This window comes from Balaenoptera borealis (assembly GCF_965194805.1).
Source record: "Balaenoptera borealis genome assembly, chromosome: 3".
In the NCBI taxonomy this organism is placed as follows: domain Eukaryota; kingdom Metazoa; phylum Chordata; class Mammalia; order Artiodactyla; family Balaenopteridae; genus Balaenoptera; species Balaenoptera borealis.
In genome coordinates this window covers 3,272,473-3,344,258 of record NC_138866.1, presented here as the reverse complement: position 1 = coordinate 3,344,258, position 71,786 = coordinate 3,272,473, and the positions used below count along the sequence as shown (strand labels likewise).

At 50.9% G+C, this 71,786-nt stretch overlaps 1 long non-coding RNA gene across 1 annotated transcript; it reads left to right on the top strand.

Annotated features, from left to right (window-relative positions):
• The first annotated feature begins 20,141 nt into the window (after positions 1-20,141).
• Positions 20,142-57,160, top strand: LOC309626661. Its single transcript, XR_014243346.1, has 3 exons — positions 20,142-20,249; positions 45,498-45,573; positions 51,227-57,160. It is a non-coding gene; the product is annotated as an uncharacterized lncRNA (long non-coding RNA).
• Positions 57,161-71,786: the final 14,626 nt, after the last annotated feature.

Below are 71,786 nucleotides of genomic sequence, written 5' to 3'. Positions count from 1 at the left end.
AACCTAACCCCTGAGCATCTCTGGCTCTGCCCTTCCTTCATCCCAGTCCCCACGAAGACTTAATTTGACTTTGACCTATTTGTAGCTACGACTTACTGCAAAAGGTCCATGAACTTGACTGGGGAAAAAAAAATAGAATATCTTTATTTTCACTACTCTCTAACAGATATTTATAACACTCCCTTCAACTGTGAACTTAGGCATAATCTCAGTATAACACATCAGCAGTTCCTGTGACTTGGCCATCAACAGCAATCACACATATTTCCTTATCACACCAAACTTGTTGCAAGTATCTCAAACGTCGCTTATACTCATTACTACTCTGAAATTATGGTAGCTGTTCGATTTAGCGGATCTTATTTAAAATATTAATAAAGAAGCACATTTATTGCTACATCTCAAGTTTGGCTTTTAATACATTGTAACTTTATTTCAATAGAATGGGTTCCCTCTGTAAGCCTATATATTTTAATTTATTCATTTAAAAACATTAGTCTGAGAAAGGGTCCATAGGCTGCACCAGACCACCAGATGTGGACACCAAACTGGTCCATGGCACAGGAGAGAACCTCTGATGAATGCCTCTGAATCCCAGGCAGTCTGCAACACTTATTTCTTCTCATTTGCAATCACCTTATTTTTTAATTTTTAAAAATATTTATTTACCTATAGTCTCAAATTACAAAAATAATATAAGCCTATTATAACAAGTAAAACAATGCAAGAAAAGATTATACAAAGGCAGGTACTATAATCACCTCCCAAAGAAACCCACCACACCCTTCTTCTTGCTTCTGTAAACACACGAGAGGGCTGATTTATTGCTTGCCTTTACCAAAATAGATTCATTCTACACACATTATTCTGTAATTTATACTTGCCACTTGGCAACTGACACTGTAACACAGATATTCCTACAAGTCTGTGACTGTATATTTTTCTAGTTTCTTTATGCACATTTATATAAAATTCATGTGAATGAAATCATATCACGCACACTCTGGTTTTTAGTACAGCCTTTTACTTTTTGTCTGCCTTCTCACATCCCTAATTTGTATTAATTATCCATTACTATGTAACAAAGCAACTCAGAACTTAGCAGCTTAATACAATAATAAACGTTTATTATCTTAGAGATTCTGTTGATCAGGAATTTGGAAGCGCTTAGCTGGGTGGTTCTGGGCAGAGGGTCTCTCATATGAGGGTAGTCAAGAGGCTGGGGCTGCCACCATCTGAAGGCTGGACTGAGGCTGGAACCTCTGGTTCCAAGACGGTGCCTCACGTGGCTGGCAGGCTGGTGTGGGTTGTTGGCAGGAGGCCTGTGTCCCTCACCACATGGACCTTTCTATATCGGGCTCCTTGTGTGTCCTCAAAACATGGCAGCTGGCTTCTCCCAGAGCAAAAACTGAGAGAGCATGGTGGAAGCTACAATGCCTTTCATGAGCTAGCCTCAAAGGTCACACCTCTTCATTTTGTCATACCCTACTGGCTACCCAGGTCATCCCTATTCACGGTGGGTAGGGACTACACAAATGCATGAACACCAGGAGGCAAGGTTTCCTGGATGTTGGCTACCACAGCCTTCAACAACCTCAGCCTGCAAGGGCCACCTCTCCCAGATAATCCATGTAAACAACCTGGTGTGTTCCACACTTATATGAGCATAAGCAAGTCAATCTATACAAGAACTTACAGAGACTACAATTGCCTTATGAGTTAGGCATTATTGAAATTAAAATTTTAAATACTTTTAAATAATATAAATCTCTAATGTATAAATAAATTTTAAAATAAATATTTTTCAACATTTAAAAATAAAGAAACTGAAACTCTAGTCCAAGGTCCTGTGGAGCTGCTGGAAGCACTATTCACAATAGCCAAGACGTGGAAACAACCTAAATGTCCATTGACAGATGAATGGATAAAGAAGATGTGGTACTTATATACAATGGAATACTACTCAGCCATAAAAATGAACAAAAGAATGCCATTTGCAGCAACATAGATGCAACTAGATTATCATACTAAGCTAAGTAAGTCAGAAAGAGAAAGACAAATACCATATGATATCACTTATATGTGGAATCTAAAATGTGACAGAAATGAACCTATCTACAAAACAGAAACAGACTCACAGACATAGAGAACAGCCTTGTAGTTGCCAAGGCAGGGGCGGGGGAGGGAGGGATGGATTGGGAGTCTGGGGTTAATAGATGCAAACTGTTACATATACAACAAGGTCTACTGTACAGCACAGGGAACTATATCCAATCTCCTGGGATAAACCATAACGGAAAAGAATATTAAAAAGAATATATTTATGTGTATAACTGAGTCACATTGCTGTATAGCAGAAATTAACACAGTGTTGTAAATCAACTATACTTCAATTTTTTAAAAAAGTGGAGCTTCTGGAATTCAGAGCCAAGACCACCAGACTCCAAAGCCTACACTCTTCCCATGACACTAAGCAACGGACATCACACCATCTCACCAGCCTCCCTCTTGGTGACACCCCTGAGTCTCCGTACAGAGGATGGTCACTCATCCTGATTCCTCACGGAAGTGGAAACTCAAGCCTTCTCTTCCAAGCCCTGTGCTCTCTGCTCGAAGCCCCAGGAGAACATTGGATGCTACCTGCTCAGCCTTGCCAGGTAGCTGAATCTCTGTCTGCTCTGAGCCTCAGTCCATCCCATTATTTCTTTTCCTAATTTTACAATGAAATAAAAATGTTTTATGCTTTTATTCTTGCAAGTGCAAAGAGAGGTAAAGAGTCCTCCAAAGGTACGTGTTTTCCTCTGAGAAAATGGAATGCAGGAAAGAGAGAGCAATTGAACCGGTCTAGCTCTGCATATCTTTCTTTCCATTGTCTCCCCTGCTTCTAACCCTCATCACTGTTAGCAGGTCCAAAGTGCGCCTGGGTCCTTGCATGAGCCACCGTGGGACTAGCTATCAACATACAGTAATCAAACGTTTCCTTCCTTGCAGCAGGCACTTTGGGAACACAAAGATGAGACAGGAAAAGCGTCTGTCCTCAAGGAGCGTTCAGACTGTCCTGAAAGCCGGATACACACATCACAACAGACTGTACAACACCACTGACGTGAATAAAGCACCACAGAGCAAGCACAAAACAAGGACAGACAGGGCACATCATTTGCTAGTGGGCAGTGTTTCTGCTGTGGGTGAACTAAACAGTACTTCTCCTAGGACGCTAGCAGGTGCCCTGTGAAAAGGACTCTGGTCACACCGGATGAGAGAGTGCTGGCTTAAACCAAAGCAAACAGCATTCTCTTAATAGGCTAAAGAGCACCATGAATCTCCAGAGGAGGGGAAATTATATGCAAGGTTTCTGAAACTGACTTGTTCATGAAATCTTTCTCCCCTCCTCCCCAGGAAATATCTTATATTCCGTGGAACATGGTTTGCGAGTTGCTGAAACAGGGTAATCTAAGTTTTGTCCCGACCTCAGCAATGGAAAACATGCAACCAACAAAGGCTGCATCTTTCCTTTTTTTCCTCCTTAGGTCAGTAATGAGATACGAGGTTTCTTTGTCTTGCCAGAATTCTTTATTTACATTAAAAAAGAAAAAAAATATATATATATATAATCACCAACAAAGGTTTCACTCTCCTTTGTGCTAACAGACTTCAGACTCAGCTTTTACCTTGCTGGAGGGAGAACTTAATTACTTACAGGTTTTTCTCGAAGAGTCCTCAGTTCAACCCTACCACAGTTTACACTGCAGCCCACATTACAGAATTCCACTGGCATTTGGCTCCTTGGTGTCCGTCTTTAGAGTGGTAACGCTGTGCTTCCAACGATATACACAGAAAAGTTTAGGAAATACCAGCCGCTTGAGAAGGCATGGATCGAATGATGGGCCCCTCTACCCTGAAATTTACAGAAAGCATTTCACCCCCTGCCCACCCGAGAACGATGTCAGGAGGTAAGATTTCCCACTGGCCACGCAAACAAAGCGTGTGTGTCCTCACTCGGGTATCAGTGGCCAAAAGGTTAACCCCCGTTAAGTGAATTCCTTTGGGAAATGGTGGCCTCCAGAAGGGGGCCCTGGGATGTGAAAGAAACTGGAAAAGACGACAGATTCTCACTCCCATAAGGAAACGTCAGGACACTGAACATTTCTTTCCAAAATTGCTTTTAAATGGTTAGCCAACAAATTCCGGTTTGTTCATGGTCTATAAATGATCTCGCCAAGTTCAGAAAAAGACAGACTTCTCCGGACAACCTTTGCCCACGCACAAATAATCGGTACCTGCAGCCGGCCGCCCACTTCAGAGGCCGGCTCTGCAAGCGCGCATGCGCATTCAAAACGACGATGGTTCCACGGATGACGCTTCTGATGGTAATGCTTAGATAAGATGACACCCGGCTCTGCCTCCACTTGCTCCCTTCCTCCGTGCAGAGTGGCCCTCCAGTCCCAACCACAGCCCCATCGAGGCCAGACCGCGGCCTCAGAGTGGATGATGACCGTCCTTCCCTCGCCTGGATGGGCCTCAAAATCAGCGTTTCCAAAGAACACCAGAAACGGAGGCGCCTCCCCCGCAGTAAAAACACTTTTATGGATGACTAATCAGCAATAATGCTGCAAATGACCCGTCTGCAAAATCTCCATTGCCTGGAGATCTAAATCACTCTCATCTTTCTCCCCAAAAAATTGGGTATAATAGTATAATTTCAAGTAATGCAAGAGCAATTTCTCCCTTCATTGGATATCAAGCTCAAGATGTTACAGGAAAAAGAAATAGCTTTTACCGCTGATATGAGAAATTTAAAAGAGAGACAAGTGTGAGCAAACAAAAGCTGTCACATCAAATACTGTGGGGGAAAAAAAAAATCTAGGGAAAAAATGCCAGAAACGCTCAAGTCTAAATAAAGTCATTTATTTGTTATTTTAACCCCTTCACTGTCAGAGTTACTGGCAGAGGCTAGGTAATTCTCCACAGGTGGGACTGACTGAAGACAGCTCTCTTGCGCTTATAAAAATTGTTGTACTGTGGCATGTTTCTTTTAGTGCTCTCATCTCTTAAAGGGTTTCCAAACACAAACAGAATGCCACTGATGCTCCTCTGTGGGTATCCTTTCTTCAGAGAATTCAATCTTGTCCAATTTCTGCCACGTCAAGCAAAGGTTCTAGACCATGAGAACCCAAAGGGCAGCAGCCACACGCCGTTTGGGTGTTTCTGGTAGATGCTAGGTATTTGGTAGAATGTGGTGGAAACTGTTTCTTGAATTTTGCGTCCTGGGCAGCTAACATGCAACTGAAAGATAAGATGCTTTCCCTACGGGGGGCGGGGGGGGGGGAGGGGAGACGCTCTATGAAGCCCCTCCCCCCCCGTACGGAAGGGAAAGTGGAGAAAACACAGACTGGACAGATCTGGGGGTTCATCCCTTGCTCCTTTTTGGTCAAGTTCATAAGGCTATTTCCTAAGTCAAGATTATATGCTTTCATTAAAATTGAATAAGATAAGGTTGGTGAAAGAGCATTGCTAATGAAGGTCTATGGAAAGAGAGGAGAGTATTTCCAATTAATTGGGGACTCACTTTGTGCACTAGAGTGGACCCTGGGAGGAGTAAGTCACAGCCGCCATCCTCAAAAATCTACCCCCCTCCACGTCCCACTCACTCCTCTGCCCAACACGGTAAGGCTTCTGTCTCCAATAAATTGCTTTGGCAGTGGTTACAGAGCCTCCCAACTGAGAGAATTCCACAGACACGGCTCCCACCACGGTCAGTCCTAACCCCTCAGCGCAGCACACAAAGTCAGTCCCCCAACGCCACCAGGTCCCCCCACCTCTGCAGCCCTGCACCCTTGAGGCCACCCCTTCACCAAACACGATCCTGGTTTCCCACCCCCTCCAGCCCTCAGCCCGCGGCCACTCCACACTCCAGGACTCACCCCTCTCCTGCTCCAGGGTGCCCACCCTCCCTGCATATCCTGTCCTGACCACGATGCACCGGTACTAGCCCAGCCCCTCGTGGTTTATGCATCTGACTGTCCTGCTAGTGATATAAGCACCTTGCAGCAGGAACCCAGCTGCTTTGCCTTGGAAGCCCCAGGGCCCAGTACTGGACGAGAGGCAGGACAGATCCTCAAAATGAGGCTGAGTGAGTGACGCTTAATCTATCTGCTGAAACGAGGTGCTATGATTTTCGGTTTATCACAAACAGGATGAGCGCGCAGAGGCCACCATCCGGAATGACAGACTCCTTGGGCCCATGTGACCATTTCTCCATACTCCCCCCCCACCACCACTCCCAAGCCCTCCCATCGCCCAGCGCCTTTATTTTAGGACTTTCTTGATCGTTCCTTACCTCATGCAGATTTGCCATGAGCGGAAGAGGCGGTGCCTCTGTGGTCCCGGCTGCCTTGTGGTGACCACCTGCTTCTCCGACGTGCTGCATCTTCAGCCCCTCAGCGTCGCGAAGGAGCCGCCCCGAGGGACCCCTCCCGTGTGCGGAGGGACGCTGGCGAAGCCAGGGAAGGGCGGCCACGTGTTCGCGGCGCACACATTCTGATGTGGGTTTCTGCGTGGGAGGCCAAACGATGCACACGCTCTCCGAACGTCTAGAATTTGTGGTTTGTGTTATCTCACAACCTCATATTTGGAAGAGGTATTTTAATTTCGTATGAGTTGTGAATAATTATGTAATTCTGCCACCTTCTTAAAACTAAGACGTTTCAAACTGACTCCTGTCCTGCGGGGCTGACAGCCTTAAGGGGACTTGGCTTTCTTCCCTTGGGTTTTGAGCAAGCGTGTGCCAAACAAATTCTTTAGTCCAGTTAGAAGAGTTCATGAGGGAGAGCCTTCCTACACAAAAGTGTAAAGGAAACTCCCTCTTCCCCCTCAAAATTAATCCTCAAAAATCACTGCTGAAAAACAAACACGGCTCGCACTCACCGCAGAGCCCGCCTTCCGATTTGTTTCCAATCCGCTGCAGTCTTTAGTGCCGCTGAGTTCCTCCAACATTCTATTTCGCTCTTGTTCGTAAATGAGCCGTGTCTTCTTCGAAATTCCTCCGTGGGTCTTCCTGATTCTTCTGCAGTTGTTTAAGAACCTAGGGAAAGGTTCAATACAATTGCATTATCAGATGTCACTGTGACGTTCTCAATGGTCTACTCATGTATTTTAAATCACTGCCTAAACGGCACTTCTCTATCGAGTGCCTCCCATTCTAGATTCATTCCTGTCAATCATTAAGTCACTTGGTCATCAATAGTTCTGAGCATCTACACCATCCCAGACCCTGTTCGGAGCATTGGGAAGCCAGAGTGAGCAGGCAGACGAAGTCACACATCCCCGAGGGACCATATGAAGTTTATACTCCAATAGTGCCCGTAGCTGACTTCATGACACTCACACCAGAAAGCGATCATTTCATTAGGCACAAAGGATTCTTAGTAGTTAGGATGCGCTTATCTTTTTTTCCAGGGCCTAAGTTTTTTTCTCATATGTATTTCATATTCCTAGCTGGAGGAATATCAAAAGAATCTGAATATCACCATCTGGAAGTTATGCCATGGACTCCAGTGGCAGGATTAGAGCTGAGTTTCTCTTCTTCCTCTAAAAGTGTATTTCTTCTGCTTCGAAATGAGCACAAACAGGTCCGATTCCCTAATGAGACCAACCCGGAGCCTAAGTCACTTACCCATCACCTCCCACCCTCCACCGGTCCAGGTTCTTGGGATCCTCCAATGTAGAGGGGCTGTTGGAGGTGAGGGGTTTCTCCAAGGATATTTGATCATCGGTGACTTCACTTAACCATTAAATCAAACGTGCTGAAATACACAAATGCCAGAAATGCAGTGCCCGGTACTCCCCCAAACAGTGTGTTGGTCTGTCCGGGTCTGGATTGTGTAAGGAAGCCCCAGGGAGCCGTTCTGGTCTCAACAGCATGCAGTCGTCAATCAATATTTCATTACATGCTACTGTCCTTTACTAGTATTCCCCAAATTGATGTTTAACTTGTTCCTTTTGAAGCTACTGGTATTCTTAAGAAACGGAGGATTGTTATTTGAAAACGTTCACTTTTTACATCTCCATTATATCACTTGTACATTGATAAGTCTCTTCCTGTCCGTCCAGAAATGTTCTTATTATCTCTTGACTTGGTTCTCTCTCGTGCCAGACCAGCCTGTGAGCTCCTGAAAGAAGACTCTCCCAGCACCTGGCAGGTGAGAGAGCGTGATAAACATAGAATGATTTCTTAGTTAAAATTGTATTTTTAACTCTCCCCTATTAAGTATTTAGCTAACAGTTCTCATGTCTGTAGAGCCTGTATTTATAATATAACATTAGTTCTCCCTTACATTTTCCCAGGACAAATGCAATTTGGAAACATCCTCTAATCGTCAGGCAGTGATTCTGTCCACACTGGGTGAATGTTTCTAAATTGCACAGCTATAACAGGCTGCCTGTCAACAGAAATGTATTTCAAGCAGAAGTTCAAAACACTTGCCATTGTGAAATCTGCCCAGTAGTCCTAATTTACACCCATTCGTAGTTATTATTATAGAGTTGGTAATATGATAAGCTGCCACTGAAAACAAAGAATCCCCAGATTCCTCTTTAATACTGAGAAGCACGCAGGCTCTTGAAGTCTGGCGTCTGGTGTGAATCCCCGCTCAACCGTGGATGAGGCATTTAGCCTCACGGAGCTGCAGTTTCCTCGGCTGTAAAATGGAGATAATAAGAGACCCCATCTCACCAGACGGAGACCGGAAATAAATGAGTCAACAAAGGCAAAGCCCTCAGAACAGCATCAGGCACGGCCATTAAGGCCAGCTCTTATTAAATCCCTTTAGCCTCAAGACAAAGTTAACTGAAGACACTTGTAGAAAGAACTGCAGAAGAGTTTAACGTGAGGTTCTCTTTGAGGGAAAAAATACAAACAGTTTTAATACATCTTATAAAAATGTATCACACAATCCCTCTTCAGAGCTTCAGTCAAAAATGTTGTCTTTTCAGGACCTACTGTATAGCACAGGGATCTATCTCTACTTATTATTCTGTAATAACCTATATGGGAAAAGAACCTGAAAAAGAATGGATATATGTATATGTGTAAGTGAATCACTTTGCTGTACACCTGCAATTAACACAACATTGTAAATCAAGTATACTCCAATATAAAATAAAAATAAAATTTTTTAAAAATGTCTTTTCATACACAAGATTCACATTTAGACTCTGTCTACGCACACAAACTAGCGTTAAATATTACCCAGATGAAATCAAACAGCTGATCATTAACAATGTTTCATACAAATTGGTTTACATCTGTGGATCCAATCCTCAACGTTTTTTACCATATTTAAGTTATCTCAGATATGTCATCTGAAAGGTTTTTAGTGCACAGATTTGAACCTAATTCTATAGCTTGAGAGTAAATTAATAGTATACTGTGTGCGTTTTCTAAAATAGTAGGTATGTAAGATATTTTAATACTGGGCCTATTCTACTGTCCATAGACAAAGTCCCTCAACATTTACAGTATTATCTAGCACAATTATCCAGAATGAACTGGGTAAGAAAGCACCTGGACTTTAAAAAAAAATGTTCAGGCCCTTAATGTGAGAAGTTAGAAGGGCCTTTTGGTGGGGAAGTAATTCATGGTGTGAGTTGGCTTTCTCTTCTCTCCAACACAAAGATAACCGCAAGGTAGGAAAAGCTCTTTTGAAAAATTGCACACTCAGCAAAACAGATCTACAGCAGGCAGGACTGGACAAAGTATGTTACCACTTCTATCAGACATCCAACTGTTTTATCCACCTCCAGCACTTAAAGTAAACTACTTCAGAAAGCAGTTGCCTCTTTTCCAGCTAGGATGTGGTATTATTACACCGAGTGGCATCTATCACCTACCCTGCTTCTAAAGGGGGATGGCAGGTTACTGCAACTAATCTGGGTGACATGAGCTAATCCTCACACAATAGAAGGAATGTGAGGCTCTGGAAGGTTCCAAGGCTGCTCAAGGCCCAGGAGGGGTCAGATCTGTCCAAGGCCATCTGTGGTCCATGTTCCTATCTTCCACCCTGCTCATGCCTCCCTCTGCCAGGAACTAGCTGGCACCAGAACCACTTGCCAGGTGCACCTGGGGCACTGGCCCCTGGGCCCTGGCTGCCCCTTTCCAACAGGAGGAAGAGGAAGGAAGCCCTCCTCTAGGGGTGCCAGAGGGGAACAGCCTCTGAGCCCCCATCTCCCAAGCCCGCCCTCCACAGCACCCTGCACTTCTGCAGCCTACGGAGAGGCACATGCTCACACACAAGGGCTCTCAATGTTGGTGGTGGTGTTTATGGTTCTTTCCAAGCTGACATTGGTCATTTCCAAGCAGATATGGAGATTATACCAGCCCTGTTGTTATTATCTGACAGCCTACAAAATGTATACAAAAATGTATAAAACGGCTGGACACACTGAATGTATATACAAACACACACACACACACACACACACACAACCTAATAACTTCCATGGGCAACCAATTTTTAAATCTCTCTAGGTCTCCGATATGGTGAATGTACATAATCATATTAACTGATGACAGGCTAGTACTCTTAATACGCCATTTGGAAAAAATACATAGCACTCATAAGACAAATATCCAGCCACCTTCATTTTCCTTGTTTTGTTTTTGTAAAATCCTGTTTTCTCCTTAACGATTGATTCCATACATGATTCCATACGATTACACACATGATTATGTACTGTACTGTGTCAGGCACTGCACTTAGTACTTTGTCTGGGTCATCAGGTTAATCCTTACAATAGCTACCTGACGAAGGCACTGATGCCCACATCTTTTGCAGATGAGGAGACCTCGGCATTGAGATGCTTACATGACACAGTAAGTATTTCAAAGAACTTAACATGACACAGCTCCAGAGTGAAGAACCCGAGCAAGGTCCGAGGCAGTCAGCTTCTGGAGGCCGGGCTCCCAACTCCTACACGATGCCTGTATTCTCATTGAACATCTTTCTCCTTAAAAGCTCCAACAGCTTAGCCGTGTAAGCCGTGTGTTATTTAACTCACCTTCTCCACAATGCTGAAGAGTAGAAACGAGTTAATACTTTCACATAAGGAAGGTGCTTTTCCCCATCCTCCTGATCTATAGGGAACTACATAAAATATAAATGTATATTATAGATTAGTAATCGATCGACATAATACAATTAACTTAGAAATGATTTCAAACGATAGAGGAACTACTTTCCATCCTCAGTAGATCCAATAATTGTTTGGTTGAAGTTTATTATTGGTCAAAAACACAAGCGTTGGACCCTGGGAGGAAGAGTAAAAAGCACGAGGTCTCCTCTTGTCCCCAGAAATCCAGGTTGGGCGGTAAGATAAGCTGCATATTCTAGAAAGTTCTACTTTTCATGAAGACAAATCGATTCAGCACTAGAAGCTCCCTTATCAAAAATGGAGGAAGAGAAGATGAAAGTATTTCTTAGGGGGTAAAAACTACTTGAGCTTTTCATACCCTAAGAGGGTTTCCTTTTCAAGAAAAGGCTAGAGCCACTCAGGACATACAGCAGGAATAAACAGGAACTTGATGGAGGCAAACGGCAGATGCAACTTTACTCGAAGCTAGTAATATTGCTGGTGCTTTACTACTTCTAATATGCTATGAGGGGCTTCCCTGGTGGCGCAGTGGTTGAGAATCTGCCTGCCAATGCAGGGGACAGGGGCTCGAGCCCTGGTCTGGAAGGATCCCACATGCCGCGGAGCAACTGGGCCCGTGAGCCACAATTACTGAGCCTGCGCGTCTGGAGCCTGTGCTCCGCAACAAGAGAGGCTGCGATAATGAGAGGCCCGCGCACCGCGATGAAGAGTGGCCCCCGCTCGCCGCAACTGGAGAGAGCCCTCGCACAGAAACGAAGACCCAACACAGCCATAAATAAATAAATAATTAATTAAAAGCTGGAAGAAATTTTTTAAAAAAATGCTATGAAATGGTTTTTGTCTTTTCAAAAAATTTTCACAGATTAAATTGCACTACATTACAACATTGTAAATCAGCTATATTTCAATAAAAACAAAGTTTTTAATTGCACTGCTTTAAGTTAAACCCGTTGGGGTAGACATTTGTCCTTTTCTTTAGGTGGGCAGCCTTTGAAATCATTTTAAAATCAATGTCTGATTTCTCCAACATCACGGCTGCTACCCTGGGTTTCTGTCTTTCAGCGTGATGAGCCTTGTGCTGAATACTGATTTGAAGTGCAGTTCACCGTGTAGACTTAAATTGTCCTTCCCACAACTTTATCTGAGAAGCCTGACAATGATGGCAATCACAGGACTAGTTTTATTGGGTAAAACTATTCTATCTGCAATTTACTCTGACAGCCTCCACAATTTTTAAGTGCAATTAAATCCTGAAAATTTGCCCAGAAAAAAATAAAAATTCTACCACATTAAAAAAAAATTTTAAAGAGAAAAACAGTTGAATTGAACAACTAATTACTAATCGGTTGGTCTTTAAAAAAGAAAAAAGAGACAGAAAGGAAAGAAAAAGAAAAAGTATTCAGCTGAGCCCACAAATCGATTTCATTGTACAGACGGGCAGCTCTCTCGGCCTGAGAAGGAGAAACCTGCCAGGGAGTCCCAGGCAGGCTGACCAGCTACTTCGGCCACTGCTGGCATCCACCGCTTTGGAGTAGGAGGCTCTGCCACACACCAGGGAGAAAAATAGGAAACTTGCAGAAAAACCACCCTCAGAAATTGCTATCACCTGATTCCCCTCAGCAAGCGCAGACCAGCTGGCTCCAGAACAGGTGGAAGCGGCTTGCTTCCCGCTGCCATCCTCACGTTTCCTCCTCCTTCCTAATCCCAGAAACGGTACCCAAAGGTACAACACACGTTAAAAAAAAAAAAAAAAAAAAAAAAGGTACAACACAAGCAGTCATCCCGAGCTGCCCAGCTGACTAGACACAGGGCCTGCGGGAGGGAAGTCTTCCTTTGTGATGGTCTGGGGAAACATTCATCAGTGTGACTGGTCTCACTGCCGACCTCTTGTGAAATTCAAGATGCATCTCTAATCCGCAGCAAGGGTCACTGTTGTCCCAGAAAAGGACCCATGTCCCTACCAGCTCTTGGCATTCCACACTGGAAATCTTTATTCAGCAGGAAGTTTAATCTGACATTGAAGTAGCTTTCCAGGTGACATTTGGGAAATCAGGTTTTTTCTTTTAAGCGATGTCCAATTATACCTAACATTGCGGAACATTTTATATAAAATATGAACTTAATTCAGTAGAATATCTTCGATGGGACGACTTCAACCTTCATAATTCTTGTCATCCGGGAGCATGTAATTCAACGACTGCAGACAAGCCCAGGAGAAGCCAGCCCCAGCCATCTGGCTCCGGCCCCTCACCACTGCCATCCCACCCTCTCCCCCAGCCCCCCAAAGGGCATATTGTGCCCCAGAGACAGTCAGCTGTTTGGTGGTCTCCCCTCCTCCTGGAATGCCCCACGCATAGTATTGAATACTCCCTCCGTGTGCCCCCAAGACCTCTACCACTGCTAACACTTGAATGACCTTCCCTGTCCTTCCCTACCAAGCCCTGAACTCTTTGAGAGCCGGGACCACCTCGCCTCTCACAGGGCACCTGGCACACGGCAGGGATCCTGGAGATGTCTGCTGAAGGTTCCTTTCCTTCCGAGCTGCTGAAACAGCAGCCATTGAAGAGCCACTTGAGTCACATGCTGCTACTGCTATTGCCCTGAAGAGCCTCCCTCTGCAGACTGTAAGCCCCACGAGGGCAGAAACTGCACCCGTCCACCCACCGTTTACCCCTGCGCCTGGGCCAGCACTCTAGACCCATCAGACGCTCAACAAAGGTTCACTGAGTACGTGAGTTAAAGACAAGACAGACACAGAGATGCTGAGTGTTAAGCCAAAAAGGCCCATGAATCAGTATCTGCAAGCCTCCCTCTACATCGATTGTTGGAAAATTGCCCATCGGGTGTTTCTCTTCTGTGAGTACCTATTAAAGTCTGCAGAACTTGAACTTGCTGCAATCCAGGCCAGATTTAGGCAGATCAAGCTGTAGGGAAAGAGATCACCCCATCGACTTGCAGCTGAGGAACGGAGGCCTGGTGATGGAGAGGGGTCCCCAGGGCCCCGCGTTCCCTTCTCGGGCCGTCCGTTCTCTCTTCCTGGACCACGCCCTTCCGTGCATCACCCCGTACCATCCCTAGTCTTGATCAATGCCAGTTCACCCCGTGGGCCTCAGCTCAGGCACCACCTCTCCAAGGATGTGTCCCCTCTTTGCCTGGCCTGGATGGTGGGTCCCCCGTAAATGCCCCCTGTTGATGCAACTAACACAATGCCTCTCCCCAGTGGCTCTCACTGGGCCTTGGGTCAGGAAGAGGCAGAGACGATTTCTTCTTTACCTTGAGGGCAGTGACTTCACCCGCTGGCTCAGGCAGTGTCTGGATTTGCTGTCACTCGTCCCTCTGACCCTCTGTGTAACCCAGCTCTCTCTTCTCCTGCCTACACCTTCAGTGTCTCCCCAAATTTTAATCATGCAAAATTGCTTCATCCGTAAAGAGCTCAGTACAACACCTTGAGATCGTCAGGTGAAACAGTGCTAACGTGAGAAATATTAAGAAGAACTTTAGATGAGAACATTGCCACAGGGCAGGCCTGGCCTCTGCTCTTTCGGGGGTGTTCATCTGCCAGCATTTTAAAGCTTTCTGGGGTCGGGCGCTTCCCCGGCAGTGTGAGCTTAAGTATACATGTCAGGACACAAATGCTGGGCCAGTGGGTGAGAGATCAGGCAGGATGCCCCCACTTCAGTCATCTTTTTAAGGCCCATCTTACTACTCCGGGCAGCTCCAAAATATGCACCAGGATGGCTCCTGTCAGGGTTTTCTCCTGGGAGCCACCTGCTGCTTCCCCCTCTGCCCCCTCCCAACCCTATCAAACACAGGGGATGCAGGCCTCCTAACCTTCTCTTCCTCTTTTATGAGTGTAAGCTGCCATCTCCGTGAAGCCAAGACCTCTGCACACTTCCAGAACCCCAAGACCCCCTCAAAAGCTGCATGACTAACACAGGACCATTTTGCTTTGAGCACTGGATGTATTCCTGAAGTGCATGCAAAACTGAACACTGGCCTTGTGGACCGGCCCTCTCCAGGATTTCCACTTTACCTGCACGAGTGCGTTCCTGTAGGTGGAATACTTGTGTCCAACACAAGGTAAAATTGAACGGAGACTCCTGACATTTCTGAGAGGGCACACGGCCCATGTGCATTTAATCGGCTCTTACGGGCCTACAAAAACTCAAACAAATTCACAAACAACTCGCAACTTTTCCTATAAAATAAAAATGTCATCATTAAAATGTACATTTCATTCCCATTTAAATTGGAATGCTGGCTGTTTCTGGGCAAAATATGTGTATCTCTTGAAACGGCTGATGTTTACTAGAACTTAACATAGGTCACACTGGCTTACTGAGTCAAAACTGGATGGGACGGTAGGGATTATGCAACCGAGGCGCTACCCCCTGCAGGAGGCCCGTCCACATGCTGGTGGCCAATTTCCATCATTTTAAGGACCTCTTAGTACCTTAGGTTCTATTAGTCATGTACAGTTTATTTTCATTCAAAAGGTCAGAGGCAAATGAAGTCACTTGCTGCTTTTTTCAGCCTGGGAGACTTTCCTGGCAGGCGGAGGAGTGAGACATCGCTATTGGAGGTCACCTGCTGTCCTTGGCGCTCTGTCCAGCCAGCAGGATGCCTCCTGCGGTCACTCTCTTACCTACAGTAGGACGCGTGGAAGTGGGCCTCGGAAATGTTAGAACGGGCACTCGTAACACACTAAGCGTGGTCTTTAGTTCATAGGTTTCTGGGAATTCTCTGAAAATATATAAGCATTCTCTAAACAAATAACACTGAAACGCTGATACTACAATTAAAACTGACCCATGGGAAAGGATCTTGAAGGAGCCTGGAATCGGCGCCTTTTTTTTTTTTTTAAGGAAAAGAGTAGGGGTTCTGTAATCCAGGACCACAATTCCTTACGTGCAAGCCCCAAACTCCAAAAAACTCTGAAAACCAAACGTCATTTCCTAAACTTAGCACGTGAGGTTATTTATAGTCTCAATTTTATGCCTCTGAAAGTGAAGATTCATATGTTTACTGTGAAAATGCCCACGGGTTTGTTGAAGGAGTGCTTCTGGGCTACCGGTTCCATAATACACAGCCTCTACACTGTATTCCCCTTTTATAATATGGGGGAAAAAAATCTTAAGTTCTGAAAAACATCCAGCCCCAAAGGTTGTGTGGAGCGGTACTGTCAAAATCTGATGCAAGGGGCCTGGTGTGTAATTAGGATAAAGAAGCCCCAAAATTACTGTGAATGAGAAGGGTGACCCTTAGGATTAAAACTGATGACCTGGCCTTGACCCAAAGCTGTCCTTCACAAACCCCCAACACACAGCACCGTTCACCGATCGGTGGCCCAAACCCCAATATTAATTCTGTGTTGAACCATAAGTGTAAAGGAGGTATTTTTGCTTTGTTTTGTTTTGTTTCTGTCTCCCCCCACCCCAGAAGCGAGCGAACCAATTTAAAATGAACCTGAACCTACATATGTTCTTAAACGATTGAACTGGAACAAAATCAGAACATGAAACTATTCTCCAAAAATAACGTGAACAGGATCTGCATTTCATCCAGTCTAAGGCCGTGGTTGAAGAGACACAGGAGAAGAAGGTCAGGGATTTCATGGATGGGAAAGGCTTAAACCACCCAGCCATCTGTTGAAACTTTTCCTCAGGGAGAAAGAGAGGAAGCTTTTCAAAGTTTTTTAAACAGCTCGAAAAGAGTGCCACATGTACGTTTTAACCTGGCGGTCCTCCAAATCCAGCTCTGTGTCTTATATACCTGCTTTTTCTTTTGATTTATCTTACTGTTCCTTGCAAACATGAGCTGAGAATCTGATATTCCAGGAGGAAATTCAATGTCTCAGCTGAACATGAAGACTCTCTCAGGATGGCCCCCTTCAGAACCACAGTGCATCTCTAAACGCTAATGCTCCTGGTTTGGTTAACTTGATTAAGGGTTGAGATAAGATACCTTGCTCTCAGATGGATGGTTAACACATTTGCACTGAATTCTAAATGTTAAATGTTCCTCCTTCAAGTTCCTGAGTTATTTTCATCATTTTCATTTCTTCCTGTACCACCGCAATTGCTAATCTCTTTGTTCCCCGAAGAGTTTTCAAGGTGCCTTTGTTCGCGTCATTTTTATCTTGTACTTTAATCATGTGCTATTGACCAGAGTGGAATTCATCATCCTCTTCAGGGCCAGCCCGGTCGGTCGCCAGGTTTTCAGCAGGATCCAGGGTAAGCTACGCTCCTTGAAGAAAGTGCCTGTCTTCAGCCTCTCCGGGCACACGGGGACAGCCCTGGATGGCACTCTTTCTAAAGTACCCAGGACCTGCGGGGGCGTAGGACCACCTCCTAGAAGACAGCCCTGCACCTGCCACAAGTCAACACTTTTAGAATCTCTTGCTTGTTTCTCAGGAATCTGCTCCTTTTCTTGGGCAAATCAAGACTATCCAAAGCAGACTGAACTGTTCGGATTTCTGGATTTGCTTTTGTTTGGTTTTTCGCCACTTTCTCTTGCAGTCCAACTGAGTCATATTCACTTTTTAAACAATTTAAGCTTCCATTTAATTTAAAGAGTTTTACGTTGTTTGAAAAAGTCCAGGGACAGGTCCTATGAGTTCAGCAAAGAAGCACGTGGACCTTGCTTGCACCTCCGGGGAACGGGCACATTTGTAACCGCCCCTCTCCTTGCTGCCTGCCCAAATGTGATTCTGATTTACACATCCGCATGCGGCTGACGGATGGATGATGGCCTATTTTGTGGGTGCTGCGTGCTGACTGAGCCCCAGGACAGGTGTAAAATGACACCTGCTCTCAAGGAGCCTCCATTGTTTTCTCTTCAACCAGAAACATCCCCAAAGTCAAGCTACACTGTGAGAAGGAAGCACAGGGCAATGAAACGCAGGTGGGAGCACCAGGCCCTCCAAGACGGCCAAGCCGGGAAGACAGTTCCCCGGGAGTCCGAAGCGGGCCACGTCGATGTGGGTCTGAGCCTGGTTTGAGAGGTGCAGTCCGGACAGGTAGACAGGAAGGTGGAAGGTGTTTCAGGTGAGGAGAGGGTGAGAGGGAAGTCTCGAGGCAGGACAGAGAAAAGCTGGTGAAGGAATCACGAAGAAACTGATATGCTTGAGGCAGGAGATTTTGAAGGCCCGGCTGCAAAGTGACTGAGGTTGGATTTCGGGGGGCTTGAAGCCTGCTGTCCTTTTCCACTCAGGCTAGCAGAGGTCCGGATGTATCCAAGCAGAGGAGATGCAGAAACCCAGTAGACTGGCTGAGGGCGCAGCGTGCACGCAAAACAAGAGGTCACAGGCCGGGGAGCTGAGCCTGGCGGCAGCAGGGCCAAAAAAAAGGAATAAAACAAGAGAAAAGGGGGCAACTTTGAGAAAAAGTTCCAAATAATTGATGATGAATACAAACTTCAAAAATCAAAAATCCACCTTTTGGAAGCTCATTTTTAACTATCCCCTTATAGATTTAGCAAACAACCCATCTGCCCCAAACTGGTGCTCATTTCACTACCACCTAAATTATAACTCCTTAATTATGAGCCCATCACCTATTCTCCTTTCCTAAAATCAATCCAGAAACTGCCATATACAGACTTCTATTTAATAAAATGAACAACGGTGATGACACGCCAGGAGCAAAACCCTAATTGTGTTAAACCCGGCATTTTGCTTTGACAACCAAGTACCTGTTTTATTTTTTTAAATACTTTCTCTCTTTAAAGCACCTGCTTTCTTTACATATTGACTTCCAAAGGAAGAGATTAATTTTTATTGGCAAGAACAGAAGTTATTCTCGACAACAACAAAGGAAAAGCTATGTTCTATAGAAGAGTCGCCTGCTACATTAAATAATACACAAGAATATCAACCAAAAACCACAAATCAAACCGGGGCCAACCCCGTTTTCCCACATGAAAACCACAGTGTGATAACCTCACCCCTTTGGAATTAGGCTGCAGTTCTTATTATACGAGTGTGGCCGTACCACCCCAGTTCGGGATGGCTGTATTTCCATTAGAATTGCCTGTCCTTCATTGCCTTTTCCTTCACCCCCCTGTGCCCAAGTCCAGTTATTCAGTGAGTTATAATTTGGCACTAAAATTCAATTAAGCTGAAACTTTGGTCATACGTGGTCTTTTTCTCAGCAAAGCATAATTTCTTTGACCCATTTTCCAAACGTCAGCTGATCGATTTGAAAGCAGACAGAGGTAAAAGTTGATTTCAATCGAGCTCACATTTCTAGAAACTGGCTGGCATTTTTTTTTTTTTTTAAACTTCAAACAAACAGTCAGGATGGGGAGTTACTTATGAAAATGCTTGAGGTTTTCATAGCCCTTGTCAAACAGAGACCTCGGACCGCTCGGCAGACTTTAATTAATGTCCACTCCGGCCCTGCAAGCCATTTTCCCAGTGGAAATTCCGATGAGAAAGGAAGGAGTGAGGGGTTCAAGGCCGCACTGTTGTGAGTGGGCTGCGGAACTACGGATTGAAACCCCGCGGTTCCCAATGAGCCGACGAAAGTCTGTCGAAGCACTGAGCACCCCTATTGAGGACTGTGGGAGTTTGGGCCGCTTTAATGGGATTGTGTTCGGTGCTTCAGGCTGTCCTTTAAAAGATTCCATGGCACCAGCGAAGCTCCAATAAAAGGGCCTCCCTAATTGCTTTCTGACTTTCTATGAAACTTTCTAAGCTATACTGACATCCTCGACTACAACGACGCAATTACAAAGCGGAGAAAGGCGAGACAAAGTGGGTGTGCGGAGAGAAAGCGGTTCTCAGAGAAGCGTGTGGGAGGTCGGGGGTAATTCGGGGGAGGGGAGACGGGGCGGGTGTTAAATCGGTGCCGGGGAAAGAAAAATATGAGTGTTCTCTTTTGTGCGAGACCAACAGCTGAGCGCGGGGAGGTCGGGGCCGGGGTCACGGGGCTCCGGGCTGCAGCTGCCGCCGTGGGGCCGGGGTCCTGGGCGGCCCCGGCATCGCGGCGGCGGCGCGGGCGGCCGCTGTCCTCGCACGACCCCGGCCCGTCCAGAGCGCGCCCCGCTCCGACCCTCGAGGAGGAGCGAGGGGAGCGCGGTTCGGGCGCCCGAGCAAGGTAAGCACCCCTGGGGGACCCTCAGCCCTCGACCGCGCGCCCCGGCCGGCTCTCCGCCGCTCTGGGCTGGCGAGCCGACGGGAGGCCGCAGGCCGGCCCCACCGCCCCGGCCTGGTGTTCCCCGCGCGCCTGGGGCCCGACGCCGGAGCCTGGGCCCCCGGAGACCCGCCACCGCGGCGCCCGGCCTGGGCCTGGCCCCGGGGCCCTCGGGGGCTCACTCCGGGCCCGGGAGGCCAGACGGAGCCCAGGAGAACATCGGTGACCTGTCCAGGCCGCCCATGGCGGGGGTCACCCTCCCTCCGAACCACCCCGTGGGCAGGGCCTTACCCGGGTCCCGGCCGGGCGCTCGGCGTCGGCGGGCAGGCGACGCGTCCCGGGCGCCCTCCGAGAGCCCCCCGCCGCCCCCTCAAGCGGTCCCCCTGCGCAGGCGCGGGCCGGAGGAGGCCAGGCCTTTCCGGCTTGGGGGGCGCGGGCTCCGGCCCGGACCTGGGTCGCTGCCCTGCCCGGCCACCCGGTCACCCGAGGGCGATGGCATATTGCGGGGGGGGGGGGGGGGCGGGGGGCGTGGAGGGGGCCAAGAGATGGCGGCGTCGGCGAGGCCCAGGCGCCGGCAATCAAAGGCTGGGGATGGCGGCCCGCCGCGTTGCCCCAGGCCAGGCCCGGGGCATGAAAGGATCTTTATCCTCGAGTGACACGGCCAGCGGTTTCCTCCTGCCTCCCCCGCCCGCGTCCTTAATTGGGGCCGGCTGCTAATGTGATTAAAGGCTAGTTAAATGTTTCTCGGGGCAGACGGTGGGAAGAGGCCGAGACCCCTTCCCCTCCCCGGGGTCACGCCAGGCCCTTGGTCAGGGGGTCGACGGTGGTGCCAACCCCAGGACGGCTTGGCCAGGTGCCCGCCGATTGTTCGCCCCCGGGAAGGGAGGCCGCGGGCGGGCGGGCGGGCGGGCTGCTGGGGCTTTATGTAAGCCGGTGGGCTTCGGGCCCGGCCGGATTTGGGGATTCTTTTCGCACAGTTTCCATTTTCTGGCCGTTGGAACAGCGCCCCGGGCCCTCGAGGCCCTCCCCCTCCGGTGCCTGGCGCCTGCGGGGCCCAGCCGCCGAGGCCGGCCTGGGGTTGCGGGGCGTTGGGGGTCTGGCGGGCTCGGAGCAGGTCGGCTTGGGGGTCTCCCCACCGAGGACGGGGACTCGGGATGGTGGTGCGGGACTGGGGAGTGGTGGCCAGGCAGAGCCCCCGACCCGCAGCGCCCCCGGGCCTCGGCCGCAGCCGGCCGGGTTCCCAGGTCGGCGGCGGCGTGGGTGGTCGCGCCCTCCCCGGAGGGCAGGGCGTCCTAGCCTCCCGGGTCGCGGGCCGACAGCAAGTGTCTGCGCCGCGCTGCCCCACCGCGCACGCTTCCGATGGCGCCCGCGGGCTCCTGCCCCGCGCGCAGAGGTCCTGGGGACCCGTCCTCCAGCCTGCCCGACCTGGCGGAGGCAGTGCGCCCCGGGACGGCGCCGTGGCGCCCCGCGCAGGGAAGGCCGGGCCAGTGCCTCGGGCAGCGGAGGGCGAGCTCCGAGCCCCGGCCTCATAGCTCGCTCCCTGCCCATGGCCCTGTCCCCCCCAGGCCCCGCAGGACCGGCCGTGCGCTTGCCGAGGGGGGGGGGGTCATTGTTGGGGGAGGGGTCCCCGAGAGGCCAAGAGCGCGACCCAGCTGAGTCCCCGCGCCTCTGAAGTTGCAAATCTGGAACCAGTTAGGATGGGGGAGGCAGATAAAAGCCCAGTGGAAGCCAGGCGGAGAAATGAGCTCGGGGTGTCCGTCAGGCGGCCTTGGCCGTGCGCTTCGGCGGTGGCGACTCAGGCGCACGGGGCCGGGCCCAGCAGGTGGGACGGGCCGCGCACCTTCCTCCAGCCCCTGCGGGGTTCTCTCCCCCGCCTCCGTGCGCCGCAGAAAAGGAAAATGCTAGCAAACCCGAAGGCCGCGCCGTGCCCAGGCCGCGGGACAGCAGGAGTGCGCCCAGGGGCTGCGGGCCGAGCCGGCCTCCGGGCAAGGACGAGGTCGTCGGGCGCCGTCGCCGCGCCGCCTCCGAGAACCAGGACCCGCGCCGGGGCAGCTGCCCCGCCGTGCCCGTGAGCGACACTTGCCATTTTAAACACAACACGACGTTTTAAACTAATGTTACCTAAGCAAGCGTTCTTCCGTGGAAATTTTACATATCGATTGTTTACTTTATTCCAAATATTCTCTGAAATAGTCTGCAGAACTTTTCATATCTAACAAATGTCAGATTGCACAGATCAGAAGATATGAAATGAAAAGAATGACATTTTAATGTAAGTGGAGTGAGAGTAGACGGTATTTTTTAATAATATTTTTGTCAAAATGTATGGTGGCTCTAAAATTTTGTCATGTTCAAAATCTATAATTATTTGATATTTAAAATACACATTTTATACATTTTTCAACCCAAAAAAACCCCAGTACAAAATAAAAGCCGGAAACCAAGAAGAGCCTAAAGAGAAAATGGGCAGCGAGGAACCAAAGCCTTTGCCCCGATATCCTGTTTTCTTCTTTTCTTCCCTAAGAGCCTGGAGGAAAATACAGTGAAAATAAAATAATTTCATTTTAAACTAACACGTAGATGTAATTAATTTCGTTCCAGATGGGTCTAAGGGACCTGGCTGTTGTAGTGTGCTCAGAAAATGCTAGACTCAAGGTGATTTTCCTTCCTTCGGCTGCTCAGAGAACTGTAAGGAAAAATCATGAGCTCCAGCCTCATGATTTTTTTTTTAATCTGCTTTTTGAACACAGATAAAATTAGAATCATCTTCCACTTGAGATAAAAGTTGCACAGGCAAAATCACCAATTTTTTTAACTGAAAGAATATCTGGCTTTGTTTTGTACAAAACAGCACTATTTCACTATTATGTAACAAACTGATTGACCTTGGGTTTGTTTGAACTACAACTGCCCTTAAGTCAGTAGCCCCAATGGTGGTAAAAAAAAAAAAAAATCCATTTTTCAACTCATCTACCATTTGTACTGAAATGGCTTTTCCAGTGATATCGTTTCAATAAGTGAGTAGCACAGAGTAAAACAAATAATCTGTGTGTTCCTGGTAAATAATTTTCTGTTTCAAAAAATCAAAAATAAGTTGGCTGTTGCTTTTTAGGAATAACCTTTAAACTGGACAGGAAAGGGGAAAATACGTTTTTGTTGATACTTGGAAACCCGGGAGCAGAGCTGAGATACAGCTAGTTTCACTATAGTATGAGGGGAAACAACGTTCCACACGGTGGGACTACGGTGGGGCTTATTGGAATGCCAGGCTCAGATGTTTGTTTATATCTATGCAGACATGCCTGGGACCCCTTACATGTGTGAGGATGTGATGAAAGGAAGCCAGAGGGTTGCGTGTACGTGGGAGTGCAGGGGGTGCCCTGGGCGTGCAGATCGGACCCCCACCCGGCCTGGCAGCCTGGGCACCTCGCATCCTGCTACCCCCGTGTCCGTGTTTTGGTCCCATGCGGAGGGTCCTCCTCCATTTTATGATGCTTTCTCTCTTTTAAAAACTCCCCAGCGGCCCACTCAGCAGCCTCGTTGGGGGTCCACTGGTCATTTTCACAAAAACAAGTGACCAAAGTGTGGACCAAAACTTGGGATCCGAGGAATCCGTGGGCTCCCTTGGCACATCGAGAGGTCCAGCCCGAAGAGCAAGGCAGCCAGGGGACATCTTTGTTCGCATCGTACGAAGCCGGGCGACGGTGCTTCCAACCTCAGTCCTGGTTATGGACACGGTCCCATGTATATGTGTGAGAGCGTTTGGGATTTTTTTCGTTTCTGTTTTCATTTTGTTCTGTTCTTCTGGGAAAACAAACGTCCCCTCTGTGGCACCTGGGCTGGCCAGTGTAGCAAACGGGAAAACCAGCCAGGGCAGGAGGAGGATGTGGCCTCACGTTGGAATGCCAGCTTGCTTTGTACTTCTTTATTACAACTGAAGGTTTCAAGGGGCCTAGAGCTGCCCAAACCTCAGGCCTGTTCCCAGGAAGGGAAGGAACACTTCACTGCCGCAAGGAAGCCCCTGCAGACTTGGTGTCTGAAGATTCTGCCCAGCCTTCCTCAGGGAGGTCGGCCCCCAGCACCCTCCAAGGATCAAAACAGCCAACTCACATGTTCTGAACATCAGAATGTTCAAGGATATTTAGAAAGCTAGACGGCTGGCCTCTGGTGTTGGAGACCTTAAAAGTAGATGGCGATAATAAACAAAAGGAGTGACGGTGTCTGGGAATGCCCAAAGGAGAGGAGAAGGCTTCACCTGAAAATGGACCCGCTGGGGTTTTCGCCCACGTCCGGGGCTCCCAGCACAAGCCTGGCCTTTCTCTGGTTGGAGCAGGACCGTTTGGAGAAAGTTAGATACATGGGGCCAGACCCCCACTCCAGCCAGACTGTGTGACCCGATTGGAAAATGAATCTGATCACCCCAAAGCCTTCCTCCAGGTGCCCACTGCTGGCTGGAGGGAGCTCAGACTCCTTCCCCAGCAGGCCTCCCAGCCCGGCCTGGCATTTCTTGGCCCCTGCCCTCCCATCACCCAGACCTCCCTTTCCGCCCCAAGACACTCTGCTGTCTGTCACTTACACGGCCCCGGGACAGGAGAGCTCTCACTCTACCCACTCCCTGTGACCACAGGGGCTTCAGTGCCTCTCAGCACCTCTCCTGATGGAGCAGCTTTGGGACCTTGGTTTGGGGACCTTGGGGGCACCCCTGGGCCGCAGGTGGGAACTCGATGGAACTCACAGAGGGAAGACAACATTGCCTGTCAGGCCCAGGGCCAGGGTCTTGGGACGCCCCCCCCCCCCCCCCGCCATTCAGCTGCAGTCAGACATCAACACTCTGAGTGCTCGGACCCTGCACAGCGGTGCCGCCACCTTGCTGAGCCAGCCGCGCTGGCATGCGGGCAGGGCCTCGGGACGGAAACCCCCCAGCATGTCCTGGCTCCTGTGCTGTGCCCGGCGCTGGCGTTCTTGTTCAGAGAACAAAGGCCCGGAGGCCCCTGCAGAACAGAGAAAGGCTGAAAGCAGTGGCTTTCAAAGCTTGCTGACCGTGGCCAGGGTAAGAAAGACACCGTCCATCTCATCCCAGTGCCCACATAACGGCTTCATGTTAAATAAGTAACGAGCTCTTGATGCACGTATAACTGAGAAGTCTTCTACAAAAGAAGACTTCTCTAACTGTGCATCGTGAATTCTGACGTTTGGTACCCTATTTCTTTTCTGCCCACTGATGGCAGCCACCTGCTAAAGTGATCCCATGAGCTCCGTGGGTCGCAGCTTGGAGTTTGCAGCTCACTGTTTTCAGAGCTGCGGGGCGGGGTGCGGAGCTCAGGACTCAGCCCCACCATCCCCACCTGCTACTCTTGCTTCCCCCAGTTCCAGCCCCGGACTCAGACCATCCCGCTGAGGTTCGGGCCACCACTTCCCAGCACCGTGGCACTGGGGAAGTCACCTCCCTTCAGCGAGCTTCCTGTCATAGTGGGGACGACAGCAGCCGCCTGCTAGGGTGGGATCAGATGAGATCGTGCGGGGCTTGGCTTCCCGGGGCTCCCTGCCGCACCTCTGGTCCTGCCCAGGACGCCTGCCCCCAGATCAGCCTCCCAGTAAAACCCTTCTCCCGCCGCCAGCTCGGCTCCAGGCTTCCCTTCAGGCACCTCCTGGGTCCCCACTGCAGATTTCGGGACTCGTGGACCCGTGCCGTCCAGGGCAGCAGCAGCAGAGCCCGGATTAAGTCACGCTGCCCCCGCAGAACTCCAAGGCACGCGGGGGCGGGTGCTCTACCACCCAGGCCGGCATCTGCGGACAAGCTGTCTGCCGGGTGCCTCAGCGCCAGGCCCTGAGAGCAGCACGGGAGATGTGGGAGCCGCTCTAACCCCTGTGTGGCCCAGAGAGGGTGGTCACGTGACTGTGGATCACACAGCAAGGGGCAGAGCTGGGGTTAGGCCAGCTCTCCTGGCCTCGGAAGACCATGACCCTCTGCCTGACGAGCAGCCGCTGTGGTCCATGGCCAGCGTCCTGCCTCTAGGGAAGAGGCGCTGAGCGCCTGTGTTCCATGGGGAGGCCCCCAGAAGACAGGGAGGAGAGCTAGTCCCTGGCTGCCCACCTTCACCTCCCGGGCCCCTGGGAGAGCTGAGTTCATTTTCCTCTGACTGCTTCTGAATGGCCGCCCTCAGGGGCAGAACTGCAGCCCTCCCGCCGCCTCAGTGATCGTCAGACACGTGGCCAGGAAGGGTTGCCCCTGCGTCCTCTGTACACACATGCGCACACACGCAGGTGTACATGCACTCGTGCACACACACCTACGCACACGTGCACATGCTCCCATGCACATACACGCACACTAGTGCACAGGTACACACACGTGCACACACACACGCTTCCCTTCTGCCTTTTACTTGGCAGATTGCTTTCATACTCTTTAACCTTTCTAGCCTTTCTGGAAGCAAGAAATAAAAAGTAGGATATGGGGGCTTCCCTGGTGGCGCAGTGGTTGAGAGTCTGCCTGCCAATGCAGGGGACACGGGTTTGAGCCCTGGTCTGGGAAGATCCCACATGCCGCGGAGCAACTGGGCCCGTGAGCCACAATTACTGAGCCTGCGCGTCTGGAGCCTGTGCTCCGCAACAAGAGAGGCTGCGATAGTGAGAGGCCCGCGCACCGCGATGCAGAGTGGCCCCCGCTTGCCGCAACTAGAGAAAGCCCTCGCGCAGAAACGAAGACCCAACACAGCCATAAATAAATAATAAATAAATAAATAAATTTAAATTATTAAAAAAAAAAAGTAGGATATGGATCGCTAACTTACTCTTGGGGCGAGTAATAGAATTGGGGGCAACATGGAATCTGGTGGGAGTGTTCTGTGACTGGATCTTTCCCCTCAAGCCTGTTTCTGGCTCCGTGAGTCTCCGGTGGTCCTAGGATAGGAGACGCCATGCAGGGAAGCTCCGTGCCCACTGGACGTGGCCGGAAGCCTGCTGTAGGCCCAGCCCTGCTCTCGACGCCGGGTCCCTGCCCGTGGAGCTAACTTCCTAGTGGGAGATGGACAGGCGGTGCAGGGGGTAGAGCGGAGACGGACCACGTCTGGAGCAGGTGGCCAGGCAAGGTGGTGCTGAAGAGGAAAGTGCCAGTGAGGCTCTGCAGGAAGGTTCTGGCACCTGTATGTGCAAAGGCCTGATCCAGGACCTGGCTCAGCACCGGAGATGCAGGAAGGGGCAAGTGACAGGAGAAGAAAGGGAAAGGAATGGTGGGGTCTTTTTGGCCCCTCCAACCCAGAATATTCCACCTCCCCCACCCCAGAGACCAAGGGTGCTGAGGGGCCCTCCTAGGGCACCCATTGAGCTGTGGACCTGCTCTCTGCAGCCAATCCCGTCTGTGTGGGTTTTATAACTGTCCTGAGTTGATATTCCCCTTTACTTGGTTTTGTTGATCTGACAGCCTTTTTATAGCTTTGAAGTTGCTCTTGTATGATCCAGCTTCTACCCTGCCCATCAACAGATGAATGGATAAAGAAGATGTGGTATGTATATATGCAATGGAATATTACTCAGCCATAAAAAAGAGTAAAATATTGCCATTTGCAGCAACATGGATGGACATAGAGATGATCATACTAAGTGAAGTAAGTCAGACAGAGAGAGACAAATATCATACGATATCACTTATATGTGGAACCTAAAACATAATACAAATGAATCTATGTACAAAACAGAAACAGACTCACAGACATAGAAGACAAACTAATGGTTACCAGAGGGGAAAGGGAGGGGGGGAGGAATAAATTAGGAGTATGGGATTAATAGATACATACTCCTATATACAGAACAAACAAGGACTTACTGTATAGCACAGGGAACTATATTCAATATCTAGTAATAACCTATAGTAGAAAATAATCTGAAAAAATAACTGAATCACTTTGCTGTATACCTGAAACTAACACAATACTGAAACTCAACTATATTTCAAAAAAAATAAAGGGGCTTCCCTGGTCCATGCTTCCACTGCAAGGGGCTCGGGTTTGGTCCCTGGTTGGGAAACTCAGATCCCCCAAGCGGCACAGCATGGCCAAAAATTAGAAAAAAAAAAAAAATACATACACTTACTCTGTCAGTTCTGGAGGCCAGGAGTCTGAAATTAAGGTGTGGGCAGGGCCCTGCTTCCTCTGGAGGCCCTGGGGAGCTTCCTTCCTGCCTCCCGCCTCTGGTGGCCCCAGGCATTCCTTGGCTTGTGGCCGCATCACTACAATCTCTTCCTCCTGGGTCGCTTGCCATCATCTCCCTGTATCTCTGTGTCTCTCCTCCACTACTTAAAAGGACACCCATCACTGGATTTAGGGCTCACCCTAATCCAGGATGACCTCATCTTAACTGATTACATTTGCAAAGACCACATATCCAAATGAGGTCACGTTCTGAGGTTCTGGGTGGACATGAGTTTGAGGGGATGTGGCTCAACCCCATACAACCCCCCTGCCCCGAGCTCTCTAAAGAGAGAAGGCTCTTGGACGGCCGGGGTGGCTGTGGTGTGAGACAGAGTTTGCTTCTAGACTAAGGTGGGCACCACAGAAGCCGCTGGGAATTTCCTAACCAGCTGGGCCAGGGGTGTTCACGTGGCTTCTGCCGTGTCAAGTCGGGGGCAGTGACGGTATGGGGGCAAGCCAGCAACGAGTGGGAGACCAAGGGCCTTCGGAAGACGCTGTGGGCAGGAGGACGGGGAGGAGCGGAGACAGAGCCCCAGGCGGAGAGCAGCTGCCTGGCCCCGTGGTGTGTGCCCTTTCCAGGCTGGCTGTCCCTCCGAAGCCCTCTTTTTACAGCACGTATGGTAAACATCCACAGTTCTGTTGGCCCGACGTCCCAGGGTTTACCTTCGCCGCTGTGGATCTTATAGTTCGGGTGGAAATGGAGCAACAGGGTCCCAGCTGGACACGTGACCCATGCCTGGACCAGCAGTGTGTCCCATCCCTCTGGACGCTGTGACTGACCACTCAGGAGTGGAAACAGGGCAGAATTGGGCCAAATGAGAGTCAAGTCAGGAGCTGAGCGGGAGCTGAGATTGTTGACGGGTAGAATGACCCGAAGACCTGACAGCCACCCTGCACCTTGTGGGGGGGGCCCACTGGACAGAGAAGATGACCTGGAGGAGAGCTGACCTCAGACAGACAGGCGTGGTGACGTCATTTAAGCCACTGGGTCCAGCTGAACTTGAACTCCTTGATCAGAAGAACCAGTAAATTTACCTTTAAGCCAGTTTGAGTGGCATTTCTATGCTGGCTGGCCGTGTCCGTACCCCCCACCGTGCCCTGCATACCTGCAGGACAGGAAGGGTTTCACAGAAAGTGTGTCCAAGCCGGGAACCGAGTCTACACACAAAGCTCTGTCCACACTCCGGTGGGACATCCTGGGGAGGGTTGTGGCCATGCCCCAGGGGCAGAAAGGCTGAAACCAGGTCCCAAGTGTGACCGAGAGGAGACGTGCCCCAGGGCTCCGCACAGATGACCAAGACCAAGTCTGTGTTCTCCCCTGGGGCACCAGGCCCGCCCCGCCATCACTCTGTGGGCAGGCTGGGCTGTGCATACACTTCAAGGGGAATCTTGGCCCCCCGGTCTCTGGGCATGGAGGACCCCCGGCTGCTGCATCTAAGGGCTCCCTTGTAAGGTGGCAGCTAGGAGGTCAGGCTCAGGGACATGAGGACTGGGGCTTGGGGGCCCATGTACAGGCAGAAGACCCCCCTTGCAAGTGGACAGACATGGAGAAGGAAGGTCGCTGTTGGGGATGGGGTTGTATTGCTCTTCAGCCTCGGGGGTAAGGGGCCTCAAACCAGCACTCAGGGGCTGCCTTCACAGTTCCTCCGCAGCCTAGTTTTCTCCTCTGTAAGGTGAGGGCCTTTGTCTTTTGGGGTACCTCCATTTCTAATGTTCCAGAGCTCTAAAAATCAAGGTAACCCACCAGTAGGAGGCCTGTGTCTGGAGCCCACCGTTTCCTGACGTGACCATCAGGAGACTGGCCCGAGAGAGAGCGTGAGCTGGTCTCCATGGAGACAAGACCAGTATCCCAGAGGACCGCTGGTCCAGCCTTCCTCTGACCTGAAGCAGGAGCAACGCCATGTGCTGGCATCTGCCACCGTCTTAAAGGCCTGAGGTCATCTAAGCCACTCCCATTGTTTTACAGATGGGGAAACTGAGACCAGGGGAGGGGAAGCTTCCGGCGAGATCACAGAGCTGGTCAGGGGCAGAGCTGGACGCCTGCCACGCCGAGGCTCCTCCGTCGCCCCTGGAAACCTGGCCCTCGTTGGAGCCTGAAGTAGCCTTTCTGCACAGGCTGCCGAGACACCTGTGGTCACCAATGGCAACATTACCCTCTCGACAGCCATGCGAGTTACAGAGCAATGGCCTCAATCAAGCTCAAGTGCGCGCTGGATTCAGAGGCCAGACGAGACGAGCAAGGCAGCCACTTGGGGGCCAAATGGTCTTTCAGTTCTGTCCTGGACTAAATATAGTTCCTGGGCAGGTTTGATCTTGGTTATCAGGCAACTGTGGCACAGAAATAACTGGTCTCATCTTTCCCAGCCCCAGTTCAGGGCGGCAGGGCGGCCGTGTGGGCCTGGCGTGGGTGCCAGATGGACCCCCTGTGATTCCTAGAGCAAGGGAGCCCCTTCCCTCGGCCCCCCTTTGCCCACTTTGGGCTAGAACTCATGCAGGATTCTCCCACGTCTCACATTCTGGAAATCATGGGAAATAGCTATTTCCATAAGCAAGCGCCCAGGGACCCTGCCAAGACTGGGGGTCACTTGCTGGAGTCCTGGTTTTTTCTTTTTTCTTTATTCCTTTTTTTAAAATTTTTATTGGAGTATAGTTGATCTACAATGTTGTGTTGTACAGCAAAGTGAGTCAGTTATACATATACATATATCCACTCTTTCATAGATTCTTTTCCCATATAGGTCATTAGAGTGTTGAGTAGAGTTCCCTGTGCTATACAGTAGGTCCTTATTAGTTATCTATTTTATATATAGTAGCGTGTATATGTCAACCCCAATCTCCCAAGTCCTAGTTTTTTCTTCAGTTCTCTTCCTAGAGACAGTATTCTCTCTTTTGGGGGAGGGGGGAGTGAGTTTTTAAAATGACGTGACTGTGTTTGCCTCTTTAATACAGAAAAGCACAATAAAGGAGTTAAAGGCTTATTACCTCTATCCAGGATACCCTTTGACATTTTCTCAAATAGAGTCACACACTCAGCTGGGAAGAAAATGCAGAGGACACAGAGGTAAACAAGGAGAACTGAAAGCCCCCAGCCCGCCCCTCTCCAGCTGATCCCGAGGCACACAGGGGCCAGGGGCTCAGGCTCCCGTCCCCGCACCCTCCTTACCTCCCCGGGCCTCGGTTTCTTCATCTGCAAAGTAGGTAGGATGGTAACACCCACCTCCTGGGATCTTCTAAGGACCCAATGAGCTAACAGCGTGCAGAGACCTGGGAGCTGGGTCTTGGTAACCGGGGCCCACGTGCCCACCGCTGGAGTTCATCCAGAGCACAGACCTCCATCTATTGCATTATATTTTTTTAACTCAAAAATGGATACACTTTGTTTGGCATCCTGCTTTTTTCACCTTATTTTAGAGATCCGTCCGTCCCAGCACACACAGGCAGACACACCTCCCTCTTTCTTAAGAGCCTTTAGATGCCCGTGTCACATCCTGTATGGTTACTGACACCAGGACACCAGGATGTTAGATACCCAGAAACGTCGATTCTGGCCCAAACTGTATGCACTTTCAATTTGGCTGGATTTACACTTCCGTCGACCAGGATGTGCTTCCCGTCTCCGCACACCCCTGCCAGCCCGGGGGCGTCCCCACTGTTGGGTAGTGTGCAGTCTGACCCCAGGAACCCAGATGGGGTCAGCCTTGTGAGGCGTGCAGGGACCACGAAGGCCATGGTGATGGGGCAGCGAGGTAGGGCGTGGGCCCCAGGGCTGTGGGTCACCTCAGGGCCCCTGGAAGGGTGGGCTGGAGCCCCAACACATTCGTCCCCCAGGACCTTTACAGAATGAAGTGCCTGCCTTTGGGCCGGGAAGTTAGCTGGGACGTTGTCAACCAACTTCCTCTAGGCCCTTCCTGAGGAACCCTCTGCAACCCTGGAGCTGGCGGAGACGCCTGCCCAGTGGCCCTTTGGGGGCAGCCCAGAGACACGGCCCATCTTGGAGTGTCCTCGGAGGTTCAGCTCCAAACTCAGAGAGCCGGCGACTTGTGGAAACAGCCAGATCCATTCTGAGCCAAGCCCAGCAGAGCTGCTGCCGGGGCCAACCCAGGTCACCCACACGAGTGGCCACAAAGCAAGGAAGCATGGCTGCCCCCGGACCGTCACTTGCTTAGAGACAGTTCTATAGGAGAAGCTGCAAATCTGTTTCCAGTGATGGTGGCATTGCTGGGTGAGGAGGGGGCTCACCGGGAGAGGCTGAAGTTTAGCACATTGGACAAAATATTCCCGTGCTGAGTCCGACCCTCAGCTGAGAAGGGGGTCGGCCGCAGCCACCAAGCTCAGCCCATGTCCGTGGCTTCGCAAACCTGCCGCGTCCGCCCCGCCTGGCCCTCCGTAGCTCCTTCTCCTTCCCGTGGCCCATGAGCCGCCACCTCATCATGCAGCCACTTTCTTGTCTCCTCGTCCACCTCCCCTATCCCAGTACCCAGATTATGAGCCTCTAGAGAGCAGAGGTCACGTCTTCCCAGGTCTGTGTCTCCACAGCACAGAGCAGCGTGGTAGGGATTTCGTAAGTCAGGGGTGGAGGAGGGCGGGATGTGGAGTAGCCCTTGGAGGAGGGCGTCCAAAGACCTGGTGCGTTGGGTCCTGGGCTGACCACCAGGGCTGTGATCTTGAACCTCAGTTTCCTAGTCTGTAAAAGGGGGTTGGAATGACGGTTAGCAAGGGTCCCTTCTGATTCTGTGATTTATGAGCTTACTCACGGCAGGAGCCGGGAGGCGGGGAGGCCGAGAAAGCCCCCGGCTCTGTGCCCCACGCACACTGGAGGAAAGCCCACCCCACCGCCACGCCGGCTGCCCGCCGTCCCCCCAGGATCGTTCCCCGGCTCCACGGTGTCGCGGGGAAGGCAGCAGAGGTAGACAGGAGGGCATGGGAGGACACGCTTTCCTGACCATCCAGCCCAGCAAAGCTAGAAACCATCAAAAAGTAAAAATTCCATTTGTAAACAAGATCGAATTATTTGATTGTGAAACCTGGGTCCATGGAATTTAAAATAATTTAATATGAAACAATATCATTTGAAATGCCGGCCAGCCAAGGACCTGGGGGCAGGACGGGTTCTAGCCTCCTGTGGCCAGACACGTGGAACCCAGCCTTAGGGAATAATAACAAGTCATCATTCAACAAGCATGGCTGAGAGTCAGCTACATGGCCACGCTGGGCCAGGCACGGGGCGGCCAGCCCGTGGCTCCCGTACCCCTGGGGTTCACAGTCTGGATGGGCAAGCGTTGACACAGACGATTAAAAAGCAGTGCCGGAGAGCAGGAGAGGGGTGGTTAAGTGGCATACAATCCAAGCCAAAAGGGAGGCCGAGATGGAGCCAAGGGCAAGCGCCGTGGGCCACAGCGGGCACTGTCAGGGGAGTCTCTGGGAGCTTCGGGATTGTGGTGAGAAACTGAGGCATCGCCCTGAGAGGAGGGGACACAGAGCAGGAACATTAGGATAGAAATGGAGATCATTTTCAACCCCAGCTTTATCTTGTGCTGCCCGTGTGACCTTGGGCAAGCGAGTCACTTCCAAGCCTCAGTTTTGTCATCTGCAGAATGGGAATAATTAAGCCTGGTCCCCACTCCCTGGCTGCAGCAAGCGTCAGAAATCATTCACGTGCAGGCCCCGGAAGCTGACGTCACCAATGGACAGAGGCGCGCCAGGTGAGGCAGGGATGCAGTTGGCTCCTGCAGCAGATGCCGTGCAGGGGTGAGGCGGTGGGCAGGTGCCCTGGAGGCCCAGCACCTGTTCAGTGGGCTCTGTGCTGGGCTCCTCAGGATCCCGCTGGTGCTTTGCGGAAGGATGGTGGGGCCGGGGCCCAGCCGATCCTGGTACAGCAGCACTCTGCCTCCACAGCTCCTGCCTCAACATAATCACAATTGGGAGTATTTCAGGGCCGTAAGGGCAAGATAAACAAACCCAGGGAACCCAGACAAAGAGCACGCAAATGCTCACTTTCATGTCACATCCAGAAACCACATGTTCATCAAGCCACCTGCGGGCTTGTAGCTCCATGGGGAAGTGCAGGCTTGTTGTGTTTAGAAAACCAAACTCGCCCGTACAGCTGCGGGGGACGTCCGGGTGCCGCCTCCCCCCATCCTGCCAAACACAGCTCCAGCCACAGAGCAGCCCTTGAGGCAACCGGAGGATTTCAGGGGGTCCCGGTGCTGCTGGGTTTGAAATCACCTGCGAGGCAGTGGGACAGCAGTGGGCACTTCTCATCACTGCGGTGCCACCTGGGGCACGTCCCCTAACCTCTGTGTGCACAGCAGGGTCTGGAAAATGCCCAAGGTCACCTGGCCAGTAAGTGACTTACCTAGAACTCAAACCGGGCCCCCCAGCTCCCCAGTCCCCCTCTCTCCCCATCACCCCTGAGTTAAACTGCCGAAGGCAGCCAGAACATGGCCAGGACTGAGGAGAGGAGACCAGCGCACACAACCAACTACCTGTGTGCTCGGGGAGGGCTCCAGATCCCTCCTACCCTTTGAGGCGGCTATGCTGAGAAGCGTTATTTTTATTCCTCCCCAAGCCTTGCCAGATTACACTGTCAAGGCCAGCACTTGGGAGATATTTCCTTGGTTTCGCAATTCACGCGGTGACTAACACATGTTACATTTTGAAAACCTCTCTTGGTAAAAATTTAAGCTGAATTGTAAATACATAAAAGTCTCAGTGTTAATGGGGTGCACGATTTCCCAGTGGCTGTTTTGTAATCCCAAGATTCAGAAGGGATGTGGAATTCTGTAAAAATGGATAACGAACACCTGTCCGGAGCCACCCTTTGGGCAGCAGCCCTAACATCTGTCCATCGTTATGTAAGTTACAAAACCCCTCCGTGTTCCCTGTCTCATGGGGTGCCCAGAGCAGGGGTTGCAGAAGTTCACGACGGGTGATGGATTCCCTCCGTGGGACAGGAGTGCACGCACCCACCCCGCACTGCCAGGGGCTGGACATACCCTACCTCATTTCGGTGCCATTCGGTATCGGGTTACGGTGACAAAGCTGAGGCACAGAGAAGTTAAGACTTGCTCAAATTCGTAGCCCTGATAGGGGACGGAGCAGGACTCGGTCCCAGGCTTCGTGCCTCTCCGCAGCACGGGCACACCACAGCCCCTGCTGCCGGGCACCCGTGTCCCGGGCGAGTCATCCACTCTGCACCGGCCCAGCCGATCGCACCAGGGTGGTACCCACCTGGGACAGCCGGCGCGTAGGCTGGACAAGGGGTGTCTCTGTCTGAGCATCTGAAGTAAGAAGCGAAAGAGAGTGGGACAGTTGGCAAGGCGCCCTGATGTCGTGTGCATGCCAGAACCACGGGGCCATGTTGGAGTTGGCGTGGGAAGGTGACGGGGAGAGGAAGGAGGAAGGAGGAGAGCTCAGAGCGGTGGAGGAGAGACCATCCACCATGAGAGAGGCGAGTCAGGAGAGGCCGGACCACTGGCGGCGCCAGCTCGGTACCAAGTGGCCAGAGTGCGGGCAGCAGCCTGTCTGCCTGCAGCCCCTCCCAGCCCTGCCCCCGCCTCCGTCACACCCCTGATTTATTGCTTAGTCGATAACACTTATCAGTCTGCAGTTTGTCTCGTTTACCTGTGCAGCGTCGATCTCCACACTGGACTGTAGACTCGGTGCTTTAAGTGGCCCGTCTGGCCGGCTCCCCGCGGCATCACCGGAGCCTGGCCCAGCATCTGCGCGTAGCAGCTGGGTGACTATTTGTTGAATTCATGCCCCCCTGGAAGATGGAGGAGCCACCCCGCTCCGCCCCGCTGCAGTGGGTGATCCGAGTGGGTTTTACCACCGCAAGGAGCCCCGGCGGACATAAGGTCTCCGGGCCACGCAGGGGTAGGGCGGGCAGCTCTCTAATCGGCAGAGTGGTCATGGTTGGGCGGGGAAGGAGGAGCCCGGAGGTGGCCATGCAACCAGGGACGCGTTTATGATGCAGTAAACTCCGGGACGAGTATTGATTTTTCTTCAAAGTCCAGGGCCTGTCTGGGCTCCTCTTGGCTCCCTGCCCACCATCGGCACCCGAGCTGCCTGACAAGCCCAGACTCGGGCCATCAAGGCACAAGTCTCCTGGGTGCGGGTCCCCCCGCCAAGGCGTCCTCGCCAACATTCCGGTAGCTTGGACCTTCCAACCCCATGGCCTTTGCAGTCCACTAGATTCTAGCAGCCAGAAGATGTGTCCATCCAAAGATAAAACGTTGAGAGGGTGCTTGCTGAAGAAATTATGGCTATGGAGGAAGGGGTATAAACTCAGTTTGGGAAGTGTCATACATGCTTCTGTTCTGTGATCCCTGAGCGGGCGAGATGTGGCCTGAGCTCTCAAGAAACACACACATTTGGGGGATAAACGGGGCGTGGAGAGACCGAGAGATAATCACAATACAGTGTGATAAGCTCAAAAGTAAAAGTGTGTCCAGGGCCCACGAGGGAAGGACCAGATCTAAATGGGGGGTCAGCAAGGGCTCCCCAAGGAAAGGAAATTTCCATTGTCTCTTGCGATTTTAATTCGACGTCCCCAGAATGCCTGTTATATTAGAGCCAACAGCCTTAATGGAATTACTCAGCTTTCAGTAATAATGAGTTTGTCTAGGTCATGTAGGGAAGTACTTTAAAGTTATTCTTTCTTCTTTTCTATGATTGCAATGACGTACAATGCTTGAAAAGACATTTTCCTTAATTCAATTACCAAGTGAGCTAAATGCATTTGCTGGAGATAATTAAGAATCTTTATAAATATAAAACAATTATCCCGTCAAAATACAGTGCTAGATGTTATTATTCAAGCTAGCTTCTCAATCAGAAACCCCCTTTTTCAAAGCAATTCCAAATCACTCAATGCTAATCTCCCCAGACAGAGCTGCCGGTGTCCGGCTTGCAGTGCCCAGGCTACTCTGTCCTGCAAGCGTCTCACCGAGATGCAAGTGCTGGCCCACATCCGCCCACCCCGAGCTGCCTGCAGCCAAAGCTCTCCTCATTCACCTCTCGGGTCCTAGCCTTGGCCCAGAGCAGGTATCAGAAAACACCGGGACAGAGGCCGGAGGAGACTGAGGGGCTGAGATGACAGAATGCAGTGTGGCACCCTGGCTGCCATCCTGGCGTACAGAGGACATTAGTGGGAAAATTGGCAAAGTTCAAACAAAGCCTGGAGTCGAGTTAACAATCATGGACCGATGTCAGTTTCTGGTGCCGGCAAAGGTACCCCAGTAACGCACGATGTCTACAAGGGGAAGGGGTGGATGGGACTCTCTGTACTATCTTTGCAGCTTCTGTGCATCTGAAATTATTCTAAAATAAAATCTTTATTTAAAAAACAAAAACAAAGGTGAGTGGCTGGGTAAACGGGAGGGCAGAACCTCCCTACAGCTCAGTAGTAAAGACCCTCCACCCCTGCCACCAGCCAGCTCACCTCCAGGTGACGTAGTGTGGGTCGTCCAGTAAAAGGGGGTCCCCTCCGGGGCACCTCATGTGTCAGCACTTTCTTGGTAAATATTTACAGCAATTTTATTTGTAAGCAGATAGCACTTTTAATAGAAGTGTGTTTGATGTCAGGTTACGGGAACCACCACAGCCCTGCAGGAGCACGCTACACCCACACGCTTTTCTTGACCCCCGAGAGTCTGGGATTCCACTTAGAAACCCTCGGAGATGTGCTGTGACTTCCATGGGCCCCTCACACCCTAATAATATCTATATTAAAAAAAAATGTGTATAAGCCTTCAAATACTTGAACATTATTTGTCTGCTTTAGGCAAAATTGAGCAGATGTTCATCGGCCCCTAAAAAAAATCGTGTTGAGACAGGCATTCTTGCACCACGTCTGCCGCGTCTAATGGAGAAGAGGATTCCCCGGGCCACACTTACCAGCTAAGTGACCTGGGGCGAGTTACTTAACCAGCACATCTTCGATCCCTCTTCTGAAAACCAGGGATAATGATACCTGTTTGCAGGCTTTTACGAGGAGTGCCTAAGCTAATGGGTGTGAAAGCACTAATTTGAGCCTGGCCCCCAGGAGGAAATCAATAAAGAGCGGCTTCTGTAAATCATCCTAGCCATCGGAGCAGACCACGATATTTCTGTCTTCTAAAACGCTCCCGAGAGAGCCTCGGCTTGATTCTGCAAATAAGACCTCTGGATTTCATTCTGCAAGCTTCAATCTATTCAGCTCTCTCCCTACCGGAAACTCAAAGTACTTAAACAGGGTCTGAAGCCCCTACACCTGGCCCCAAGTCCTGTCTGAGCCCCTCACGTCTCACCTAAGGCCCACTCTGCTAGGTTTCCCATTGACATTTGCCTCGGTGGGCTTTTCTGGATCTAGTCCTTCCTCCAGGCCCGGGGCTCAAGTTCCCTCATTGTAATAAATATGAGGGAGGGTGTTTATGAAGGAACGGGGAGTTCAGTGAAGTCCAGGCTGAACTTGGCCTTGCCCTCTGTTTGCTTTCTCCTCCTCCCGGGCAGGCTGGTGGTGCGGGCCTGGGGCCCTCACTCAACCAGCCTGGAAGTGCCAGGGATTCTACCCAGAGCTGCAGACAAAGGCTCCAGCGTCTCCACTTCCACCTTGGGTCCCCTCTGAGTCTTATTTCGCTAATGAGATCAGACAGGCTTGTAATTTTAGGTAAATGCAATTGCTAAGACTGGAAGGGAGACTCATTCCCTGGCATTTCCACAAGTCCTTCCCAGTTTGTTTAGCTTGGGAAATTAGGCAAGAGCAGGTAGAAAGACTCCGGGTCAAACACAAGCCATCGCAAGAGTCTGATTCAGGCTTTACCGACAACATTATTCATCCTCTCGTTCCTCTCGTGGGCTATTTATTTATTCATTTATTCAGCAAATATTTATGGAGCGGCTAACATGTGTCCCGACCTTGTCACACCCTCTGGCTTCTCTGCCTGGTGTGGGTCACAGCCACACCCCAGTACCCCAACCTCGTATCCTCCCAGACCTGGTCGAAGGTTACCTCCTCTGGAAAGTCTGCACCCGACTTCTATGCCAGACACACTTCCTGCCTCTCCCAAGGAAGGCCAGCAGGAGCGCTGGGGTCACACAGGCCTGGCTGAGAAGCAAGGCTCCAGGTCATCCCTCGTGTGTGTCCTCGGGCAGGTGACTGAAGCTTTTACCCTGTTTCCCCATCTATAAAATGTGGGCGATGTTAATAATGATGCTTACCCCCTAAAACGAAATGCCTGGGAATGCTACATAAAATATAATAAACATCGTTTGCAATGTGCAACCGAGCTCGCAAGAAAGTGAAAGAGTCACCCAGAACTGAGGGGAGGGCTGAACGTGGGTGATGGGTTAGCTGGTCCTGATGCTGAAGGGACCCCAGGCCTTCAGGCAGACCCAGTGCCCTCACAATGTAGGTCTCAATTGTCACTGGAGACAGGAGAGGGCCTAGGGCACATGCAAGGTGGGATGTTGGGACCAGCATCCTTGCCCAAAGCCAGGATCTCAGGGGGCTCCCAGTACAGGTATGGGCAACTAGGGAAGATCCACCTTCTGGAGCAGGAGAGACATCAAGTGCCCCCCAGAGTCAGTCCTCTTTCTCCAGGCACAGATGGACACATTCCCTGGCCCTTTCCAATTGGCCTGGCCTTGGGACTGGTTCTGGCCAGTGGGTGCTGAGAAGAAGAGACGTGAATCACTTCTAGACCAAAGCAATGAACAGCCAGCACCAGATTCTCCAGGCCATGCGTCAAGATGGCAAAGCTGTGCTGGGATTGGGGCAACCTGGGTCGCTGAGTTGTTCTATGTGGGACAGTGGCCAGGAGAGTTGCTCAGATTCCCTGCAAACTTTGCAAGAGCAGGAAATAAGCCTTTGTTGGGTTTAGCCAGTGAGAGGGATTGTTTGTTACTGAAGCAGGGCTTATGCTATTCTGACTAATGCAGCTGGCAAAGGAGATGACAAGCAAACTTGCTGTCTCCACCTGGGATCTAGGTGGAGACAAACCATCTCCTCTGTTTTTACTTCACAGGAGTTTGGGGGTCACATTTATACTACCTTTTGGTCCAGGAAACCCCAAACTGTAAAATTAACTTAAAGATATTTCCAATAAGGTTGTACTGCTAGAAACAAACTCAAATCCCCCTGCAACCTGGCCTCACAGGATCCCCACAAATATAAACCCACCAAAGAGGCAATCACAGCCCCGAGTTCATCAAACGAATGCAACTACTAATTAGGGAACTTAAGTAAACTTTTTTTTTTAATGTTTTAAGAAATGAAATTGGAAACCAAAATTATGGGGAATTAGCAAAGTACTATCAAAACATGACCAAATAAGTTTGAAAAAGAACCAAAGAACTGGCTATGAAAATCTTACTCATGGTATTAAAACCTTAATACTCAGTAAAACAGCATATTAGACCTACCTGTAAACAGAATTTGTGAAATAAAAGGTAGAATGAAAGAAATTACCTAGTGACATACAGAGAAAAAAAGAGGTCAGAAAAAAAGAAAGTGGTTAAGAGACACAAGAATCGAATTAATAGTATAATGTCATCTAATTGACGTTCTAGAAGAAGGCAATAGAAAGAACAGGACTGAAAGGTGAACTACATGAAGATATAATGACTAAGAATTTCCCAGAATTGATAATAGATGGGAATCTTTAGATTCAAGATGCCTGGTGAGTCTGTAGCAGGATAAATAAAAATGAATTCATGCCTGACATATCAAAGTAAAGCTGCAGGAGACCAAAAACAAAACAAAAGCATAAAAGCAGCCATTTATTCATTCACCCATGTATAAAAGAGATATTTTTTGAACGCCTACTAGATGTCAGGCACTCATGTAGACGTTTGGGATACATCAGTGAAAAAATACACAGAATTCTTGTTCATTCTCACAGGGGAGATAGATAATGAACAATAAGCATAATTAAGTAAATTTTACAGTGTGTTAGAAAGTGATGGACGTGCTATGAGAAAAAAAGAACAAAATGGGGGGATTTGGAATATGTGTGCAGTGGGGAGAAGTTGGGGCAGAGTGCAGTATTTAATAAAATGTCAGGGGAGGCCTCTTTGAGAAGATAAAGTCTGAGCAAAGACTTGCAATAGAGGAAGGAGTTAGTGATACAGAAAGAGAGGGTGGCATTTCAGGCAGAGGGAAACAGCTAAAGGGTCCCTTGTCTGCGTAGCTTCTTCTGTAAAGTATTTGTTCAAAGCTTTTGTCCAATATTTTAATTTCATTGTTTGTGCTTTTATTACTGAGTTGTAAGAATGTTTTTATATATTCTGCTCAAGTCCCTTATCAGATTGTGAATTACAAATCTATTCTCCCAAGCTGGCTCATCTGTCCAGTGTCTTAACGGGTCATTTGAAAGGCAGATTTTGTTCATTTTGATGACATCCATTTTTATCAAGTTTTACTTTTATGTTTTGTGGTGGTTTGGGTCTTATTAAGAACACTTTGCCTGCCCCAGGGTCACAAATAATTTCTGTATATTTTCTAGAAATTTTATATTTTTGGCATTTATGTTTAGGTCTGTGATCCATTTCAAGTTAACTTTTGTGTGTGATGTGAGGTAGGGGTTGAGGTTTATATTTTTATGTATGTTTATCAATATTTGTTTTAAAGACTTTATTTCTCCCAATGATTTACCTTGGCCCATTTTTTAAAAATCAATTGGTCATATACACATGGTTCTGTTTCTGGGTTCTCTATTCTGTTCTATTGATCTAGATGTCTATCCTTAACACCAATACCATACTATTGCTTCATAGTAGGTCTTAAAATTCAGCGGTATAAAGCCTCCCACTTTGTTGTTTTTCAGAATTGCTTTGGCTATTCTCAGTCCTTGAATTTTCATATAAATTTTAGAATCACCTTATCAACTGCCACAAAAAGACAGGTGTCATTATAATTGAGATTCCCACTGAATCTATAGATTATTGAGGGCAAAACTGACATCTAACAATATCAAGTCTTTGGATCCATGAACAGGATATATCTCTTTATTTCTTAGCATCTACCAAGTGGGTTGTATGCAACTCACTCTTCGTTTTTTTGTTTGTTTGTTTGTTTTTGGTTTTTGTTATTTTTATTTATTTATTTATTTATTTATTTATTTATTTTTGACTGTGTTGGGTCTTCGTTTCTGTGCAAGGGCTTTCTCTAGTTGCAGCAAGCGGGGGCCACTCCTCATCGCGGTGCGCGGGCCTCTCACTATCACGGCCTCTCTTGTTGCAGAGCACAGGCTCCAGACACGCAGGCTCAGTAATTGTGGCTCACGGGCCCAGTTGCTCCGCGGCATGTGGGATCCTCCCAGACCAGGGCTCGAACCCGTGTCCCCTGCGTTGGCAGGCAGATTCTCAACAACTGCGCCACCAGTGAAGCCCTCTCTTTATTTCTTTATGCCATCTTTAATTTCTCTCAGCAGTGTTTTGTAATTTTTAGAGTACACAGGTCTGGTACATATTGTGTGAAATTTACCCCTAGGCACTCATGTATTTTATGCTATTGTAAATAGTATTGTTTTTTAAGCTTTTTTTTTTTCAAAACGAACAACTTTTTATTGACATATAGTTGACTTACAATGTTGTGTTAGTTTCAGGTGTACAGCAAAGTGAGTCAGTTTATATACATACATATGTCGGGTAGAGAGTTACCTTATACCCTTCACTCACCTTTTCTAATGATAACACCTAAGTCATGGAACAGTTATGAAAACTAAGAAATTAACACTGGTAAAGTGCTATTAACTAAACTACAAATTTTATTTGGATTTTACCAGTTTTTCCACCAACGTTCCTTTTCATTTCCAGGATCCAGCCCAGGATCTCACACTGCCCTTAGTCGGCGCCCTCCTTAGCCCACTACAATCGGTGCATTTGCTCAGTGTTTCTGTCTTTCAGGACTTGGCACTCTTGAAGAGTAGAGGTCAGGTGTTTCCTAGAACATCCCTCAATTTCTGTTTGTCTCACGCCATCTCATAATTATTTGAGGTTCTGCATCACTAAGAAGAATACCACGGGAGTAACGTGAGCTACATCAGTGAGTCCCTGATGCTACCGTGTCTTATTACTGGTGACACGAACTTTCATCACTTGGTAAAGATGATGTCTGTCAGGTTCCTCCACTGTATAGCCACTATTTTTCTTTTTGTAATTCATAACTTTAGGGCAGGGAGATACTTTGAGACAATGCAAAGGTTTTGTTTCCTCTTAAACTTTTGTCCACTAGTTTTAGCATCCATTGGTGTACCTTGCCTCCATGATTTCTGTGGAATTCTAACAGTGATTCTTCTATTCCCCCCTCACTCCTTTTCACGTGTATTGATTGGATTTCTTCTGTAAGGAGGTATCGTTCTTTGTCCCCTATTTATTTATTTATTTATTACATTATTAATTTATACTTCTGTAGACTAAAATATATTTACTTTATTATTTGGGTTATAATCCAATACTATCATTGTTTATTCTGTTGCTAATATTATTACAGCTTTGGCCATTGGGAGCTCTTTCAGACTGGCTCCTATGCCTTTTCAGTATTCCCCCATCCTTTTGCTTTTTGTTTATATAACACATTTATAATACAGCATTTTAAATTTTCAATTACCAACTGTTCTTTGCTAGTATGTGGACAAGCAATTGACTTTTGTATATTTAAAATGGGTTTCTTTTCTTTTTTTTTAAACATCTTTATTGGAGTATAGTTGCTTTACAACGGTGTGTTAGTTTCTGCTTTATAACAAAGTGAATCAGCTATACATATACATATATCCCCATATCTCCTCCCTCAAGCATCTCCCTCCCACCCTCCCACCCTCCCTATCCCACCCCTCTAGGTGGTCACAAAGCACCGAGCTGATCTCCCTGTGCTATGTGGCTGCTTCCCACTAACTATCTATTTTACATTTGGTAGTGTATATATGTCCATGCCACTCTCTCACTTCGTCCCAGCTTACCTTTCCCCCTCCCCGTGTCCTCAAGTCCATTCTCTACGTCTGAGTCTTTATTCCTGTCCTGCCCCTAGGTTCTTCAGAACTGTTATTTTTGTTTGTTTGTTTTTGAGATTCCATATATATGTGTTAGCATACGGTATTTGTTTTTCTTCTTCTGACTTACTTCACTCTGTATGACAGACTCTAGGTCAATCCACCTCACTACAAATAACCCAATTTCGTTTCTTTTTATGGCTGAGTAATATTCCATTGTATATATGTGCCGCATCTTCTTTATCCATTCATCTGTCGATGGACACTTAGGTTGCCTCCACATCCTGGCTATTGTAAATAGAGCTGCAATGAACATTGTGGTACATGACTCTTTTTGAGCTATGGTTTTCTCAGGGTATATGCCCAGTAGTGGGATTGCTGGGTCGTATGGTAGTTCTATTTTTAGTTTTTTAAGGAACCTCCATACTGTTCTCCATAGTGGCTGTATCAATTTACATTCCCACCAACAGTGCAAGAGGGTTCCCTTTTCTCCACACCCTCTCCAGAATTTATTGTTTGTAGGTTTTTTGGTGATGGCCATTCTGACTGGTGTGAGGTGATACCTCACTGTAGTTTTGATTTGCATTTCTCTAATGATTAGTGATGTTGAGCATCCTTTCATGTGTTTGTTGGCAATCTGTATATCTTCTTTGGAGAAATGTCTATTTACATCTTCTGCCCATTTTTGCATTGGGTTGTTTGTTTTTTTCATATTGAGGTGCATGAGCTGCTTGTATATTTTGGAGATTAATCCTTTGTCAGTTGCTTCATTTGCAAATATTTTCTCCCTAAAATGGGTTTCTTATAAGCAACAAATAGTTGAGTCTTGCTTTTTTATCCAGTGTCACAATCTCAGCCTTTTATTGAAGAAGTTAGACCTTTACATTTAACATAATTATCAGCATCATTTGGTATAGGTCTGCCATAATTTCATTTGTTTTTTATTTGTCCCATCTGTCTTTTGCTCCTTTTTTCTTTGGAATTAGTTGTGTTTTTTTAATTCCATTTTCTCCACAGATATCTAATAAACTGTATCTCTTTGTTCTAATTTCTAGGTGTAGCTCCAGGATTTAAAATATACATAGCTAATTTATCACAGTCTACCTTCAAATGTTGTAAGCCACATACGACGTAAGTATCCTACAACAATATTCTTTCATTTAATTCTCTTACCCTATGTGCTATTGTTGTCATAGATTTTACCTTTCAATATATAGTAAGCCCCAAAGTATATTGTTGATATTTTGTTTTAAATGGTCAGTTGTCTTAAAATTTTTCTTTTAATAAGTGTTTTTAAATGCAGTTAGCAGAATAATGTTAAACATTTCATGTAAAATAAAAAATTATATTACATCTATGTTTGTATATTTTAATGTTTCATATACAAAATGTATAGAAGGTTGACAATCAAACATTACTTCTTTCAGGGAATAGGTTGAAGAGTTTATTATTATTAAGTTTCTATTTGTATCAAAATTAAATGAGTATACATGACATCTATAATTTAGCTATATTAATTCAAGTTTTTAAATAACACTTATGAACTGCCAGAATGCCACAAATATCATCATGAATAATCACTCTTAAAATGAGCTTTTGTTTGTTTTAAAATTTCTTTTACATTTCTCTACATATTTGCCACTTTTAATACTCTTGCCTCTTTTTTTGTAGATCCAGTTTTCCATCTGATATCATTTTCTTTCTGCTTCCTTTATTATTAACTACCTTTAATATTTCTTGTAGTGCCAGTCTGCTGGCGCCATTAAAACTCTTTATTTTGCCTTCATTTTTGAAAGATATCTTTGCAGAATATAGAATTCTAGATGAACAGTTTCTTTCTTTCTTTCTCTATTTTAAAGCTGTTACCCCATTGACTTCCGGCTTACACTGTTTTCAAAAAGAATACTACTGTCATTTGTATATTGTTTCTCTATATGTCTCATTCTTCTCTGTCTGCATTTAGGATTTTTTCTTTCACTCTGGTTTCAGAAAATTGCTTATGATGTACCTTGGTGTGGTTTTCTTTGTATTTATTCTACTTCATATTTGTTGAACTTCTCAGATTTGTAGGTTTATAGTTTTTATCAAATTTGGGTGTGGCATTTCAGCTGGGCTTCCCAGAAAGAACTCTTCAGTCTTTGAGAATAAAGGCCAACTGATGTGTTATTAATGACCCTGGTAACCACTCTTCTCAGACTGCTGCCCAGGAGCCTGAACACAGCGGTCCCAGTTTGGTGTTAACAGTGCTGTGGTGTGGGTTGGAATCTGGTGAGAATCTGAGGTTCTCTCAGCTCCTTGGAGAGCTGGGACAGCACTGCCACCACCTTTGGGCTTGGCTGTGGTGATGGATACACCACATGCTGCCGAGGATACAGGAAGGGCAGGAGTCCTTTGGAAAAGGGGAGCGGTTTGAGCTTGGGGAGTGGGCCTCTCCAGCAGACGTGTCCACCGGGCAAGTCAACGACTGGTGGGGTGGGGGGTGAGTCTGCACTGTCTCTGGGGTCTTCCTCCCCAGGAAGGATCCGGACCGGCCAGGCACACATCCTCGAGCCTCCCTGAGAGGTTGGCATTGCTGAGCACCCGACTCCTCCAGGTCACCTCTGCGCCCCCATCCTTAGCACCACATTTGCAGCTGTTCCTTTACCTCCCCCAGGGGTTGGCCCAAGCATGGAACTCAACCCTTTTCCCTTCTTCTCTCTAATAAACCACACGTGGGAGGCTCCTGCTGGAGTGGAGGGGCTGCTAAATGGCAGCCATGAGAACACCAGGGGTCACACCTTCCTCAGCCCTCTGCCTTGCCCTTCCCACCCGGCCCCCGCACCCCGCTCCCCCTCATCTGCCCTTCTCCCACCCTGGGGGTCTCCCTCCCCTCCAGGAATTTTCCTCCCCCAGAGAACCAGGGCTGGAACTAGGGTGAGGCAAATGAGGCACTCACTTCAAGCAAAACTTAAGGAAACACCAAAAAACTCAGCAATGAAGATAAGTCACATTTAATGCAATATTTTTTAAAGTCAAAAGTTATGCAAATACAGCTCAACAACAACGATAAATAAACAGCCCAGTTCAAAAATGGGCAAAGGACTTGAACAGACATGTCTCCAAAGAAGTTACAGGAGTGGCCAGCAAGCACATGAAAAGACGCTCAACATCATTAGCCATTAGGGAGATGCAAATCATAACCGCAGTGAGATACCACTTCACACCCACTGGGATGGCTACACTTTTTTTTATTTATTTATTTTTTAAAATAAATTTATTTATTTATTTATTTACTTATGGCTGTGTTGGGTCTTCGTTTCTGTGCGAGGGCTTTCTCTAGTTGCGGCAAGCGGGGGCCACTCTTCATCGCGGTGCGCGGGCCTCTCACTATCGCGGCCTCTCTTGTTGCGGAGCACAGGCTCCAGACGCGCAGGCTCAGTAGTTGTGGCTCACGGGCCCAGTTGCTCCGCGGCATGTGGGATCTTCCCAGACCAGGGCTCGAACCCGTGTCCCCTGCATTGGCAGGCAGATTCTCAACCACTGCGCCACCAGGGAAGCCCCAATTTGTTTTTATTTTAATGGAAAATAGGAAGTGTTGGAAAGGATGTAGTGAAACTGAAACTCTTGTGCATTGCTGGTGGGAAAAAAAAATGTTGCAGCTACCATGGAAAACAGTTTGGCATGTCCTCAAAAAGCTAAACACAGAATTACCATATAATCCGGGAATTCTACTTCTAAAAGAATTGAAGTCAGGGACTCAGAAAAATACTTGTACAACAGTGTTCATAGCAGCCCTATTCACAATGGCCAAAGGGTGGAAACAAACCCAAAAGTTCATCAGCAGATGAATGGATAAACAAGATGTGGTCTATTCATACAGTGGAATGTTATTCAGTCATAAAATGGAAGAAAATTCTGACACTGTCTACAGCGTGGATGAACCTGGAGGACATTATGCTGAGTGAAATAAGTCAGTCACAAAAGAACAAATATTTGTGATTTCAATTCTATGAGTTACCTAGAGTAGTCAAATTCATAGAGACAGAAAGTAGAAGGGGAGTTTCCGGGAGCTGGGGGAGGGAGAATAAGGAGTTTGTGTTTAATGGGGACAGAGTTTCAGTTTGGGAAGATGAGAAAGTTCTGGGGATGGATGGTGGTGACGGTTGCTCAACAATATGAATGTATTTAATGCCACTGAATTGTACACCTAAATGTGGTTCAAATGATAAGTTTTATGTTACGTATATTTGACCACAACTTAAACAAAAATAGTGCAAAATATCCATGATGAACAGAATACCAAAATTTAAAATAAAGACAAGATCTGTGCTATGACAGCCCTTCCTGGAGCCTGAGACGAAGAGAAAAACCACTAAGACTAATCCTGTCTTCACTTCAAATTTTGGTACTTTGTTCATCACAGATCTTTTGCATTACTTTGATTTTGTTAAATACTGCAGTAAAATGGGATTTATCTGGATAATTGAGATTGCGGATGCCCCCTGAAATTTTGCACGCAATGCCAGTGCCTCACCCTAGTCCTGGCCCTGAGGAATTCCATTTCAGCTACTGAAGTGATGAAGTCTCCCTCAATCCTCCCCCAGAGTCAGCCTCAGCAACTCCATCCCACCCGCCCCCTGCGGAGGCCACTCCCACGTCCCTTCTGGCAGCTGGATCAGGGCCAACCCCACTTTCTCTCTTTGAATTCCCCACTGCCATCCCTCCACAGAATAAAACCAAAGGCCTCTCGGAATATTATTCAGCCTTAAAAAGGAAGGAAAATCTGACTTATTCTATCACATGGCTGAACCTTGAGAACATTATTTTGAGTGAAATAAGCCTGACACAAAAGGACAAATAGCATTCCACATAATGAGGTACTCAGAAAAGTCAAATTCATAGAGACAGGAAGTAGAAGGGTGGGTGCCAGGGGCTGGGGGAGGGGATAGGGTGTTGTTTAATGGCCACAGAGTTTCAGTTTAGGGAAGATCAAAGAGTTCTAGAAATGGATGGTGGTGATGGTTGTACAACAATGTGAATGGACTTAATGCCACTTGACTGGACACTTAAAAATTATTAAAATGGTATATAATATGCTATGTAGATTTTACCACAATTTTTTCTAAAGGTAAAATACAAACAAAAAACAGTGCCACCCTTGGTATATCCAAGGTAGTTTGACACAATGAGAGTTCACGGTGGAGCTTCCTTCCCCACTTTGTCCTCTGAACTCCGTGGACCAAAGTCACCGTCTCATCTGGCCAGAGGCCACTGCTTGTAAAACAGCAAAGATAAATATTTTCTACCTCGACTTGGGTAGGAGAATATAAACAGAAAGGATCCAGATGGATTTTTAAAGTCATCATGTTTTGTCCCCAAACACTTTTTCCAACCCTGATATTGTCAACCGTCCTTAATTTGGAAAATGCACCTGGGACCACTCCTCCAGCCTGTGCCGTGATTCACTCACTAGTCACAGCTCCTCTGGGACTGCAGACTGTCCTCACACAAGAGACGCCCTTGGCTGCTGTGACAAAGCATTTCTGTGCTCATCGTAACCATGCACACAGGGGCTGCGGCGGTGAACACGCATGATTTACATCTGAGGGACGGGACATGAGCCCAGAGTGGCCAAGTGACTTGCCCAAGGTCACACAGCTGGCTGAACCTTGGGCTGTGGGCTCTGGCCCCTCCCCCAGCACCCCTCCACCTTCCAGACACAGGACACGTCCTTGGGCATCTTAACGACAGTCGTGGACCTGGTTCATCTCCCCACCAGGCTCCCTAGCCCCATGGCAATTAATGCACGCAAATCGGAGGCCACAGGCCCCAGCCTAGCACAGCCAGGACCAGTCAGTCCTCTCAGGGCCTGTCTGTTTCCTCCTGCAAATGACGTTGGGGGCGTTCGTGGCGGGGGCAGAACCCCCCGATAATGAGGCTTGATTGGACCGAGATGTTTCTGCTGAGGCCAGGGTGGCGCCTTGGCCAGAGCAAGTTCCCGGGCCGGCCTTTCCCAGACGGCCCCCATCTCTGCTTAGTATGCGACAAGGGTCTGAGCTGGGGTCCAGCTGCCTTCCCAGGCCATTCAAGTCAACTCCCGCAAAGGCTTTCTGTTGTTATTACCACCCTCTGCCATTGCCAGGGGCCGTTTTTGTCTTCCCAAATGGGAAAGTATCTTTTACTTTTCTCTTTTGACACTGACTATTTGGCCTAAAGCAGGGACCAATTAAACTAATTAATCCCCAGGCGCTTTGCCGATGGAGAGGCTAGGCTCTCACACTTCGGGTCATTCCAGTGGGAGTGAGCGAACTTGAGCATCCTTTGTGTGACTCTGACCTTTGGGCTGGACAGGCTTTGGCATGGCCTCACCGGGCCGCCAGGGGTGCGTGTCCTGAGTCTCCCCACCCCCCCTACCTGCCCCATTGGGGGGCACCAGGCCCTCCCAGCGGCTCTCACATCTTCACCTCGGACTCAAGCCAGGCTGCAGCTCCCAGGGGGACCGTTTCCCACTCCCATGCACAATTAGCACTTTCTCTTAGAAGGGGAATAAAGAACCCCCAAATCTGGGAGAGCACAGTCAGCTAAAGGGAGGGTGCTCCGGGTAGAGTTCAAAGACCCCTGGGGTGGGAGTGCCCCGTCTTCAAGGCAGCTCAGCCCCCCGTTAACGGGTCCCTCGTCAAACGCGTTTTCTTCATGGACGACAGCAGACTTTCTTTGGCTCCGACAGCGGAGAGCAGCTGCCCACACTGTTTACTCAAATACCATTCTGGCAATATTCAGAGTGTGTTTTTTCTCTTCCCTGCAGGATCTGAAACCATCCGTGGGGCGGTTGGACGCACGCGTCCACACGTGGCTTTCCGGGGTGGCGTCTTTGCTGAGCGCAGAAATCCTGTTCCCCAGAGCCCTTTGCCGTGTTCCGCTGGGCCTACCCACCCCCGCTCCGCCCACTCCCGCTAATGGGCATGTTTCCGTGAACACTGAAGACGAAAAACATGCAATTTTGAATGTGTCTCTTTCACCGTCACACATTTCTTTTTATTGTGCGTCTTGGCTGTGCCCCACTTCAGAATTCCCAGGGACCCTCCCCAGCTCGGCTTTCAGAGGGTTTCGCACGTTTGACAACCCCCTCCCCAGAAAGCCAGAGGGCACTGGACACGGACTTTTGTAGGGTGTCTCCGAAAGCACTTTCAATAAAAGGCTCCGCGTCTTTGCCTCTGGTTTCCCTTTGCTGTTGGAGCTCTGGGCTTGCAGACCCAAAATCCGTTCCGCGGCCCTGCACACCCGGGTACATCTTGACAAGCACCGGCTTCCAGAACTTTGCACAACACTGCGACCACAAGCACTCAGGATATGTGAGGCCGCGTTTCCCAGTTGCCTTCTGACACTCCGGTCATTTCCTGGCCCAGAGGCATCTCCATGGGCTTGAACACCATCCCAGCGGGTCTCTCTTCCTCCAAATTAAGTACCAGCCCCTCAGTGGGGTTGTTCAGGGCCCCTCCAACATGCCCCCCGCCTTCCTGGCCGGCCTCCCCACGGAGCCCCTCCCTGCATCCCACATGCTGGTCTGAGAGGCTGCTCACCATCCAGCAAAGAGCCTGCACGCTCCTTCTGGGCCTTTCCTTGTATGCTTCCTCCCAGCCCACTGGTTCTCCCTTTGTCCGCATCTTGGCCATCTGCGATCCCACTGAGTCCCAACACCCCCAGGCCCTCACGTATCTGCCTCTTGTTACAAATCATCACAAACTTCGTGGCTGAAAACTACACAAATGTATGCCCTTACAGTTGGTTAGGAGTCCAGAATGGTCTCACCGGGCTAAAATCAAGGTGTGGGCAGGGCTGGCTCCTTTTGGAGGCTCCAGGGGAGAATCTGCGTCCTTGCCCTGTCCAGCTTCTACAGGCCACCAGAACGCCTTGGTCGTGGCCCTTTTGTCTGTCTTCCCAGGGCACCGCCATGACCTCTGCGTCCATCACTGCATCCTCTTTTCTCCGACTCTGACCCCACCATTTCCCTCTTTCCCTTATAAGGACCCGCGAGGTTGCGCTGCGCCCACCCGGGTAATCCAGGACCATCTTCCCATCTCAAGTCCCTTAGCTTCATCCCATCTGCAAAGTCCCTTTGGGGTCCCTCGTTCAGCCACGCACAGGGCACAGCGCCCAGCCCGTTCCAGCTGACGGCCTTTCGCCTCCAGCCTCCCGTTCGATTTCCCAAAGCAACGTGGGAAGTAACAGGACAAAAGCATTAACCCCACGTTACAGGTGAAAAGAAAAATGAGGCGCACACAGCAGGCAACATGAGAGCAAGGCAGGGAAGGAAGGTGGGGCTCGGCGGCCCTGCCAGGTCTGCGGCGTGCCAGCAAGCGCTCACCCACAAGCTGGCCGGCTCACAGCTGCTCGGGCAGCGGGCGTCCCGGGCCTCGAGGGCAGATGACCGCAATGCACAAGGCAGGTCAGCAAGTCATTCCACGCCCTGGGTTCCCACTTCTGATCGCAGGCATTTCACGGTTGGAATGGAGAATCTCGCTTCTCTCCCAGACCTGCTTCTTTCCAGTGTAGCTGCTTGAAGAAAGAGCACTGGACGAAGGGGTAGAGAGACCTGGGCAATACAACAGCTGACGCGGACACATGCACACACACACACACACACACGCACACGAGCAACGGGGCATCCTGAGCCTCAGATCCCTCCTCGCTGCGGGATGTGAGGAGACTGACATGCACATTCCAGGCCCTGGGCTTGAGAGGAAGGGGCGGGGCGTGTCCTCCTCTTCCTCTTCTCTCCTTGGCCCTGGCAGGAATGCAGATGGGACAGAGGGAGCTGCAGCAGCTATCTTAGGCCATGAGCTCAAAGTTTCTTTTGGAGGCCAGTAGACCTGTAGCCTACGTGTCTAGATTCCTGATGTTCTGGTGTCACCATATCATCCTGAACCATTTGGACTATAGCATGAGATAGAAGGAAACTCCCATCATGTTTAAGCCACTTTGGGGAGGGGGGGTTTGGGGGAAGATGTTTGTTCTAGCAGCCAAGCCAGTATCCTGACCATTACAGACGTGGGTACACAGACATGGTGGGGCTAAGGGCACTGCTACAATAAACCCAGACCTCCAAGTTCTGGCCTCCAGAGTCCAGGACTCAGATTTTGTGAGCTGGAAAGCTGCTGACACTTGTGCTGCGGAAATCCTGTCATAAAAATGCTCCCTGTGACGCTTGGAAAGCTGAACACATCCTGAGGGCCCCTGGAACTTTAGAACTGGCTTGAAAGACTCATTGCAGGTGTGTGTTGGCTGCTGCGTGCTACCTTCAGGAAGTGATACAGGAAAGTTCTGGAGATGGCTTTGGAGGTGCAGTCCTGGTGGAGGAAAGAGGTGGCTCGATCCCTTCCCAGCTCGTCCCATGAAGAGTCCGCAGCCGGGCAAGGGGAGCCAGCCTGGGGGCCATGGTATGAATGAGGTGCTGTCTCCCCACCCAAGCCTGTGGTTCAGATAACATCAGGGTAGCTGCTATGAAATGGGCTGAGAACAGGGGACTGGAAACAAAAGACCAGCTTCATAAGACTAAAAAGCCAGGTCTGGACGAGATCTTTAGGTGAAGTCACATGCAACATGGAACAACCAGATGCAAACAAACCAGATGCAAAGAAACCTACTAAGTTTTAGAGGGAATTGTGTCGCCAGGTAAAACCACAGTCCAGCTTTCCAGAGCTTGCTGTTTTTCGAGCGCCCCCCAGAGAGATCCCTGGACCCCCCAGACATGTAGACACAGCCAGAGTTATGCTGTGCAGGTTTGGTGGCCACCAGGAAGGGCATAGTCGGCAATGCCCAATCCTGGGGTGGGTTTGGGGAGGGGGGTGGGAAAGGAGGGTGCTCCCAGAAGATCCAGAGGGGACGATGGGGGACAGTGGACACGGCACTCCTCCCAGCTAGCAGAGGCAGGGTGACCAAAGGGGTCAGCCACGGCAGAGTGGTGGCGATACCTGCCCAGCTGAGTGTGACCATGGTCCTGGGCCAGCACCAGCTGCATTGTCCGAGCTCATCTCTTCCAAAGGCAAGGCTCTACAGCAGTTCTGCTGTTCCTGCCCCCTAATCACCTAAGGGGGGCTATAAACCACTCGTCTTTTTCATTTATAGCTTCCCTGTTCTTGAGGCATCTCATCTGGCCTTGATAGGAAGACTGTGCATCACCTTCAGACCCCGGACATGGCCAGAGGCAGCGCCTGGGCGGGACTTCAGGGTTGTTCCAAAGAGAAGGGGCTGAGTGTGTCCGGGGTCTTGAAGGTAGAGCCTGCATGGAAACCAGGGGGCCCAAAGGGGCGGACTGTGGCATAGACTGTTAGCTGTTCCCCAATGTCCCCTTGCCCCTTCATCCCTTAATAACAGAGCCCTTTAAGTTTGAGCTAGGAACAGCGCCACCCACCTAAGATGATGTCCCCCTTTTCCCTGGCCGCTAGGAGTGGCCACGTGACCAACTTCCAGTGAATGCGATGTGAGCAAAGGTAACGCATGCAGCTCCTTAAGGAAAGGGCCATGTGCTCCACTCTCTTTCCCCTCTTTCCCTGGCTGCACTGGGGTCTGACTGTAGGCACGGCCTTCTTGAGCTACAAGGTGAAAGGTACTTGAAGGCATCAGAAGTGGGGTAGAAGGAGCCCGTGCCCCAGGAGCCGGGAAGCTGAGGTATCGGTCCTGTGTGGCTTGTATTGAAAGGAAGAAATAGAAACATCCTTATTTTGCACACTGTGATGTTGGCATCTCTGTTATGGCCACCAGCCCTGTAACTAACTAATAGAGCATCAGTGTCTCTCCATGCAGGTCCCAAAGTGCAGGCTGGGGAGGAAGGGCGGGGACCTTGCCATGTTTTTGTTTATCTTTTTAACCAGGAATTCACTGTAGTGTGACTGTCAGTTACTCCTAGGCCTGCCTCTCAGAGGGAAAGGCTGCATCCTCCGTCTCCATAGCAACGTAGAAAAGTACTTTGTAAACATGAAAACGCTATTCCACGTGTCTGAAATTACTGTTGTTATAGCTCAATTCCCATTCCCCCAGCTATCATGTGGGGTTAAGTCGATGGTTGGATTTCTCGGGAAATACTGGACTCACTGTGTGTCGTCCGGTAATTTACTCACCTGGGTCTCAGTTTTGTCATCTGTGAAAACGGAAATCACCGTGGTTGCTGCCTGCCAGGGCTGTTGTTGGGATTCAGCGAGGTGGTGATGGTAAAGCTCTCGGCGCTGTGCCTGGCATTCAGCCAGCTCTCAGGGACGTTTGCCAACTGCGTTATAATCCGCGTGCCAGGGTCCTGGGACCCCCGAGTCAGAAGGCAGCCAAGGTGCTGCTGGTCCAGGAGCAGTGGGGCCAGCACCTGAGATGGGCACCAAAAGAGCCCAGGCAGCTAGGGGGGCACGTGAGAAGCTTAGGAGGGACACACGTAGGGTGAGATGCCTGGAGGTCCCCGACAGGTAACTGGACCACACAAGAGGGGCCTGAAGATGCCACAGTGAAGAAGCACATGGCATCCATGGTGGTGAAGACACCGTCTGTGAAGATGTGGGCTGAGTGAGATCAGCTAGAAGACAGGTGGGAAGAGCAGAGGTGTCTGGCCCAGCCCTGGAGAGCCGTGACCTTGGGAAGAGGAGGAGGGGCCAGACAGCTGATGGGAGCAGCCGTGAGTCCAGGGTGATGTCCAGTCCCCTGGTGCACTCAGATCCCCCCGTCGCTGCGTCCTGGCAGGACCCCTGTGGGTTTCAGATGAGCAGGGTCTGCAAATGAGTCATCTCTCTCTCCTCTGGGGTCTACACCCCTTCAGCATCACCTTCATCCATCTCCCCACCAGCATGCAGGGCGAGGTGATCCTGTCACTTCTGTGCTCAGAGCCCTCTCATGCCCCTGCATCACATGGTGGGTGCTTAGGAAATGTTTGGTGGGGGAAGGGTCTGGCACACAGTAGGTGCACAGTCTACATCTGACAAATGAATATAGTAGGTGCTCGATAAATGTTTGGTAGGAGAGGGGCTGACACACAGTAGGTGCTTTTACATTGGCCCAATCGGCCCTTGGGTCTCATGCCCTGAGTGGGTCTGGGAGCTCCCGGGCATGACCCACTGTGCTCCTGACCCACTGTGCGCCCACCCCTGGGAGATCTTGGTTGCCAGGCTTCTCCTTGGCCACTTCTGCCAGGATCTGGGTGTCCTCAGGAGACCCACAGAACTGGGAGGCAGTGTTCCTTTCCATCTTCCCATCGGGCTAAGACTCGAAACAAAACTGTCAGATTTCAGAACATTTCACAGCGGCAAAAATAACTGCACTTGGGGAAAAAACACACAGACATTTCTCAAAGTCATCTAGTGCTTCAACAATGTGCCAAAAGCTTCTGGAATGGACAGGTTCGGTTTGCCACGCACCAACTGCGCCTACCCTGCCAGCCTCGTCTCCTGAGGCCCCCGAGGCCCCCCTGCGCCAAAAGCTCGGCACAGACAAGGCAATGAGGGAGATGCTGCAGAACCACCTTTGTCTGGTCCTACTAAGTGCTGATTCCATAAGAGTACCCAGGATTCACAAGCCACAGATACCAAATCCCAGGTGATGGGGGCAGGGATGGGAAGGAGAAAGGCAACACTGGAGAAGCACCTGATGGGGTTCAGAGCACTCACGCACCATTTACCATCTCATCGGATCCTCACAGCCCCCCACCCCATTTTATAGATGGGCATCGAGGCTCAGAGAGCTTACTCAGGGTAGGGGCAGACCATGTTTTCCTGGGAAGGAATTCCAGCTGTCCTCCATTTTTCTTTGCCCTTCTTCTGTAGTAATAGAAGAGTTGGCACACGACCACCCAGCCTAACACAATATTTCCCAGCCTCTTTGGCGGCCAGGTGTGGCCACGTAAGGAAGCTTGGTCCATGGCCGTGAGCAGGACTGTGTCCACCTTCCTGGTCGCACTCACCCTCCCTTTCTCCCCTGCCCACCGGGATGGCAGGACCTCAAACAACCACCTTAGACCCACGAGAACTGCAGAGCCACAAGACGGAAGGAGCCTGGGCCGCTGACACTGAGGAGCTGCGTGGGAGCCTGGATGTGGCCCCCGAGTCAGCAGGTAAAAGGGGGACTAACTCCCACCCGAAGTTAAGCATCTGGCAACAGAGGTTTGTTGCTGCAGCCGTTTCTGTGGGAGCCTTGTAGATGCTGAGGAGTCTGGATTTTATCCCAGGGGGACGGGACGGGAGTGGAGACGATGGCTCTAAGCAGGGCAGCGATTAGATTCCATTTGTGTCTTTCAAAGGTCCTGCTGGCTGTTATTATCTAAGTGGATTGAAGCGGGCAGTTTGGTCCCTGAAGCATGAGAGATGACAGTGCTTAGACTAGGAGGGTGGTGGAGAGAAGGAGAGAAGTGGTCAGATCCCAGACACGTTCCAGAGGAGGGAGGGCTCAAGAATCATGGACAGCAGGAGCCGCGGAGCGCTGAAACTCATCTGGCCCCAGAGACTGCAGGTGGAAGAGCCAGCTCGGCCGTGTGGGGGGAGTGGGGGTCCAGGGCTCAGCCCAGGCAGTTAAGTCTGAGGGGTCTGGGGGTATCCAAGGGGAGATTTCCAGCAGGCAGGTCGGGATTTCAGAAGATGGCACGGAGATGCAAGTGGGGCTATTATCAGCTTATAGTTGGTAGTAAATGCTGAAGGAGGAAATGAGACCAGCTAGGGAGAGAGCAAGGAGGGCATCAAAAAGGGGGTCTAAGGAACAATATTTCAAGGTTGGTAGAAGCGGGGGTCCTCAGAGGAGCCTGGAAGCAAGTATCCAGAGAAAAGAGGGGATGCCACAGGAGTGCGGGGTCCAGAAGTCCTGAGAGAGAGCAGCCAGCTGTGTCAGTGCAGCCAACGGATCTTCCCAAATGAGGCCACTGGACCTCCTTGACGAGTGGCGCTGGACCACTAAGATGGCAGCCTCTGCGGGTGGAGGGAGCAGAGGTCAGACTGCAGAGGGTGTGAGAGATGGAGATACAGAGGGGGTCATTCTTCGCAGGCGTTTTCCCTGAGACAGAATGGGGTGCGGAGAGCTGGCCAGAGGTTGGGGTCCAGGGAGAGGGCTTTGAGATGGGAGGTATCAGGGTACGTGGGGATGCAGATAGAGCCCGAGGGTCCAGGAGGGAGGAGGGTTGATGGAGGTGGCTTGTACAACACTCGGTTTTCTCCCAAGTCCCTGATTTTTTGTCATCCTCCAATCAAGACCACGTTTTTACTTCATATCATTCTTAAATTCAATCCTAAATAGTTTCGCTTCTTAAGCCTTGATTTTCTCCTAGGCAATATTCTCAGTGAAATCCCAGATTTGATGGGATAACTTGTTTTCTAATGTACAATTATGTAAAAGTCCATCCACGCACCTCTAACACGGTCTTGGGATCCACCGGGTCTCCTATACTTTTCTAAGTGGGGAGGGGGAGAGGCCCCAAGGGCAGTCTGCAGAGTCCGGTGACCCTGGGGCGGACCTCCACGGCGTGACCTCAGGCAAGTGATGGAAACTCTCCGAGCTCCGCTCTCCACCTCCGTCATATGAAGGTGGCGCTCTGTCCAAGCTGGGTGTGAGGATGGAGATAATAAACCACACAGAGCCCATAGGAGACAGTCAGCACTGGGCTAACCTAATACGTGCTGGATGCAGCAGGATGGTCACCGTGACTGTTTATTAAGATTGGGGCGAGCCGCGATCCCGCAGGACGTCCTGGTGCCTGTATCCAGCCGGGCCCCGCCAGGGTTGTAATTTGCTCCTGCAAGATTCTGGAATATATTACACACCACGAGCTTCAGAGCCTCCCTGCCAAACACGGGCAGAGGAAGAGCCTATATGTGTGCCAGTCCATGCCACCCCTACCCCGGGCAACATCCAGTTTCTTTGAGGACCGACCAGGGGAAGATGCTGTAGACAGGCAGACGGGCCCTGCCCATCCGGGGGTGGGTGAGGGCAGTGGGTAAACAGCTCGGCACAGAGGCTGCCGTCGTTCCCTGTGTGCAGGCTAGAAACACTCCATCTCGCCCATTTTTCACCATTTTAAAATTTGCTTCTCTTCAAGCTACCGGGATCTGCCAATCAAATCTCACACTTCTTTTCTGAAGCTGCTTCCTGAAGTATCTCCTTTTACAGGTGGGCAACCGAGGCAGAACGTCACATGACAATATTTTAGAGCAGGATGGGACTCTAAAGGACAATCAGCCTGACCCCCCCCATTTGACAGATGGGGAAACTGAGGCCCAGTAGGGCAAGTGACTCAATGCCATCACCCAGCCGGAAAGAGGTTGATGGCTTGCCTTGCTGCCACAGGCTCAGGAAATCACTTTCCTGGGGACTTCTCTCCCCAGGTAATACCTTATCACCGTGCAAAAGGGGATACAGGGGTCTCATTTTTCTCTCTCTGCAAAGTTCCCAACCTACCCATGGAAGCCAGGCAGCCTGGCCGGGTGGCAGCTGTCTGGGGAGAGCAGAAACCAGCTGCGTTCGGGGTCAGAGCCGGGATTGGGCTGGGCAAACACACGCCTTTCTACACTGGCTGAGCACTTGGCAAAGGGCACTGAATTCTGACCACAGAGGAGGCCAGGCGGGTCCCCTCCTCCTTTACTCTCAGCAGCGGGACCCAGGCCAAGCCAACGACACCCCGAGGGGCCAGCTCTCCTGCACAGATAAGAAGTGCCTGTGATTAGCGTGAGGTCATTTGCCCCAGGATACCTGGCTCTCCAGGGCCAGGGACGCCCCTCTGTCTTCCAGGGCCTCAGGGGGCAAAGGTGAGCCCCACCCAAGCCTGTTTAAATTACTCCAAATTCTAAACGCGCAAAGTCCAAAGAGCAGACCTGAACGCACTGCTATAAAAATGTGTTTGAAAAGAACATTCTCCGCTCATGCTGGCACTCTGCCTGCTTCCACTTTGGGGTTCTGGGCAGACTTTTAGAAACAAACTTCTCACCAATTACCAAGAGCAAAACAACTCCCAGAAGATCTCAGCTGGTGCCAGACGGAGCCAGGAACAAGCCCCCTTTGCAAAGAGTTTCTGCTCAGTCTCTGGAAATCCCAGGAGATGCCCGTCACGCTGGCACAGCTGACCCGGTCCCTTCTTCCCCCTGCCCCCGCCTACTCCCTGCCCCTAGCCATCTGCAGCCCTCCCCCTCAACCCCTGGACCAACAGGAGCACCCCAGCTGCCAACAGCCAGCTCTGAGCAACTCCCCTCCCCGACCCACAGGTCCAGGAGCACCAAACAGAGGGGGGCAGGGAAGCCAGGCCAGGCTCCCCTGACACCGACCCTCTGAGATTCAATCAGCTCCTTCCCAGCCTCGTCACTGCAGGTCCTTGGCGTTGTGGGCAGGGACAGGCCGGGCTCACTTCTATGCCTCACAAGGGTGCTGCATACCTTGGGATGAGGCCTTGGATGTGGCCAGAGGCTGCCAAGGAGAGAAGGGCTCTGGGGGGCTCATCTCTCCTCATCTCCAACCACCCCGTTGCCAGGAAAAGCGGGCGGGAAAAAGGGAAAAGGGAAAAGCAGGAGAAAGGAGCTTCAGACGTGCTCTGCGCGTGGCCAGGCCTGGTGAAGTGGGCCTCGCCGTGTCCCGGAATGATCCCAGTGTGCTCAGAGCTGGGCCTTCCTGGAGCGGATTGGAAAATCCCCCAGAGCGGGCGGGGGCCTTGCCAGCCACTTGGGAAAATGTCTTTCCAGAGCTTAAGGGCGTCATCTCCTCGCTTCCCTCTCATTCAGGCTGTGGGCTGCGCTGCCCTGGGCTGCAGGCTGGAGGCTGGGGCCCCAGAGAGGAATCCAGCACGGCCCCTGGCCTTGCTTGCAAAGCCTCCACCTGGAGCAGGAGACAGTCCTGGCAAAAGACGGCAGCGATCTTGCAGAATAACCTAATGGGCCGTGCGCTGTGCTGGGGAGGGAATCAGAGAAGGCTTCCTGGAGGAGGCGACTCCCGAGGACCAAGTCGAAATTAACCAGAAAACCAATGGAGGACGAGCATCCCAGGGGGGCAGGAACAGAGGAGCAAAGGCCTCGAGGGGGGAGCAGAAGCGCCCTGTGAGCAGAGCCACCACAGAGTATGCGTGACAGTGAGGGCCAGAGCAGCTGGAGCCTGTGGAGAGGTGGGTCTAGGAAAGATGGTGGATGGACTCTGCCCAGATGCAGCGTCTGTGCCAGTGAAGGAGTGTGGGCTTTAGCGCAGTGGGGAGCCACAGAGGGCTTCGATCCCATGGTGACACAGCCTGAGTTTATGTTTTGGAAAGTTGACTCTGGTTGTCCACCAGGCACAGGGCAGCGTGAAGAAGGCACGCTTCCAGAGAACTTGGAATGTCCTTTCTGGATCCTCAGCGGAGTATTCCCAGCCCTCCCCACCGGCCCCTTCTCCAGCCTCCCAGTCCCTCAAAGTCGCCAGGATTCCCCTGCCTCTGAACATTTGCCTATGCTGTTCCCTCCGTGTGTGTGCCCTCCCTTGCCTTCTGACTGCAGGACACGTGCTCGGAGACAGCCAGGGTGCCCGTCCTGGTGTGCCTCCCCGTCTACCCCTCTGCTGGGCAGACTTCATTGCTCCTCCAGATGGTTCTGGCGGGGCCTGGCCACGCCCCCGGTGCAACAATCCTCTAGTCAGGAGTCGACCTCCCCTCCAGGCTGGGGTCAGGGCTGTGCCTGGGGCCCCTCTGGATCCTGAGCCCTCAAGCAGGCAGGCTCAAGGGAAAGGCTGGCAGGGTGTCCTGGGGGGCCTGGCTGTGAGGTCCCCTAGCTCACCGTGAGCAGTGCAGCCCGACATGGGCGAGCTCACTTTATTCACCCTGAATCCCTTGGAGCAGAGACCAGCTGGGTTGTTATCGAGTCATTTCCCTTTCCCTATGGTCCAAAGCAGCCTGTGCTGAGCTCTGCCCAGTGCAATGTGAGACTCACCCCTCCGGCCTGGCCCACGGCAATGGCCCAATCTGTCCTACTCCTGCTGTCCCTCGCCTGCTAGATGGATGGGGAAAGTCCAGTTGGAGGCCCAGGGCCCTAAGGATAGAAAAGCCAGTACAATAGGAATGGATCCCATGATGTGCCACCCAGACATGTGGAAGCCTGTTGGACACAGGATTCGAGTTGACAATTGTACCAGAGACCTGGAAGGTACACCACTCACCAAAGCAGTAAGGAATGCAAGGAAAGCATGAGCACCACAGAGAAGCTCCATGATGTCTGTCTTCCAGATCCGGGGCTGAGGACAGCCAGGAGGTAACACTGCAGAACCAGGCTTGCTGATAGCAAGGGGGTGATAGGGTCCGGACACGGTAGAGGCGAGGTGGCGGTACGCAGCTGTCGGAAACCAGACGGAAACAACCCACTGTAATGAGCAGCAGGGTCATGGCGGCAGGCAGGGGGCTCTGGAAATGGTTAATCTGTTAATAGAACATGGGGCAAAAAGAGCTGGCAGTCAAGTAGGGTAAAGTGCAATCTGTACGGTAAGAAGAAGTCGGGAATGGTGATCAGCATCCTGAAGGTAGCTGCCCCAGTAAAAAAGTCATGACTCCTTTCCTGGTTTCCAATCTGGAGCCAGTTTTCAGACCAGGAATCCATCCGTGGAAGGTGGGCACTTCTCCAGGAAGAAGGGCCCTGGGCCACCACAGGTGTACAAGGTAATAATGCTCCAGTTCTTCTCCAGATGAGCGTTAGGGCTACTGATTTGAGTATCTTTACACCGGGAAAGGAAGATGCCCAGACATGTTGAAGGCTGTTGGACACAGGATTCGAGCTGAAAATGATACCAGAGACTGAATGATCCTGTTAGAATGAGGCCGATGGGGCCAAGGTGATCAGTGGAGTCCTGACCCTGCTGTGGCTTCCTGAGAGTCCCCAGGTCTGTGGTCCTGTGGTTTTTCCCTGGTTCTGGAATGAACGATTCAGATAGACCTATTTGGTAGTTGGTACAACCCCCTTTGGCCTTATCTGAAACTACCTTCCCCCATCTGGGCCAAGAGAGTAAACCAAAAAGAAAACACACGGGAGAATGGCACAAACGAATGCCACCTTTAAAGATGTAAACAACGCAGGAGTGGTGGTCCCCATGATATTTCCATTTAATTTGCCTGTCAGCCCCAGAAAAACCTGAGGGATCTTGGATGGTGTCAGTGGATGACTACTAACTCAGTCCAGCAGTTGCTGCAACTGCAACCCCTGTGCCAGATGTGGTCTTTGTTAGCCCGGATGAACATGGCCTTGGGTACAGGGTAGGGGGCCGCTGTGTTCTTTTCATCCCCATGAGAAATGAGGATCCAAAACAGTTTGCATTGACTTGGAATGGACAAAAGTATACGTTTAGCCTTGCGCTAGGGCTATGATCGTTCTCATCCCTGTCACGTTATCGTCTGAAGTCTCTATCATATTCCTGCCTGGACACCTCACAGAGCATCACATTGGTCCGCTACTGTGATGATACCATGAGAACCAAACTGGAAGAACACATTGGAGACCTGATTTCCAGAGGATGAGGGATAAACCCTGTGCAGATTCACATGCCTGCTGCATCAGTAAAAATATTAGGGACCCTGTGATCTAGGGCATCCCTTCAAAAGCAAAGGACAAATAATTGTGTCTTGCCCCGCTACCCACACCCCCACCATGAAGAAGGAAACACCACGCCTGGTAGGTCTCTTTGCGTTCTAGAGGCAGCATATTCCACACCTGGGAATACCTCCCTGACCCTGTACCAGGTGGTCCAAGAGAATGCTAACTCTGAGTGGGACCCGGAACAGGAAAGGGCTCTGCAGCAGGTTCAGGTCCCTGCCCCTTGGACCATATGATCTGTCAGATGCTATGATCTTAGAGGTTATCAATGGTTGGAAAAGATGCCAAGTGGATTTTATGGCAGACCCCAATGGGAAAATGTCAAATCAAATGCCTCCATTTCTGGAGCAAGCCCATGACATCTGCAATGGAGAATTATATAACTTCCAATAAATAGCTTGTGGTGTGGACCCTGCTAGAGATCGTGCTCAACCATGGAAATCAAGTGACCATGTGGCCAGAATTGGCCACCATGAAATGGGTTCTATCAGACCTACCAAGACATAAGGTCAGTTAGGCCCAGCAGTGTTCCAACAGAAAATAGAAGTGACACATCTGAGATTAAGCACAAGTTTAATCAAGGACCAGATGCCATGACTCACCAGTGCCTCTCCCTCAGCTCACACCTGTAACCACATGGGATCTTTATAATCAGCTGATGGAGGATGAAAGTCTGAGCTTGGCTCACGGATGGGTATAATATACGGTGGGTATAATATACGGTGGGTATAGTATATGGCGGGTATATTATAAGGTGAGTATAGTGATGGTTCAGTATATGGGTACAAACTAAAAATGGATGGTGGTTACTCCAAGCCACTTGGAACGGCCTTGAAAAATAGTAGAGAGGGAGAATCTTCCAAATAAGTCTGCAAGACTTGGGTCAGTCATGCACTCTGTGTGGAAGGAAATGCAGCCCAAAGTTAGAGTATAGATGGACTCATGGGCAGTGACAAATGGCTCGGTCAGCTGGTCAGGGGCCTGGAAGGAGAAATATTAGAAGATCAGAAAAATCAGAAGATCAGGGAAGTCTGGGGTGGAAACATGTGGACAGAGCATACACAGACGGAGTATACACAAAGTACTGCATATTAATACCCACTAGAAAACACCCACTCCAGGAACAGCCCTGAGAAACCAGATAGACTAAGTGACTTGGCCTCTTGGCAGCAGCCAGCCTCTGAATGGCCACCCCAGTGCTGGAACAGTGGGCATGGGAATGGAATAGCCATGATGGCAGAGGTTAAGATAGCCCAGCAACATGGGTTCCCACTTTCTAAGGCTGGTCTATTTAGTGCCATTGCTGAATGTCCAATCTGCCAGCGACAGGGACAAAGGCTGAGCCCCTAGTATGGCACCATTCCTAAAAGAAACCCATCAGCATCTTAGAAGTAAGTTAACTCCATTGGACATCTTCCATCCTGGACGAGGCAAGGATGAGCTTTGACAGGAATTAAGAAATCGTAGGGATGCGGGTTGCCTTTTCTTTCCATGGGGCCTCAGTCAGCACCACCATCTGAAAGCTCACAGAATATTCAGTCCCATGGCGTGAGGCCCATGTAACATCACTTCAGACCAAAGACCCACTTTGCAGAAAAGGGAGTGCTGGAGTGAGCCTATGACCGTAGGGTCCGCTGTCGTATCATGGGCCACACCACCCAGGAGCTGCCAGCCTGATCGAGTGATGGGATAGCCTGTCCAAGTCAGAGCTGAAGGCCTGCTCAAGGCAGTTCCTTGCAAGGACGGGGTGCTGTCCTCGGGGTGCGGTGCACACTCTCAATCGGTGACCTTTTTTGTCCCTGCTGGGTGGAATATATGAGCCCAAGAACTACGGGGTGGAAGCAGAAGTGGCCACACTTACTGTCTCTCCCAGCGACCACTGTGGGATTCGTGCTTCCTGTCTCTGCAATTCAGGGCTCTGTTGGAGCTTCCACCGGGGACACAGTAAGAGTTTCATTGAACTACAAGCTACAGCTGACACCGGGCACTTTGGCTTCTTGTGCCGAGGGACCCGCAGAGAGAAGAGGCATCGTTGTCCTGGCGGGGCTGATGGAGCCACATCGGCAGGAAATAGAACTGCTGCCCCTCAGGGGCAACGCAGAGGTATCTGTGTGGCGTGCGGGGGATCCCACCGGGCACCCCTTGGTACACCGCTGCCCAGTGTTGATGGTAGAATGGGAAAGTGCAGCGGCCACAGCCTGAGCAGGACATGGCGACCTGGGGCTCCTACATTTCAGGGATGACGGTCTGGGTGAGCCCCTAGGTGAGCCCACAGGTGTTGGGCAGAAGTGGTACAGGCTGAGGCCGAGGGGAACCTAGAACAGAGAGCAGAGGGGGGAGGTGATGCGTATCATTGCAGCCTGAAGGCCCGCTGCGGTGGCCAGGGCTGTAGTCTGTCCACGAACTTTCCTCTCCTGAGTTTCTGTTAGGGAGAGAGACCCACCGCAACCCTGAGGAAGTGGCTCCGTCCCGGGACTTAGGTGGGTCTGAGCCGTGCACGGGGCCATCTGCAGCGGAGGCCGTGGTGTGCTGCCCAGATGCCCCTGCAGGACCTTGTGTCCCGATAGACAAGCCTCAGTTTCCAGCCCCTTTGGGAACACGTGGCCTGAAGAGAGCTGCCCAAGGCTCACCCCCTCTCCTGAGGCGCACCCCGCACCCAGTGACTGGTCAGCATGAGAGTAAAGGCCCACCAGCATTCTGCAAACTCAGGACCACTCTGAAGGGCCCACCAGCCCCTGAGCTCCCTGTGGGGTCGGCTGAGGACCTGTTGAGGCTTCGTCACAGCTCAGCTTTGCCGAACTCCACCCTCTCCCGCGTCCTCCCCTTCCACGGGCGTGGATCCCGAACCCCCTCCCTAGAAATCTTCCAGCCCGTGAAGCCACCTGTGGGAGTTGAGGTACCCGGCCTGCAACCCTGGGGTCCTGAATGACCCCCGGAGCACAGCCTGACCCCCCGCACACCCACGTGGACTGAGACACGAGCCGGTAAACCCCTGTGCTGTGCAAGCCGCTGAGGGCTGTTTGCTGCGGCGGTGACAGGACACACCTGGAACAGGTGATCAGGGAGAGAGAGGTGAGCGGACCAATGAATGAAGGGATTCCGGCCTCTGTCCGGCGTTCCCCGGGCCTGAGCTGGCCTCCGCCTCGTGAGCACCTCCCCCTCCAAGGCCTCTCGGGGACCATGTCCTCTGGGCCCCGGCACACACTCGCCCCACGTGGGAGCAGACCCAGGCCTTCGCCCAAGCGTGGCACGTCCAGCCGAGAACACTTCAGGGCGCTGTGGGTCCAGGTCTGTCTCTCCCAGCAGAGCGGGGGCCCTGGAGCCTGGGGCTCTGGCAGATCCTCCTCTGGGTCCTCGGGATCTAGGACAGAGCCAGGCACTCGTAATACCTGTGGAAGAATCCAGAAAGCCTCAGTTTCCCCATCTGTGGCGGGCAGGCACCTTGAAGCTGCACAACCTCTCAGGACTCACACCCAGGGTCTGTGACCCACCAGAAATTGCTGAGGAGCTGGCCTCCTGCTCCAGGGCCCCAAAACATGCCTGCAGACTCGAGAAGGTGCGCATCTGTGGGGCTGCGGGGACTCGGTCAGGCCCCCTGGGAGTCAAGGCCCCGTGACCCCGGCCCGCCCTCCAGCAGAAACCCCGCTCACCTCCCCGACCCAGAAATACCACCCCCAGCCTGTCGCACAAGGCGGTGGCTCTCCCCGCCCCGACCTGGCCCTGGTCCACCCCCAGCCGCCCCCCGACAGCTGGATTTTGTCCCCCTGACTCATCGAGGTGTACAGCAAACCGCCCGAGTGCTGGGGCTCCGGGCAGCTCCGAAGGAGCGAGCCACAGAAACCTCCCCACCGCCGACAAGGGCACCCGAAGAGCGTGCGCCCCGGGGACCCCAGCTTCCTGCTCCTCGGCCTCAGTGTGGGAACAGGAGCGATCCACAGGCAGGCAGGTCAGGCAGTGGGGACGGGCAGGGAGGGCCCTCCCGCCTCCATGCCCGTCCCCGAGCCCTCCCACCAAGTCCACAGCCACAGGCAAGCCTGCGTTGAGTGCCTGCTGTGTGCCAGGCCCTGTGCTGGGCGCAGGTGTCCCAGGCGAGGAACCGCAGGCTCAGGGTCGGGGGCAGCCCAGCCAAGGTCACAGAACTGGGGGTGGAGTGGAGTGGGACTCAAGCCCAGGTCTGTCCGTGTTCCCTGCCTGAAGCTCCTTGCAGCACAGCCAAAGGGCCCCCAAGGAGGGCGGTTCCATGCACATGTACAGTCCCCACACCCAGGGGAGGTGGTTTTGAGGAGGTCGGGACTCAGGAGTTTGGGAGGCTGCCGTGGGGGTGTGTGTGTGTGTGTGTGTGTGTGCGCGCGCACACGTGCCTGTGTGCACCAGCCACGTGGATCCCCACACCTCGGGTCCCTGCCAGACTCATCCTTCCAAGCCCAGCTGGGATCCTGGAGTCTTACCATCCAGTAAGGAGAGCCTGGAGCCCATGACCTTGAAATGAAGCAAAGGACTGATGCCCACCTCTGTCTGCAGCTTTTTTTTTTAACATTATTATTTTTTTTATATTTATTTATTTATTTATTTGGCTGTGCTGGCTCCTAGTTGCGGCACGTGGGATCTAGTTCCCTGACCAGGGTTCGAACCTGGGCCTCCTGCATTGGGAGCACGGAGTCTTAGCCACTGGACCACCAGGGAAGTCCCTCCGTCTGCAGCTTTGATTCTGCTGCGAAAGGGCTCTACACCCAAGTTTTCATCACCTGCCTCGGGAACCCAGCCCAGTGCGCGGTACGGGGACACCAGCCGTACCGCACACGGCCTCTCTGAGCCTCGGTCTCCCGTCCTCGGAGGGTCATGCCGGCCCCAGGGCACTAAGGTATCGGCGGGCTCCTGTTCCTCAGGTGTCTGCGTGTTCAGTTCTGCATCTCCTACAGTGGGCCTGGTGTGGCCAGATTCTTCTTCCCAATAGCACCCTATTTGCTGAGAAAATTGGATGGGCCTGGGGAGGAAGCAAGGGGAAGTCTGGGTGGCAGCTGGGACTAATCACACGGAGGGAGGGGCCCCTTTGATCAGAGAGCACCTTTCTGAAAGGCGGTAAGTTCTCCGGCTCTGAGCTGGAAGTGGCCCGGCAAGGAGGGGGGAGGGACGCAGCCCCACCAAGAATGTTCCCACTGAGTCCCAGGCCCGCACTGGGGCTGCCCACACCTGGTCCCAAGTGTGAAGAGAGAAAATAAGGACAAAGTAAGGGCGAAGTCGAGTGGCTTCGGGCTGAGCTGTCCGCATTTACTGACGGGCCCGCCCTTTTCTTGCAGATGCCGCCAACCCTTTTCGTGTCCAAATACCACTTCTTCTGTGAAGTGATGGTAACAGTAGACGGTAGCCGATGTTTGGTTTTGTTTTCAGTGTTCTTGCTTTGGCAAAATATAAAGTTGGCACCCTACGACAGGAACTCAAGTTGATTTTTGAAATTTTAATTGTTTGCGAAATCCGTGGGCCTGGGACTTAGTATGAATCCTCTCGTTTAATCGTCACAGCGTCCCCCAAGGGATAGACATCATTGTGCCCATCTGACGGATGGGGAAACTGGTGAGCGGGGGAGGACTTGCCCGAGATCTCACCCCGTAGGCTGGGGCTGGAGTTTGAACTCGGCTGTCTGACCGGCCCCACTTCCTGCCCCCAACCTTTCTCCTGGGACCAGCCACCAGCGTCCGGGACGGGGGCCTCCTGCTCCCACCCAGCCAACAGCAGAAGTGGTCATCCTGGCACTGGCCACCGATTTGAGTCCGCCCGCCCCAACGCAGGGCTCCTTCCCCAGCAGCCCCTTAACCTGCGGCCGCCCCAGTAAGCCCCACACCCACCTTCCCCCGGCCCACTGACAACCAGGGCTTCCTGGAAGAGTCATTGCCCAGACTCAGTCCTCCTGACCCAGCCGGCCTGTGGGCCTCCCCTCCAGAACCAGTCTCTGGCCCATAGCCAAAGGGGTTTGGCCGGGGCTGGTGAGCCAGGGGTCCCGGGCCACTCCGCCTGGGCCGCCGCCAGCCCGCTGTCCTGAAATGGCCCGGACCAAAGGGCCCAACTGCAATTACTCAATGACAATGAGGACAAGTTGTTTGCCGTGGCCATAGGCCAAGGGCTCCGACTGTGGTCTTGCCTCGCCTCCGCCTCGAGAGACATCTGGGATGGGGGTGTGGCCGCACGAGCCCCTCGGGGCAGCTGCATCCTCAGCTCTGGCTGCTCTACAGGGCGAGTGGGCCCTGGTCAGGTGGCCCCTCCCCCAGGTTGCCGCCCCAGGCCCCAGTGCATCCATCCCCTTGCCCGATTTCCAGGGCCCCCACCCCATGCCTCCTCAAGTCTGGCCAGATCCCATCCTTTCCTTTGCTCACGCCGTCCCCTCTGCCTGGAAAGCCTCACCTCCCGCCCTGGCCGTGGGATCTGCCAACTCCTGGGGGTCCCAGAGTCCGCTGCAGCGACACCTCCTCTCGATGCCCATCCGGTTCCCCCAGGAGTTCTCTCCGTGCTCTGAGTCCCTGTGGCCCTTTCTCAGAGCCTCCGTGCTGTCTTCTGTAAAACGGACACAATAATAGTGCCTTGCACACCACGTGGTGGTGAGGACTGGATAAGGGAGACAGGCCATGTAAATGCCAGCCACTCACACTTCGTAGCTGCTCCATAAACAGTGGATTTGTTGTCTTGTTGTTATTATTGTTATTATTACTGTGTTTCCCCATCGTCGTGGGCAGCTCTTTTTCTTCCACCCACCCCACAGATGCTTCTCTTCCCTGAGCTCTGCCGGCACCCGCCAGCCTTCTCCGTCTCCCCATCTTCCCTGAGCAACCCCACCCACTCCCGCGGCCTTGGCCACCACCCATGGCTGTCTCTGGGCTGCTCTCCCGGCTCCACGCTGGTAATCCAGCTGCCTTGTGGGCACATTCCCCCGGATGCCCCTCAGACCCAGCATTCCCAGCTCTGCCATGTTCCCACCGCGTCCTGCACCAGCAGATTCTGCTGCTTGGGTCCTGGAAAATCATTTCCAACCCCGCTCTTGGTAGCAAATCCTGTATTATTTAGGAATGCTTTGGGCTGCAAATAATAGAAGGCCCAGCAAATGGTGACTTAACCAAAGAGGGGTTTGTTTCTCCAGCATAACAAAGAGTCTGAGGTCCGTGGCTGCTGGTGCTGGTACCACAGCCCTGGGCCAGCCCCTGGTGATTCCTCTTGACCTTGACCTCATTGTGGCAAAATGGCTGCCCCAGCTCCAAACACCAAGTTCTCAAACAATGTCCAAAGGCAGGAAAGTAGGAAGAGGTGCAGGGATGGCCTCCCTTCTCAGGGAGGACACAACCTTTCCCAGAAGCCCTCCAGTAAACGTCCCCTTGCATCTCGTCCCCTGGTTCTCACTGGCCAGACCCGGTTCCTGGTTCCTGGCTTCAAGGCGGTCTGGGGAGGCAGTTTCCTATCACGGTGAATGGCACCCCAGGTACCTGTCACCCGTGCCAGAACCTGGACACCCCCTCCACCCCACCCCAACCTCCAGCCGCCCCTGTACCCCACCTCTCCCCACGCCTCCCTGCCAGACCCTAGACAAGGTTCCAGGACAGCAGGAGAGGATGGAGAGGTCAGCAAGGGGCCGGCACAGGAGTCAGCCAGGCAATACCACCGTGGGAACCAGAGCATGTTGCCACTGGGACTCTGCTGTCCCACCTGAAGGGCAAGGGAGCTGGGGGTACTGGCCCACCTGCTCCCACAGCCATTGCTGAGATCTGCCACTGGGGTGGGACACGTGGGCCTTGATTCTCTGGTACTTCTGGCCTGACCTGCTCCCTCGGGCAAAGCAATGCAGGC